The sequence below is a fragment of the Rattus norvegicus genome, chromosome 1 (assembly GCF_036323735.1).
Source record: "Rattus norvegicus strain BN/NHsdMcwi chromosome 1, GRCr8, whole genome shotgun sequence".
Classification (NCBI taxonomy): domain Eukaryota; kingdom Metazoa; phylum Chordata; class Mammalia; order Rodentia; family Muridae; genus Rattus; species Rattus norvegicus.
Window position 1 is genome coordinate 246,102,092 of NC_086019.1, and position 70,793 is coordinate 246,172,884.

General features: G+C 39.2%; 2 protein-coding genes and 1 long non-coding RNA gene across 4 annotated transcripts; 1 reads left to right on the forward strand and 2 right to left on the reverse strand.

The window, feature by feature from the left end:
* Positions 1-3,453: 3,453 nt before the first annotated feature.
* Positions 3,454-6,452, reverse strand: LOC134483995 (uncharacterized). The gene is made up of 2 exons (XR_010061259.1): positions 6,253-6,452; positions 3,454-5,972 (listed from the first exon to the last, which is right to left on the reverse strand). It is a non-coding gene; the product is annotated as an uncharacterized LOC134483995 (long non-coding RNA).
* Positions 6,453-11,488: 5,036 nt separating this feature from the next.
* Positions 11,489-57,139, forward strand: Hells (helicase, lymphoid specific). Of its 2 annotated transcripts, XM_017589048.3 has the most exons (23): positions 11,489-12,154; positions 12,443-12,564; positions 17,361-17,483; positions 20,095-20,151; positions 21,250-21,286; positions 21,379-21,443; positions 30,664-30,702; positions 31,770-31,997; positions 33,552-33,734; positions 34,884-35,027; positions 38,632-38,828; positions 40,179-40,275; positions 41,786-41,947; positions 42,790-42,929; positions 43,012-43,150; positions 44,079-44,162; positions 44,245-44,364; positions 47,071-47,187; positions 47,703-47,862; positions 51,067-51,163; positions 51,403-51,479; positions 53,549-53,689; positions 56,726-57,139. In XM_017589048.3, the coding sequence occupies exons 1-22, from the start codon at positions 12,124-12,126 to the stop codon at positions 53,641-53,643; spliced, it is 2,514 nt and encodes an 837-aa protein (XP_017444537.1). In that variant the 5' UTR covers positions 11,489-12,123; the 3' UTR covers positions 53,644-53,689; positions 56,726-57,139. The 2 variants fall into 2 exon arrangements, with proteins under 2 accessions (XP_017444537.1, NP_001099841.1); NM_001106371.1 differs by lacking the exon at positions 56,726-57,139 and having other exon boundaries at positions 12,038-12,154; positions 53,549-54,207.
* Positions 13,569-15,893, reverse strand: Rpl35al10 (ribosomal protein L35A like 10; the record flags this gene model as incomplete). Its single annotated transcript, XM_039101410.2, has 1 exon — positions 13,569-15,893. A coding segment is annotated over one exon (339 nt), but the record flags the coding sequence as incomplete, so codon positions are not given.
* Positions 57,140-70,793: the final 13,654 nt, after the last annotated feature.

The following is a 70,793-nucleotide window of genomic DNA, read 5'->3' on the forward strand; positions in this document are numbered from 1 at the left end:
CAGAGTAACGAGAGAACACAGAGAGTGTGTCCAAATTAACAAAATCAGAAATGAAAAGGGAGACATAACTACAGAATCAGAGGAAATTCAAAAAATCATCAGATCCTACTACAAAAGCCTATATTCAAGAAAACTTGAAAATCTGCAGGAAATGGACAATTTCCTAGACAGATACCAGGTACTGAAGTTAAATCAGGAAGAGATAAACCATTTAAACAACCCCAGAACTCCTAAGGAAATAGAAGCAGTCATTAAGGTCTCCCAACCAAAAAGAGCCCAGGTCCAGATGCGCTCAGTGCAGAATTTTATCAGACATTCATAGAAGACCTCGTACCAATACTATCCAAACTATTCCACAAAATTGAAACAGATGGAGCACTTCCGAATTCCTTCTATGAAGCCACAATTACTCTTATACCTAAACCACACAAAGTCCCAACAAAAAAGAACTTCAGACCAATTTCCCTTATGAATATAGACACAGAAATACTCAATAAAATTCTGGCAAACCGAATCCAAGAGCACATCAAAACAATCATCCACCATGATCAAGTAGGCTTCATCCCAGGCATGCAGGGATGGTTTAATATACGGAAAACCATCAACATAATCCATTACATAAACAAACTGAAAGAACAAAACCACATGATCATTTCATTAGATGCTGAGAAAGCATTTGACAAAATTCAACACCCCTTCCTGGAAAAAAGTCCTGGAAAGAATAGGAATTCAAGGCCCATACCTAAACATAGTAAATGTCATATACACCAAACCAGTAGCTAACATTAAACTAAATGAAGAGAAACTTGAAGCAATCCCTCTAAAATCAGGGACTAGAGAAGGCTGCCCACTCTCTCCCTTCTTGTCTACGGCCATACCACCCTGAACGCGCCCAATCTCGTCTGAACTCTCTCCCTTCTTATTCAATATAGTTCTTGAAGTTCTAGCCAGAGCAATCAGACAAGAAAAGGATTTCAAAGGGATACAGATTGGAAAAGAAGTAGTCAAAATATCACTATTTGCAGATGATATGATAATATATTTAAGTGATCCCAAAACTACCACCAGAGAACTACTAAACCTGATAAACACCTTCAGCAAAGTGGCTATAAAATTAACTCAAATAAATCAGTAGCCTTCCTCTACACAAAAGAGAAACAAGCCAAGAAAGAAATTAGGGAAACGACAACCTTCCCAATAGTCCCAAATAATATAAAATACCTCGGTGTGACTTTAACCAAGCAAGTGAAAGATCTGTACGATAAGAACTTCAAGCCTCTGAAGAAAGAAATTGAGGAAGACCTCAGAAGATGGAAAGATCTCCCATGCTCATGGATTGGCAGGATTAATATAGTAAAAATGGCCATTTTACCAAAAGCGATCTACAGATTCAATGCAATCCCCATCAAAATACCAATCCAATTCTTCAAAGAGTTACACAGAACAATTTCCAAATTCATCTGGAATAACAAAAAACCCAGGACAGCTAAAACTATCCTCAACAATAAAAGGACTTCCGGGTGAATCACTATCCCTGAACTCAAGCAGTATTACAGAGCAATAGTGATAAAAACTGCATGGTATTGGTACAGAGACAGACAGATAGACCAGTTAAATAGAATTGAAGACCCAGAAATGAATCCACACACCTATGGTCACTTGATTTTTGACAAAGGAGTCAAAACCATCCAATGGAAAAAAGATAGCATTTTCAGCAAATGGTGCTGATTCAACTGGAGGTCAGCATGTAGAAGAATGCAGATCGATCCATTCTTATCACCCTGTACAAAGCCTAAGTCCAGGGTTGGGGATTTAGCTCAGTGGTAGAGTGCTTGCCTAGCAAGCGCAAGGCCCTGGGTTCGGTCCCCAGCTCCGGAAAAAAAAAGAAAAAAGAAAAAAACCAAAACCAAAACAAAAGCAAAGCGTAAGTCCAAGTGGATCAAGGACCTCCACATCAAACCAGATACACTCAAACTAATAGAAGAAAAAGTGGGGAAGCATCTCGAACACATGGGCACTGGAGAAAATTTTCTGAACAAAACACCAATGGCTTATGCTCTAAGATCAAGAATTGACAAATGGGATTTCATAAAACTGCAAAGCTTCTGTAAGGCAAAGGACACTGTTGTTAGGACAAAACGACAACCAACATAGGTGAATGCCAGCAACAAACTACTGAACTGAGAATGGGACCCCAGTTGAAGGAATCTTAGAAAGGGCTGAAAGAGCTTGAAGGGGCTTGAGACCCCATATGAACAGCAATGCCAACCAGCCAGAGCTTCCAAGGACTAAGCCACTACCCAAAGACTATACATGGACTGACTCTGGGCTCCAACCTCATAGGTAGCAATGAATAGCCTAGTAAGAGCACCAGTGGAAGGGGAAGCCCTTGGTCCTGCTAAGACTGAACCCCCAGTGAACGTGATTGTTGTTGGGAGGGCGGTAATGGGGGGAGGATGGAGAGGGGAACACCCATATAGAAGGGGATTGGGAGGGGTTAGGGGGATGTTGGCCCAGAAACTGGGAAAGGGAATAACAATCGAAATGTAAACAAGAAATAATTAATAAAAAAAAATGAAACTAGGGCTGGAGAGATGGCTCAGCGGTTAAGAGCACCGACTGCTCTTCCAGAGGTCATGAGTTCAATTCCCAGCAACCACATGGTGGCTCACAACCATCTGTAGAGAGTTCTGATGCCCTCTTCTGGTCTATCTGAAGACAGCTACAGTGTACTTATATATAATAAATGAATAAAAAAAAAAATGAAACTAGATTCCTATCTAGTTCCAAAACTTGGGCTCATTTTGATTTCCCTTTCCAACACTATTGTTATTGCTTCATGTTTTTTTTTCTTCTTTAAACTAGTGGCAAGGGGAAGAGTAAGGCAGCCATCCTTGACAAATCATGATTCCATGGTGTACCTGGTTAGTTTAAACTGTCAACACAACCTAGAATCACCTCGAAACAACTTTAATTCAGGAATTGCCTAGGTCAGATTGTCCAGTGGGCATGTTTGTAGGGGATTCTCTTGATAATTAGTATAGAAAGACCCAGCCTATTATGAATAGTATCATTCCCTAGGCAGGAGTTTGTACCTATATAAGGCAGGAGAAAGCTATAAGAACCAGCAAGCAGGGGCTGGGGATTTAGCTCAGTGGTAGAGCGCTTACCTAGGAAGCGCAAGGCCCTGGGTTCGGTCCCCAGCTCCAAAAAAAAGAACCAAAAAAAAAAAAAAAAAAAAAGAACCAGCAAGCAAATGGGCATGGATGGATGGATGGATGGATGGATGGATGGATGGATGGATGAATTTTTTTTTCTGTTTCTTTGCTGTGGTCTGTGCATATGTGCCTAGATAGATTCTTTAATCCCTGACCAAACTAGCTCAGTCAGTCGACAGGATCTTGAGGGAGGGAGTGGAGGATTAAAGAAAGAGAAGGCAATTACACAACATTATAACATGACTTCAGCCAGTGCTGAAGCAGGTTTATTTTTTTTCTAGTCTGCTTTTATACCATTCTAGGTACATGCGAAGAATAGGGTCAGTTTTAGGTCAAAGACAAAGAAGTCAAGGAACAAACAAGGCATGAACAAAGTCCTGTGGTCACTGTGTCTAGGGTTTTTTCAGGATGACCAAGATACAAGGAATGCAGTACATTCCTTGGCTGTATTCTTGAGGCTTGTCCTAGACCAATGTGAATATTCTTGTCAATACTCTTGAAGCAGCATCAAGGGCTTTCCACTAGTCCCTGCCTTGGCTTCCCCTCAAATAAGGGTCTATGACCTAGAGATGTAACCCAAATAAACCCTCTTCTTGCCTAAGTTGCTTTTTGTCTGGGTCATTTTTTGTAGCAACAAATGAACGAGGACACAATTTGGTACAGCGACTGAGGTGTCACTTGATGGACTTGGCCATGTGGATTTTATACTTTGTTTTTAGAGAAGGAATATAAAAGCATTTGGAGCTCTGGACTGGAGAAACCATTGAGTGCTAGAGGCAGTATTTGGTTCACTAATTCTTGTGAGAGTTTGGAAGATACTAATGCTGAGAGAAATTGTGGAAATTGTGAGCAGCCTGGCACATAAGGTTTCAGTAGGGAGCAAGAACTTTATCAGGAATTGGGCCAGGGACCAGTCATGTGATATTTTGCTTATTTAATTGTCTTATTTGATCCTGCTGGGGTTTAGTTATAAGAGATCATCAGTACCACTGAAGTATGACCTTCTGTGCTTCATTGGGGCAGTAGGGATGTATTTCTTCAGGGTCAGGAGATGTGATCCAAGGGGGCCTGGCTACTTAGATCTATCTTAGCAGAAATTAGCAGTGCAAGAGTTGAAGACATGAAATGGTCATGGTGAGCAACTAAGGCTTAGCACCTTGTGGCCAGAGTCTCTACAAAGATGCTCTGAGAGAGGCCACTGGTAAAAGTGAAGCCTCAGTTGCAACAGAGAACCCTGGATATTGGAGATGCCAGGACTGTGGGATGTCTGCCAGAGAGAGCTACAGCCATAGAATGGAGATAGTGTGAGCCTAAAAGAGAAGCTCATTCAAGAACTAAAGCACTATGCTGAAGGCTGGTGTTTATATTTTCACTCCCCTATGCAATTAGTTTGTTTGACTCGTCTGCATTGTGTGTGCTTGAAGACATGTGTGGCGGGGAGGTACATGGGCAGGAAATATGTCAGGATATATGCTTGTCCCTGATTTGACCTGATGGGAAATGTGGTGAGTTTTGATTTTTTTAAGTCCCTGGGGAAAAATGTGGCCATTTTGGGGGTAAGGGGTAGACCTAAAGAAGGACATGGGCAGAGTCTATCAGCCTGGCCAGTATTTGATTAAAGCTTGCTTCAATTTTGGCCCAAAGATTGTGGTGGTGATTTCATTCTCTACCAGTGGAATTAACACTTTGTTTGCTGTGGATCGCAGAGCTGGAGAGGTAGGGCTTCCTAAGCCCTTCAAAGCTTAGCAATTACCTTGAGTAAGTCCCAGATGTTAGACATTGGTCTATAGGATTTGGTGTTTATACTGCCGGGCTTGGGTTTTTTGTTTGTTTTGGTTTGGGTTTTTTGGATGTGATTATTCCTTGTGATGCTCTGATTCTTTCCTTTTGGAATAATACACTTATAGCTATGGTTCAGCTACTCTTCCATAGGTCCTCGTTTGATTCCCAGCACCCACACGGTAGCTCACAATCATCTGTAATTCCATTCCCAAGGGACATCCTCTTCTGGCCTGTGAGGGCATTGTATAACACCCATATGCATATATAAAAAGAAATCTATAAAATTTATAACATTGGGTTTCTTTAGTTTGCATGTTTTGGTATTGTTTTGTCTTTGGGACAGGGTCCTATGAGTCCCAGCTGGCTCCTGACTCATAGATCTGTCTCCTTTGCTTCCTGAGTGCTGGGGTTAATGGTGCGTGTCACCATGCCTGGCTGACTGTGGCACTTTTAATGTTGGATTATGTTTTATTTTATATTACATGAACCTTGGGCTTTGGGAGCAAGGATGAGTGATGTGTTTTGGATCAGAGGCTGTTTTTCAAGTCTCCCACTGTGTCTCCCACTGTGTCTGTTTTCCCACTATGTCTCCCGCTTATCCTGCATATTTATAGAATGGCTTCAGAACACTGGATGGCCATTCTTTATGTATTTTCCTATGAGCCAGAAGTATTCCTTCCAATCTAGGAATGAGATGTTTTGTTTTGGTCTTTCCTCAGTCACCTTTGTACGTTCCAGGAGTTTACCTGACATCTCCACCCTGTTGAGTTGTGGGGAACAAGTGCTGCTGCTGCTGCTGCTGCTCCTCCTCCTCCTCCTCCTCCTCCTCCTTTTCCTCCTCCTCTTCCTCCTCCTCCTCCTCCTCTTCTTTGTCCTCCTCCTCTCCTCCTCATCCTCTTCTTCCTCCTCCTCCTCTTCTCTTTAAAACAGGGTCGCATGTGGTTGAGGCCTAAGTACTTGAAAATCTTGATCCTGGAATTAGAAGCATGTGGTAACACACTTTGGTTTTAGATATTCCTATAATTTCCAAAGTAAAAGGGCCAGAATTGCAGGAGTGGGCAAATAGGAAAAACACACAGAGTTCAGCCATTGGAGGAATGGCAGAAGAAAAGCTAAATGCTAACAGAGGTTCTGTCAAATGTCTTCCTACAAATTCTTCAATTCCTGTTTGAAGCAGGTAAGAGGGCCTTCAGCTCCAGCCCAGCCCACCGGCCATAGCAGAAAAGAAGTCTGGGCAGCAGGAAAAACTCACCAGCACCACACAAGAAGGGCACAAGGACAATTGGACACAAAACGCCTCCTCTGGCATCTGGTACATTGTCTTTGGGATCCCACGGTCGATCACTAAACTGACATAAAACACAGATTTTACATCAAAGGTTTAAATAAAAAGGTTTATTCTCAATCTTATATGAGTGTCTATGGCCCAAGATTAGATACAAGTTGCCTGAAATGACACATTCCCCCATGAAAGTTAGATACATAACCATTCTGAAGAAAGAGTCATAAATCAAGGCATTTACCAAGCACATTAGTGAGACCATCAGGTAAGTGGATTACAGCAAAATGGGGAATGTGGCAATCAGAATAGCCCATGGCATGGAGGAGTAAAGAATAGACAATGTGAACAGCGCAGAGCAGGCAAAGTGAGAGGAAGAAGTGGGGAGAGAGAAGACAGGAGAGAGATCGAAGTATAGAGACAGACAGAAATCGTGCCACATCTCTCAGAAGGAATGGGGTCCTTTGGAGCCATTCAGAGAAGTGACCTGAGCTGGGTCTGAGGTGCAGTACTTGGGGCAAGTGGTATGCATATCTCTTGAGTTGGAGCCAGCCTGGTCTCTACAGCAAATTCCAAATTCCAGGCCAGCCAGGGAGACGCAATGAGAAGGGTATGCGTGTTTGGCCTTGCTTCCTGCTCCGTTTGACAGTTCGGTAGGGTCTTATTCGAGTAGATTTTACTGAACGAATAAAGTTTTAGAGAGAACTTTGTTCTCTCTGAGACTCGCAGGTTGGTGCAGTGTCATCAGGAGCTAGACTTTAGTTGAATAAGGCCTCCCAGTACTGGGTCAGGCTACAGCGTCTCTGCTAGAAAGTAGGGATTTTGCTTCTTATGTTTGATCTTTTTCCCCCCTCTTTCTTTTCGTATCTCTAGTAGAGAAATCTTTCCTATAAGTTATAAGAGTTTTTTTTTAAAGTTTTTATTTTTAAAGGTAAGAATTCTCCATTGTAGCCCAGGTTGCCTCCAGCTCCAGAGTGCTGGCATTTCAGGCCTGCGTCAGCACGTTTGTCAGTCTTTTTATCTCTTATGACAGGGGTCTCACGTAGTTCAGGCTGGTCTCAAACTTTCTGTGTAGACTGTTACTATGTGGATCATGAAGCTGGCTGTGAATGGTGTTTCCCTGTCTGCGCTTGATTGGTCTATATGTCACCACACTAGGAGCTCTGCTGTAGGTTTTGGTGCAAGCCGAGGGCATTCTTTGCTTTTGGGTTGGGGGAAGCTATGCTCTCCTTACCTGATAGAAGGAGGTCACATAGAGATGGTATGATTGGCTGTCAAGGGGACTAAAGACGGGGTAATTCTGGCTCTGCATCTACATCTTTCTTTCCGTTTCATTGTATTCAGTTTTCCATTTGTTTCTGCAAGTGGTGTGTGTATGTGCATGGGGGTGGGTTATGTCTGGTCTTGTTAGCCAGATCGCCCTAGGGATCCGGTTTCTAGGGGATCTGTGGTTCTGAGGCTGGACTCACACATGGGCCACTATCCTCATGTAAACATTTTACATGGGTTTCTGGGGATCTGAATTTCTGTGTTCATGCTTGCTTAGCAAGCACTTTTTAAACACTGATCCATCTCCCTAGATCCTTTTGTATAGTTAATAATTAGCTAATCAGCCTTTTAAGAATCTTCCCACACGTGATTGGGACTCTCCGCCCCCACCCCCTCCAGGAACTTCAGTTTCCTCGTGCAGTGAGATCAAGATAGGAACTGAGATACTGGATAAATCTCAGTTTTGCAACACAGAGAGAGGGAGGCAACTCATTATATTAGTGAGTACTTGAGTGTGTATTGAGTGCGATAGCCAGATTGCTGAATCTGTTTATTTAAACAGATTTATTTATTTTATTTATATGAGAACACTTTAGCTGTCTTCAGACTCACCAAAAGAGGGCATCAGGACCTCTGGGAAAGCAGTGCTCGTAACCACGGAGCCATCGCTCCAGCCAGAGATACCAGTTTTTTAAATGCTAGTGTAGATACTTGTTTCTGTGTGTAGTGGGTTTTGTTTTATACAACAGGTCACGGGCAAGCATAGGAGATAGTTTAGCATTTTGAGATTTTACTTGGTTTGCGCTAGAAACTAACGCTCTTCTTCTAATAATGCATTTGACAGCTTGAGACCCTTACCTGCATATTATACACACATACCCCCTTTCTAAAAAGTGCATCTAGGAATGTGTTAGCAACCGTGGGCACCCATCTGCTTCATCTGCACACATCCCACTTCAAACAAGAAAATTGGTGTCTTCTCCCGCTGATGACCATCTATTTGAACATGTTTCCAGTGTATCCACGTAAGAAGGAAGGAGAACCTATTTGCCTAGTTGATTTTGGGTGTCTGAGTAATAAGGCAACCTGTCAAACTTTAAAAAGAATCACCTATCATCATATGTCTGTACACAATTGGGTGTGCCTATAATTAAAGTGAGATGCACTTAGGAAACATGATCAATAACAAAGTCCTATATTATTTAAGGGTGTTAATCAAAGTAGAGAAACCACCCAAACTGCACCCCTTAGCAACCAAACTCCTCCTCTCAAACCCCATAGAAGGAAGTCCTAAACAATAATCAGGGCCCTTGGGTAGACTCCCTCATGTGGCCCACTGTCTGTCTTGGTAATTCTTTCTTTTTGTTCTATACTATTACTTTGAGTAAAGTCTCCTTGCTACATTGCACCATTTATTTCAGTTCCCTGAACAAAAAGTCAAACCGCTAGAAGCAGCTAGGCTAGACACTAACTGCCAGTAATAGTTACTTAGCCTTTTCTGGCCCCAAACTCCTTAATGTTAACCAGACCGGCCTCAAGATTTATAGCGGTCCTCCTGTCTTTGGTTCCATGAAGTTGGGGTTACAGGTGTGAACTACCTTGTACCTTAGGCTGATTTGAAAAACACTTTGTGGCCCAGGCCAACCTCAGATACATAGCAACGTGCTTACCTCAGACTCCTCTGAATGCTGTAATTATGGATGTGCACCACTCAGCCTAGTTAAGTGTTCATATTTTCTTTTGTTGTTGGTCTGCTTTTTAGAGACAGTTTCACTAAGTAGCCCTGGCTGTCCTGGAACTTACTATGTAGACCAAATTGGCTTTGACCATTCACACCACCAGAGCACTGGAGCACCGGTATCAAAGGGGTCCATCACAATGCCTGGCTAAGTGTAAATCATTCCAAAATAAGATATAAAGGGGAGAACTGATGTTGCCACAAAGTTAATAGCTCCTCTTCCTCCTCCTGCTACTGCAGTCTTCCTCTTCCAATAGAGATTTAAATATTGAATAATGATGGAAAGACTTGAGTGAAAATTTAGGAACCCTGGGGAATGCAATGTTAAGCTAAGATTCCTAGAGTAGGCTTCAGGAACTTCTAACCAGAAGAGAAAATAAGGGAGTGAATGGTAGGTTTGCAAATATTATTACTGGGAAAATGGGGGGAAATCTGTTTTTGAAGGAGACTTTGTGGTATAAAAGTGAACAATGGTTAGATTTGGTATTGAAATCTGATTGGGTGGATAGTGAAGCTGTTAATATAAGAAGGATTTTCCAACACATTTTGTGGGGTAGAGAAATATGTTTCAGAAGAAAAATCCCAATGTCATATCTGGGTTTTTAACTTCTTTGTATGACAACCCCTCTTGCCAACTCTGCTTATCTTTAGCCTTATTTTAAAAAATATATCTATTTATGAGCCTGTGGGTGGTATATATGTATGTATGTATGTATGTATGTATGTATGTATGTAGATAGCCAAGGAGGCCAGAAGAGGCATTAGTCCCCAGGAAATGGAGTTACAGGCACATGCACATGCGGGGAACCATACTCAGGTGGTCTGCAGGAACTTTAAGTGCTCCTAGCTGCTAAGCCATCTCAACTCCTACATTAGCCTTCTTCATTCAAAGCACGCCTGGGCGGTTTCTGCCATGGTGGTGTTTGAATAGTTGTTGTTTCTGTCTAGGCTACTCTTACCCTGGGCTGGTTGGCTTTTTGACATTTCTTTGCTTGTCATCCCCCTGCATTCCCCCCTCACCGCTCCCCCCTAAGGATCAAATTACTTAATCTTAAAGAACAGCCAATTCTCCCATTACCCTATTCTGTTTCCAGTTCTGGAATTTCAGTACCTATGCATAAAGATTTAGAAGCTCTAGTTCATTGCCCTATGTTTTCTGTTGCCCTGGAGGCATTTATACCAAAGTAGGTAGATAGGGCTTTTCTTGGCCATTCTAGTATTTGGTCTGCATGGCAAAGATGGGTGAGGAAATTAATGTAGCAATGTAGCAGGTGTCTGTTCTTTGAGAACCAAATGAATTTACACCGTGCTCCAACTCTTGTTCTGGACAAATCAACCTACACCTTCTGAAGAATTAGAAGGGAAGTTGCTCATCAAGGCCTGATTGCATATATTGGCACTTGGGAGGCAGAGGCAGGTGGGGCTCTGTGAGTTCAAGGGCAGTATAATCTGCATAGCAAGTTCTAGGCCAGGTGGGGCTGCATAGTGAGACTCCGTCTCAAATAAATCTGATTTTATTAAAAAAAAAAAAAAACGGATTCTGAAGGCGGTCATGGAATAGTGTAAACTCGTGTCTTTAAATTTTTTTCCATTTTTATTTAGTGTACATGCTTAGAGATGTGGGGGTAGGCTTACAAATGCCACTTGGTACTCATAGGGACTGAAGGACAACTTATAGGACTTTTCTTCTACGTGCGGAAGGCACTGCAGAAAAGGAATCAAAACCTAAGCAAAACAGCCGCGAGAAAAACTCTTCTCCCACTTTTATTAGTGCTCTATTTGGTTCTAAAAAAAAAATGTTCGTGTACTCCAGGATGTCTCTAAGTTAGCTAGTAACCTAGGATGACCTTCCAGAAGTACTAATCCTCTGCCTGCAAGTCCACTGCCCGAGATGACCGGGCAGGGGGAGGGGGGAGGGTGGGGATGGGAGTGGGGGTGGTTTGCGGGGGGTGATGCTTTTCCCCACTATGCCAGGTTTATGCGCTGAGGCTAGTTCAATGCTCTGCATGCGAGGCAAGCATCACACCAATTCCACCACACCTTCAGACCTATTTCTGAGTCCCGTCTCTTCCTCTCAGTTTATCACTCCCTATTTTATCCTAAAGAATTTTCCTGAACTAGCCATGATCTTAATTTCCTACTCATATACCATTCCTCAGTTATTTGGAAAGGAAGTCTACGAAAAATGTGCTGGGTCCAGCGAGCTTGGCAGTTTTTGACATCCTAACATCGAACTTCATGATCGTTTTCTGACCGAAAGGACAGGTATGGGGGGGGGGGGGGGGAGGATGTTTAAAAACACCAGTGTGTTGGGCTGGGGATTTGGCTCAGTGGTAGAGCGCTTACCTAGGAAGCGCAAGGCCCTGGGTTCGGTCCCCAGCTCCGGAAAAAAAAGAACCAAAAAAAAAAAAAAACAAAAAAAAAAACAAAAAAAAAACACCAGTGTGTAAAAAGGTCTTGCACCCGCCGAACAACTCGGAACCATCATTAAATAAAAAAGGGACAATCTGGGCCACTACGGTCCGCGGAGTCTCCATGACCACGAAAGATGTCCGAGGCTGAAGCTGGCAACCCCCATTTGCTGGAGATTCAGGTTCGGGTAAACAAGGATTAAGGCAACCCTGCTGCGAAGTGGCGGAAGGCGAAAACAAGCTGGCCCAAATCTCGTGAGCCGAGGCCCCCTTGAGGGCAGGGAGCCGGAAGTCTCGCGAGATGACCAGGTTTTCCCGCGAAAGAGAAGCGCGCGAACTTCTCGCGCGGTGGGGTGAGTGAGCCGACCTACCTTGCAGCACTGTGAGGAGTTAGCTCGCGGCGTTTGAGGCGACCAGAGTCCAGCCATGCCTGCGGAGCGGCCCGCGAGCAGCAGCGGTGAGTCGGCGGCGTGGAGGCTGTACCCCGGGGAGGGAGGAACCGGGCTGAGGGGGAAAGAGGCGTGAGGAGCGGCCGGCGGCGACCTTGTCTGCTAGGTGGCACGGAAGGGTGTCCACAAGTCTCCCTTGCTCCTCTCTTCACGAGCTGGGTCCGGGCAGACGGGCTTTGCCACCCAGACGCTAGCTATGGCTTTTGCTTCGGATGCAACCGGGAAGGGAGGAGGGCCGTGGCTTTCGGTAACTTGGAACTTAGATCACGTTCTGAAAGCCCTGCATCCTCCCTTAGGGCCCTTGGCTCCAGAAATGGCTGAGCAAACGGAGCCTGCAGTGATTACCCCAGCCATGCTGGAGGAGGAAGAACAGCTCGAGGCTGAGGGACTTGAGAAGGAACGGAAGATGTTAGAAGAGGTAATGCCCCGTGGCCCGAGGCTCTCTCCGCCTTCCCTCCCACCCCGGGTGTTCTTCACCTCTTGCTTGGCTTTTCCTTGAACTTCAGAGCAGCCCTGGCCACTTGGCTATTCCCTACTTGAAATCTTGCCATGTGCTTGATGGGGTCGTTTGCAACGTTTCTTGAGAGAACGTTTCAAATTGCTTTTTTTTTTTTTTTTTGGTTATTAAGTTTTAGCCAAAGTCACTGATGAATACTTTTTGGCCATCTTTGCTTTTTAAATATGTACTCTCACTGTATGGCTGCTGGCTAACATTAATCTTTAATGCCCAGAGTCATAATGTATGTCCCACTACACAGAGATGGTAGAAGTTGACATCAATCAAAGGCTGGGCTGTAATCCAGGTCTTCTGACTATTCCCTTCCCCTCTGTTTTTCTGTTGAGTTTGTTTTTGAGACAGTATTAGGCTGGCCTCCGGACCCCAGGGTCCCTCTGCCTAGCTTCCCAGTGCTGGGATTACTGGAGTGTGCAATCATTCCCTACTCCTAAGGATTTCTTAGAAATTTATTTCTGTTTGCTGCCTAAGTGATCAACTTGTTTTTAGTTTTCTATAAGTAAGATTCTTTAGCTAAAGTTGAGTTGTACGTTTTCGTGACAAGTTACAGTATTTGTAGTTTCTTTAAACAGAATCTTTTAAAACTTAGTAAAAGCAGCTTTTAACATTTGGCAAGTTTAGTTCTTGATTAGTATTATGAAGTCCCACCCTGCCGCTTAATTGTTGCATATGTAGGAAAAGGTGTTATATTCATGGGAAGTTCTTAAATCCTTAGTTTTTTCCTTTGCATTTCATCCTGTCAATACAATATGATTCTCTTTGGAATTTTTTTAGTCTTAATTTTGTAGCCTAGGCTGGGCTGGAACTCACAGTAGTTCTCTATTCTGAGCCTTCTGAGTGTATAGCCTGTGCCACCTTCTCTAACTTATATTCTTTTTTAAAAACATTTTTTCCTTTGTTATTTTGAGGTGTGTGTGTGTGTCTGTGTGTGTGAGTGTGTGTGTGTCTGTGTGAGTGTGTGTGTGTCTGTGTGTCTATGTGTGTGAGTGTGTGTGTCTGTGTCTGTGTGTGTGTCTGTGTGTGTCTGTGCGTGTGTGTGTCTGTGCATGTGTCTATGTGTGTGTCTGTGTGTGTGTGTCTGTGTGTGTGAATGTGTCTGTGTGTGTGTCTGTGTGTCTGTGTGTGTGTGTGTGTGTGTGAGAGTGTGGTATTCATTGGAGTGCTGGGAAACAAACCTGGCACTCTGTAAGAGCAGGTGCACTGGGGGCTGGAGAGATGGCTCAGCGGTTAAGAGCACTGACTGCTCTTCCAGAGGTCCTGAGTTCAATTCCCAGCAACCACATGGTGGCTCATAGCCATCTGTAATGAGATCTGATGCCCTCTTCTGGTGTGTCTGAAGATAGTGACAGTGCATATACGTTAAATAAATAAATCTTTAAAAAAAAAAAGGCAGGTGCACTGTCACCTGCTGAGCCATCTTTCCAGCCCAGATTATTTTCCCAAGTGAACAAGCTGAGATAGTTGATCATAAAGTAAATGTGCCAGAGTCTGGCTCCAGCAGGGTTCAGGTCTCAAAGAGGTGTAGAGTCAGCAGGGAAGGAGACTGACACGGTCTAAAGACAAGTCAAATTGGCCAAGACCGCTGGTTTATTGAAGGCTTTACACCTTTTATATTCTGTATTTGCATAGTAGCTTAATCACAGGTAATGTTGAAAAAATGATCTCACAGATTGTTAAGTTCAGCAAGATTCTAAGTCCCTGTTGTTCTCTTAGCTTCAGAACCCTTTACATCCCCTCCTGCAGGCTGTCTGCCTTTGTGGTCAGGAGGTTCCAGACATTGAGTCCTGAGAAACACACCCTTATGAGCAATTTTCATTCCTCAAGAGGCAGTGTTTGCACAATAAGCATTGAGCTGTTTCCTACTTGGGTTCCTGTGTGCCTTCCTCTTACAGTATGGGCCTGCTCTCCTCGTTCTCTCACCAAAGGAAAGGTCCTGTATCTTACTCTTCTTTCATTAGCCTACCATCCTCCTCAGTGGCTGCTGCTCTGTAAGTCACACACCCGGGGAATCAGTTGCGGACACTATCCTATACTCAGAAACTGAACTCTTGCCCTCAACTGCCAAGGCCTCAGACTCTGGGTTCCCATTGTTTCTGTCAATTGTGTGCTTTCATCCTTGGGAGTAGGTGTAAGTGCCTAGGAGTTCCTGGAACCATCTTTCAGTTAATAAATCTTTAACACCTCTACTCTTGGTGCTGAGGGCACAATGGGGGTTCTTGTGTGGGAGTAGGCAGGGTTAATCATGCTGTTAATTCTCTGTGGTACAGGCTTTCCTCCAAAGGATTATCTTATTTAGAGAGATTACTGTGTATACAAAGCTCATATAGCATTTCCCAAAGGAAAAAGCATAAGGAACTCCCATAACAAAATCAAAGATGAGGTAAAAGGATGCTACAGAACTGTGGTCGGCAGTCCTGATATGCTGGAACTTTGTCAAGCAGCAGTGGTCGCCAAGGGGGTCCACACTGTCAATATTGCAGTCAAATTTCAACTCAGGCTGCGTCCATGTTCCCTTTCCTTGAAAGATATACTGTAATGGAATATTGAACTAACCATAAATAGAAAGCCACTTGATTTAGGAAATTCACATTGATTATGATTCACATTACATATTTTATATGTCAGTCTTCCGTATTGTGTGTTTGTGTTGCACATGAAGAATGAACAGAAATTGATGTAAAGTGTCTTCCATTCTCCATTTAATTAAAAATTATTAATGTGTGTGGGTCTGTATATCCCATGGCACATGGTGGAAGTCAGAGGACAGCTTTATGGAGTTTGTTCTCCTTCCATCTGCCTTTATATGGGTTCTAGGGATTGAACATAGGTTGTTAGGCTTGATTGGCAAGAACCGTTTTTTTTTTTTTACTTTTATTTATTTACTCTCCATTAGTTTAAATCCAGGATGGGTACAGCATCACACGGATTCTGTGTCCAATGGCCTTTGCAGGAAGGTTGCTTCGGAATTTGGCATGAACCATGCCACTGTTTCCATGGACCCGAGTTACTTTTGCCCAGATCACTCTGGTTTTGTTTGGTTCGCCTCCAGGAGTCACTGTATTGTTTTTTGCTTTGTACACATAAGCACACCTGTTGCCTAAGTAGAACTCAGTTTCATCTCGGGCATAAACACCTTCAATTTTAAGAAGAGCCGTGTGCTCTCTTTGGTTCCGGAGGCCTCGATTGTAGCCAGCAAAAATGGCCTTGCACCACAGCCTTGCAGACGTACTTGTTTTTTTTTTTTGTTTGTTTGTTTTTTTTTTTTAAGAAGTCCTGTTCCCAGCAGGCCTCCAAATGCCTTTTTTTTTTTTTAAAACTGACCCATTTTAAGATAAAACCTCTTATTGATCATCCATCTTACCCATTCATCTAGATAGGATAGGACAGCAAGCCCCAGGAATCCTCCTGTCTACAGGTCAGTGTTGAAGTTACAAGCTTCATCGTGCTCACTTTTATGGGGTTCTGGGAGTCCTAACAGCTGTACACATAAAGTTAAAATAAATTACCCAATAAATGTTATATAAAAGTAATACAAAAAGTAGAGGTTTGTAGTTCAAAAGTGTAAGTGACATGAAACCAATGATCTAGGTGGGTGTGGTGGCCCATGTGTAATCCCAGTATCTGGGAGGTAGATGCAGGAGAATCAATTCAAGGTCATCTTTTGTTTGAGTAAGTTTGAGGTGAGCCTCAGCTCTTAAAAGAAAGCTAAAGCATAAAGGCAAAACTCTGGGGAACACAAAATGCTGGCATGGATAGTAAGACCTGAGCAGTACTATACGTACAGTTAACTTCGAGAAGAGGTCTGTACTGATGAGACTGCTCAGCCGGTAAATTGTTGGGTGTATGAGACTGGCGACCTGGAACTGGATCCTCAGGACCCATGTAAAGGTAGGAGTGAGTTAACTTCAGAGTTTTCTTTTGCTTTTCACAAATGGGTGTGCAAGCCTGCAAATGTTGCCTTTATACAGACAGACAAATAAGAAAGAGGTTTATTGGGGTTCGGGATTTAGCTCAGTGGTAGTGCGCTTGCCTAGGGAGCGCAAGGCCCTGGGTTTGGTCCCCAGCTCCGAAAAAAAGAAGAAGAAAAAAAGAGGTTTATTTCAATGTCACTGTTCTGATCCAAGGTTGAGGGGCTGAATTTGGTGATGACATTCTTGAAGGCTGAATCTCCAAGTAGCAGAGGGCATCACATAGCACAGGTTTTGTTTTTTCTGAGTTTTTATTTTGAGGTAGGATATATATCCCAGGTTAGCTTGGAATTCCCTTATAACTGTGACTATCCTTGACCTCTTGAGTCTATCTCCTGAGTACTGGGATTAAAGGCCTAGGCCACTGTGCCTGGGCAACAGCAATTTTAAAGTTATAAGAAGATGTGGTAGCCTCTGGCCAGTGAGAGTTTTGTTTGTTTTGGTTAGCATAAAAGTTAGGGATTTCATATGGTATTTTTCACATATGTCATATTTTGTTGTCAATTCCTCCCCTCCTATTTTCCCTCACCCCTCCTTTTAGTGGTTTTCATTCTTTGGGTTTTGTTTTTGTGTTTATTCTAATTTTCTTTTCATTGCTTTGTTTAGTGTATTTTAAGACAGAGTCTTGTGTAGTTAGGCTGGCACCTAACTTGCTGTGTAGAAAGAAGGATGGCGTTGAATAATATTTGTGTCTCTTTAATTTATTATCCTGGAATATTTTTCTTTGGATAGGCTCGAAAGTCTTGGGACAGAGAGTCCACTGAAATTCGGTACCGCAGACTGCAACATTTGCTTGAAAAAAGCAATATCTACTCAAAATTTTTGTTGACTAAAATGGAACAACAGCAGTTGGAGGTATGTATGTGTGATTAACTAGAAAATAGGTTAGGAGCATTTCGGAAACAGCTTTTTGAAGTATAAATTAGTAGAGTTAAGTGTAGAGATTTCAAGTTTATTCTTTGAGTTTTTAAAAAAATTATTTTATGTTAATGATTTTGTTGTCTGCGTATTTGTATGTGTACGTACCATGGTCCTGCCAGAAGAAGTATTAGATCCCCTGGGATGAATTACGGATACTCGTGGGCTACCATTTGGGTGTTGGAAGTTGAACCTGGTTCCTGGAAGAACAGTCAGAGCTCTTCATAGCTGAGCCGTGACTCCAGATCTTGTTTTGACCAGTGAACGTATAGATTTGTGTAATCACCAACACAATTGAAATAATGCGCATTTCCATTCTATAACATACTCTTACGACATCACCAAACTTTATGATGACTCTCACTATTGATTGGTAGTGCTTTACCAGGAAACTATATTAGTGGAACCACTGTATTATAGTATTATAGAACTTTGGTTTCATTTTATTTTCTATCATGTAATTCCTAAAGCCCTGGGTTCTCCACAATGGTATCTTTTTGTATACTGAAGCATTAACATATTTTTGGGCCTAAGAATTTAATCCTGAAACAGGATTAGATGTGTATACCAACCTCAAAGAAAGTTGTTAGTTGATCCCTTGTAGTCATTGCTTTAATCATTCTTACCTGTGTAGTGAAGCCCCAAAGAGGCATGAGAGCACCCATTTATGGATCAGTTGGAAGAATCGTGTTCTGGAGAGAGCACTGAGGCTCTAGGCCCCTTTTGCCATGCTGTTCCTTACCTATGTCTTTATTAGGTATTCATCAGTATCTTTTGTAATAGATCTCATTTCATGGTCAAAACAAAGGTTGAACAACTTTTGAACATTTCATTTGGCAGTGGGATTGAGGAGGACTGGGAGCCTAAGCGTTTAGTCTATAAGATCCGGTACTCTAGGACAGAGAGATTATGTAGAGTCAGAACTAGATTGAGTTGAGTTTTCATGTTCAGTAGCTGTATATTCACTGATTGCATTATGTCAACAAAAAGACTCAACTTTTCCAATTAAAGTACAAAGTTTGAGCAAGTAATTGTTGATGAAAGAATAGGAAAAACCCAGTTTTTTCCCCTCAGTATATAAGTTAACTAGGTATGCACTCTTCTATTTTTCAGATTTATTATGTAGTACATTTATCGGTTAAGTTTTTTTTAATTTTAAAAAATAAAATAAAATTTTATTGTAGACTGGCTTTGAACTCAGGATCCTTCTGATTCTGCCTCCTTAGTGCTGTGAGTATAGACGTACACTATCATGAGCAACTGCTTTCTCTCCTTCCCTTCCCTCTATTGTCTTTATTTCTTTAGCGGTACTAGAGTTTTAATGAAGTGTTATGGTTCATCTCAGATACTAGGCAAATAATCTGAGTACTCTGAATACACTGACCCCTACCCATATAGTTTCCGTTTTAGGATATCTGTCTGTCTGGGAAGGCTACCACAATTGTATGAATATTCCCATCAAGGTTTTCATCCTGTCTGTCTTCATCAATTTTTCCACTGTGTGCTGATATTTTTCTAGTATTACAGATTTATTTGCATTTTCCCTTGGTGATCTTATAGCATATCTGAGTATCTTTTTCATGTTTGAAAATCTTCTCTTCAAACTCACTTAAACCTCATTACCTTTTAGACCATTTTCCAGAATATACTTGTCTCTATCACAGTGATCAACTAAGACTTTACTACATTTGCCAAAGGTCTTTGGAAACATTGTTCAAATCTTTGTGGTAAAATAATAAACACAAAATAAGTCTTTAGCTTAGTGAGTTATAAGACAACTTCTGTTTTAGCCATCTCTTAGACTGATGTGAATTAGTATATATACATACATATATTGCTTAAAATTGAAGATACAGGACCAGCAAGATGGCTGAGCAGGTAAAGGTGTTTGGTCTCAAACCTGGCAACCTTCCTTTGATTTTCAGCCCTATGTAATCAGTGTCATGGATGTGTTCACGTATACACACAAAAAGTGAAATTTTGTTAAGATAAGTTGTAAGGTAAATATGACACTGCTCTGTAGGACTTCCTTTTTAGCTTAGGGAGTAAACTTATTCCTTTTCCTGTTTTTTTTTTTAAATGGGCAGATTGCTTTACCAACTTATTCTTTCTGTTGGTTGTCTGTGGCTTTGCCCACAGACTTAGAAGTACTTAGCCTGAAGTCTGAGAAACTAGTTTTCTCTGCTTCTCAGATCTCTTTGGTACTTAACCTTGGAGATGTTATAAGTTTTCAGTTTTGAATTTTATCTCATCTCAAAGACTTGGTTTCTGTTTGTTTGCCCTTGAGATTGAACTTAGGCTGTGAGCTAAGTAGTCAGAAGGTTTTCTTCTCAGAGTTCACTGTCCTTTTGAAAACTTGTTTAATATAATTGGATCTCTATTTAGTTCTGTGTGGCAGAAGAGGTAAGTCTGTTTCCTATAATCCCATAAAGCCTAGAAGTAAAAGTTTTAATTGTTAGGTAATTTTTTTTTATTTTGAATACATGATGATGTAATTGTAATGCATGCTTTTTGACACAAGTCCTAAGGAAAAAAAATTATCTTACAGGAACAGAAGAAAAAAGAGAAGTTGGAGAAAAAAAAACGGTCATTAAAAGTTACAGAGGTAATACGATGAGCCAGGATTTCTTAGTGCTGGGGATTCTCTACCTCTGAAAGAGTCAGTCCTTTTGGTAAAATTGTTACTTATTTCATCGCATACTTAATTTCAGATTTATTCTTCCATTGTCTTTTAAAAAATATAATTTATGTGTATGTTTTTTGTTTTGCCTGGATGTGTGTAAGTATACCATGTGTGTGGAATGCCCCTGAGAGCCAAGAGTGGGTGTTATATGTTCAGCTTGTCCATCTGTTTGGTGCTTGTTGCTTTAATTTTCAACTCTTTTTCAAGTTTTCTTAGAGTGTAGCATATTTTTTAAAGTTGCATTTAATATCAATAAAACTTCCTGATATATATATATGTGTGTGTGTGTGTGTGTGTGTGTGTGTGTGTGTGTTTATATGTTTTTTTGGTATGATCACGCACCTATGTTTGAATGACCATGGAGTATTAGAATAGGGCATTGGATCTTCCAAAGCAGTTGTTTGTGACCTTCCCAATGTGGCTTCTAGGAACCAAACTGGTTGTCTGTAAGAACAGGAAGTACTATTAACCATTGAGTCATCTTTACAGTCCCTGATCAATACCTTTTATGTAATGCTATGCCTACACACAAACAAAATGATCATGAAATTTCAAGGTTGATCATCTGGTTAGTGAATTCTAGGCCAGCTAAGGCTATATAGTGAGAATCTGTCAAAACAAACAAAAAAGAAAGTGTAATAATATAAGAATCCTTAGTAAAAATAACATTCTAGGGTCTTGAGAGGTAGCTCAGCAATTAAGGGCACTGGAAGTTTTCCCAGAGGCCCTGGGTTCCATTCCTAGTACCCACGTGGAGGTTTTATTGTTCTGTTTTTTCTAGATAGGTGTCTCTGGTTGTCTGGACACTCATTCTGTAGACCAGGATGCACCTGCCTCTGCCTCTTAAGTGTTGAGATTATAGACGTGTGCCACCACCACCTGGCTCACATTCATGGTTCTTTCTAAGGGAATCTGATGTCCTCTTTTATTGGCACCAGGGGTGCACAAGGTGCACAGAATACACATGTAGGGAAAACATAAAACTAATAAAAATAGTAACATTCTAAATCTGTTTTCTAGGGTAAAAATTTAATTGATGGAAATGAAGAGAATACAGGTAATAGACTTTGTTTCAGCTTGAAGGATGTATGTATGTTTGTATTTCTGTTTTTAGCTGCTATCAAAAAGTTAAATGGTTTTGTTTTACAGTCATGAAAAAGAAAAGAGGAAGAGAAGATGAATCTTATAATATTTCAGAGGTCATGTCAAAAGAGGTAATAATATAAGGAGATTACATAATGCTTGATGTCTAAAATCTACTGTTGGTTTTACTTTAAAAATGTATTTACTTGCTGGGTGGTGGTGGTGCATGCCTTTAGTCTTACCATTTTGGTGGCATAGGCAGGCAGATTTCTATGAATACAAGGCTACTATGGTCTACAGAGTAAGTTCCAGGATAGCCAAGGCTACACAGAGAAATCCTATCTTGAAAAACATAACAAAAATGTATTTATTTAACTGGACTGAGTGATGCATGCTTTTTAATTCCAGTAATTGGGAGGCAGAGGCAGGCAGATCTCTAGTTTCCAGGCCAGTGTGGTCTACATTGTTTCAGGCTAGATAGGGCCTGTCTTAAGTGAAAGTCATTTATTTGATGAAAAAAGAATTTTATTTTATTTGTATGGTTTTGCCTACTTATATATATGTACAGTGTCCTCAATCCAGAAGAGAACATCAGATCCCCAGGAACCAGAATTACAGAAAGATCGTGAATTTCCATGTGAGTGTTAGGAATTGAACTTAGGTTCCCTGGAAGAGCAACCACTGAGCCATCTCTCTAACCCTAATATTAGCTGTTTTTGTTTGTTTGTTTTGTTAATAGAGTCTCAGTGTATCAATCAGACTGGCCTCTAACTTGGAATTCTGAGTGCTGGGTATACAATAGTGTGCAGTTATCAATCTTCATCATGTTTATTAGGTATCAAGTGGATTTTTTAAAATTTATTTTTACACTCCAGATTTTATTCCCCTCCCAGTCCACCTTCTGACTGTTCTGTATCCCATACCCTAACACCTCTACCCCACTCCACTCCCACCCCCGTCTCTACAAGGATGTCCCTACCCCATCCCCCTACCCCCCCAATCTTCTAAACTCCCTGGGACCTCCAGTCCTTGAGGGTTAGGTGCATCTTCTCTGACTGAACCCAGACCTGACAGTCCTCTGCTATGTATGTGTTGGAGGCCTCATATCAGCTGGTGTATGCTGCCTGGTTGGTGGTCCAGTGTCTGAGAGATCTCAGGGGTCCAGCTTAATTGAGACTGCTGGTCCTCCTACAGGGTTGTCCTCCTCCTCAGCTTCCTCCAGCTTTTCCCTAATTCAACAGAGAGGTAAGCAGCTTCTGTTCATTGGTTGGGTGCCCATATATATATATATCTGACTCTTTCAGCTGCTTGTTGGGTCTTTCAGAGAGCAGGCATGATAGGTAGGACCCTTTTTGTGAGTGCTCCATAGTCCCAGTAATGGTGTCAGGCCTTGGGGCCTCCCCTTGAGGTGGGACTCCACTTTGGGCCTGTTGCTGGACCTTCTTTTCCTCAGGCTCTTCTCCATTTCCATCCCTGTAGTTCTTTCAGACAAGAACAATTAGGGGCTGGAGTTTTGACTATGGGATAGCAATCCCATCACTCACTTGATGCCCTGTCTTTCTGCTGGAGGTGGGCTCTACAAGTTCCCTCTTTCTACTGTAGGGCCTTTCATCTAGGGTTCCCTGCTTTAAGTCCTGAGAGTCTCTCATCTCCCAGGTCACTGGTACATTCTGGAGGGTCCTCCTAACCTCCTACCTCAAGGTCGCCTGTTTCCATTCTTTTTGCTGGCCCTCAGGGCTTCAGTCCTTTTCCCCCACAAATACCAGATCATGTTCCCCTCCTCTCCATCCCCTTTCCCTTCCGGGTCCCTCCCTCCTTCCCCCTTGTTGCTTTCTTCTCCCTTCTAAGTGGGATTCAGGTGTCCTCACTTGGGCCCTTCAGTTTGTTGCCTTTTTTGAGTTCTGTGGACTGTATCTTGGGTATTCTATACTTTTCTTTTTTCTTTTCTTTTCTTTTCTTTTCTTTTCTTTTCTTTTCTTTTCTTTTCTTGGTTAATATCCACTTATTACTGAGAGCATACTGTGCACATCCTTCTGGGTCTGAGTTACCTCACTCAGGATGATATTTTCTGGTTCTATTCATTTGCCTGCACAACTCAGGATGTCCTCATTCTTCATAGCTGAGTAGAATAACACTGTGTAAATGAACCACATTCTCTGTATCCATTCTTCTGTTGTGAGACATCTAGGTTGTTTCCAGCTTCTGGCTATCACAAATAAGGCCTCTATGAACATAGTGGAATATGTACTCCTATGGCCTGGTGGGACATCTTTTGAGTATATTCCCAAGAGTGGTGTTTCTGGATCTTTAGATAGGAGTGTTTCCGGTTTTTTGAGGAATCTCCAAATTGATTTTCAGAGTGGTTGTACCAGTTCGCAATCCAGCCAGCAATGGAAGAGTGTTCCTCTTTCTCCACATCATCACTAGCATGTGTTGTCACCTGAGGTTTTGATTCTAGCCATTCTGATTGGTATAAGGTAGAATCTCGGGTTTGTTTTGATTTACATTTCTCTGATCACTAAGGACTTTGAACATTTATTTAGGTTCTTCTCAGCCATTCGAGATTCCTCTGTTGTGAATTCTTGGTTTAGTTCTATATACCACTTTTTGATTGGGTTGATTGATTTTTGTTTTTTGGTGGTTAGCTCCTTGAGTTCTTTATATATTTTGGATATTAGCCCTCTATTGGATGTGAGGCTAGTGAAGATTTTTTTCCCCCAATCTGTAGGATGATGATTTGTCTTATTGACTATGTCCTTTATCTTACAGAAGCTTTCCAGTTTCATGAGGTCCCATTTATCAGTTCTTGATCTTAGAGCGTTAGCCACTGGAGTTCTGTTTAGGAAATTTCCCCCATTGCCAATGAGTTCAAGGCTCTTTCCCACTTTCTCTTCGATTAGATTGAGTGTATCTGGTTTTATGTTGAGGCACTTGATCCACTTGGATTTGAGCTTTGTGCAAGCTGACAAATATGGGTCTATTTTCATTTTTCTACATACAGGCATCCAGTTAGACCAGCACCATTTATTGAAGATGCTTTCTATTTTTCATTGTATATTTTTGGCTTTGTCAAAGATCAAGTGTACCTAAGTGTGTAGTTTTATTTCTGCGTCTTCAGTTCTAGTCCATTGATCAACCTGTCTGTCTCTGTACCAATACCATGCAGTTTTTATCACTATTGCTCTGTAGTATAGCTTGAGGTCAGGGATGGTGATTCCCACAGCAGTCTTATTGTTAAGAATTGTTTTCCCTATTCTGGCTTTTTTGCCTTTCCAGATGAATTTGAGAATCGCTCTTTCCATGTCTTGGAAGAATTTTGTTGTGATTTTGATGGGAATTGCATTAAATGTGTAGATTGCCTTTTGGTAGGATGGGCATTTTTACTATGTTAATTCTGCCAATCCATGAGTATGAGAGACCTCTCTATTTTCTGATATCTTCCTTGATTTCTTTCTTGAGAGACTTGAAGCTATTGTCACAGATCTTTCACTTGTTTGGTTAGAGTTGCCCCAAGATATTTTATAATATTTCTGGCTATTGTGAAGGATATTGTTTCCCTAATTTCTTTCTCAGCCTGTTTATCCTTTAAGTAGAAGAAGGCTACTGATTTATTTGAATTAGTTTTATATCCGGCCACTTTGCTGAAGTTGTTTATCAGCTGTAGAAGTTCTCTGGAAGAATTTTTGGGGTTGCTTATATATACTATCATATCATCTGCAAATAGTGATATTTTATTTCTTCTTTGCCAATTTGTATCCCCTTAATCTCCTTTTGTTGTTTCTAGCTGGCACTTCGAGAACTATATTGAATAGATACAGGGAGAGTGGGCATTCTTGTCTTGACCCCGATTTTAGTGGGATTGCTTCAAGTATTTCTCCATTTAATTTGATACTGGCTGTTGGTTTGCAGTAAATTGCTATTATTATGTTAGGTATGGGCCTGAATTCTTGATCTCTCCAATACTTTTAACATGAAGGGGTGTTGTATTTTGTCAAATGCTTTTTCTAAATTTAAGGAGATGATCTTTTGAGTTTGTTTATATAGTGGATTATATTAATGCATTTTTGTATATTGAACCAACCTTGTATCCCTGGGATGAAGCCTTCTTGATCTTGGTGAATGATGGTTTTGATATGTTCTTGGATTCAGTTTGCAAGAATTTTATTGAGTATTTTTGTATCAATATTTATAAGCGAGATTGGCCTGAAGTTCCCTTTTTTGGTTGTGTCCTTGTGTGGTTTAGGTATCAGAGTAATTGTGGCTTCTTAAAATGAATTAGGTAGTGTTCCTTCTATTTCTATTTTATGGAATAGTTTGTGGAATATTGGTATCAGGTCTTCTTTGAAGGTCTGGTAAAATTCTGAACTAAATCCATCTGGCCCTGGGCTCTTCTTGGTTGGGAGATTTTTAATGACTTCTGTTTCCTTATGGGATAAGGGCCTGTTTAGAAAGTTTACCCGCTCTTTTTTAAGTTTGGTATGAGGCATCTGTCTAGAAAACTTTCCTTTCCAGTTTTGTTGAGTATAGGCTTTTGTAGTAGGATCTGATGGTTTTTTTTATTTCCTCTATTTCTGTTGTTACATTTCCCTTTTCATTTCTGATTTTGTGAATTTGGATACTGCCTCTGGGCCCTTTAGTTAGTTTGGCTAGGGGCTTAATCTAATTTGTTGATTCTCTCAAAGAACCAGTTATTTGTTTTGTTGATTGTTTGTATTATTGTCTTTGTTTCTATTTGGTTGATTTCAGCCCTGAGTTTGACTATTTGCTGCCTTTTACTATTTTTTTTTTTTTTGGCTAGGGGCTTAATCTAATTTGTTGATTCTCAAAGAACCAGTTATTTGTTTTGTTGATTGTTTGTATTATTGTCTTTGTTTCTATTTGGTTGATTTTAGCCCTGAGTTTGACTATTTGCTGCCTTTTACTATTTTTTTTTTTTGGGGGGTTCTTTTTTTTGGAGCTGGGGACCGAACCCAGGGCCTTGCGCTTCCTAGGCAAGCGCTCTACCACTGAGCTAAATCCCCAACCCCGCTGCCTTTTACTATTGAGTTTGGTTTTTCTTTTCTTTTTTTTTTTTTTTTACTCTAGAGCTCTCAGGTGTGCTATTAAGTTGCTAGTGTAAGACATTTCCAGTTTCTTTATCAGGGCACTTAGTGCTATGAATTTTCCTCTTAGAGCTGCTTTCGTTGTGTTCCATAAATTTTGGTATGATGTGTTAACATTTTCATTAAATTCTAAAAAGTCTTTAATTTCTTTATTTCTTCCCTGATCAAATTATCATTGAGTAGAGAGTTGTTCAGTTTCCAGGTGTTATGTGGGCTTTCTGTTTTCGTTATTATTGAAGACCAGCCTTAGGCCATGGTGGTCTGATAGGGTGCATGGGATCATTTCAATCTTGTATTGGTTGAGGATTGTTTTGTGACCAATTATATGGTCAGTTTTGGAAAAGGTACCATGAGGTGCTGAGGTTTATTCTTTTGTTTTAGGGTAAAGTGTTCTGTAGTATTTGTTAAATCCATTTGGTTCATAACCCCTATTTTCACTGTGTCTCTGTTTAGTTTCTGTTTCAATGACCTGTCCATTGGTGAGAGTGGGGTGTTGAAGTCTCCCACTATTATTATGTGGTATTCAATGTGTGCTTTAAGATTTAGTAAAGTTTCTTTTATGAATGTAGGTGCCCTTGCATTTGGGGTATAGATGTTCATAATTGAGACCCTCTCCTGATGGATTTTCCCTTTGATGAATAGGAAGTATTCATCATGATTGATAATTTGTTTGAAAGTCTATTTTACTGCGTATTTGTATGGCAGCTTCAGCTTGTTTCTTGGGACCATTGCTTGGAAGATCTTTTTCCATCCTTTTACTCTGAGACAGTGTCTGTCTTTGTTATTGAGGTGTGTTTCTTGTATGCAGCAAAATGCTGAGTCTTGTTTGTGTATCCAATCTGTTAGCTTATATCTTTTGATAGGTGAGTTGAGTCCACTAATATTGAGTGATATTAAAGACAGATGACTATTGGTTCCTGTTATATTTGTTTTTGTGAGTGGCTTCATGTGCTTGTGATTCTCTCCTTTTGGCTACTTTGTGAGGTGTTGAATATCTTGTCTTTTCTTTGGACTAGGTATTTTCCTTGTGTTTGTATTTTCCTGCTACGATCCTCTGTAGGGCTGGATTGGTAGATAGATACTGTTTGGATTTGTTTTTTTACTGGAATATTTGGTTAGTCCATTTATGTTGATTGAGTTTTGCTGTGTATAGTAACCTGGGCTGACATTTGTGTTCTCTTAAAGTCTGCATGACCTCTGACCAGGCTGTTCTGGTTTTCATAGTCTCTGAGAAATCTGGTGTAATTCTGATAGGTGTAATTCTGATAGATTTACCTTTGTCCGTTACTTGGCTCTTTTCCCTTGCAGCTTTTAATATTCATATTCTCTCTCATTCAGTGCATTTAGTGTTTTGATTTTTATGTGGCGAGAGGATTTTCTTTTCTGGTCCAATTTGTTTGGTGTTCTGTAGGTTTCTTGTACCTTTATGGCCATCTGTTTCTTAGGTTGGAGAAATTTTCTTCTATAAATTTGTTGAAGACGTTTTTAGGTCTTTTGCGCTGGGACTCTTTGTTGCCCTTTACTCCAATTATTCTTAGATTTGGTTTTTTCATTGTGTCCTGAATTTCCTGGATTTTTATTTTGTGGGGTAGTTAGGAGTTTTTTAAGTTTTGAGTTTTCTTTGACAGTTTTGTTAGTCTCTTCTAAGGTATTTTCTACATTTGAGATTTTCCTCTTCTATCTCTTGCATTCTCATGGTGAAACTTATACATTTGTAATTCCTGATCTGTTTCTTAGGTTTTCCATATCCAGATTTAGCTCCCTTTGTGTTTTGTTTATTGTTTCTATTTCCACTTTTAGGTCTTGGATCACTTTTTGTAATTCCTTCACCTGTTTGATTGTGTTTTTCTGTAATTCTTTAAGGGATTTATTTGTTTCTTTAAGGGCTTCTACCTGTTTACCTGTGTTTTCCTATTTTTTTAATTAATTAATTAATTATTTATTTTTTAAAGATTTATATGAGTAAATTGTAGCTGTCTTCCGACACACCAGAAACAGAGCATCAGATCTCATTACAGATGGTTGTGAGCCATCATGTGGTTGCTGGGAATTGAACTCAGGACTTCTAGAAGGGCAGTCAGTGCTCTTAACCACTGAGCTATCTCTTCATCCCTCCTGTATTTCATTATTGAATTATTTACTCCTTAAAGGACTCTGTTATCTTCCTAAGATAGGATTTTAGGTCAGCTTCCTGATTTTCAGCTATGTTGGTGTATTCAGGGCTTGCAATAGTGAGAGGACTGGGTTCTGATGATACTCAAGTATATTGGCTTCTGTTGCTTATGGTCTTGAGCTTGCCCCTCACATCTCTAGTACTTGCTGGTCTGGGTGACTCTTGTCTGGAGTCAGCCTCTTTTGTCCCTGGGTTATAACAGGTCTCCTGGTAAGCCTGTGGCCCTGGCTGTAGCCGACCTCCTGTGGGGCCTTCCAACTGGAGGGTCTTCAGAGGGGCAGAGAAGCTGCTGATTTGTTGTCTTGTCTGCAGTAGATCTCCTGGGAGGCCTTCAGACTGTTGGGTCTTCAGAGGAGCAGTCATACTGTTGTCCTGTGAGATGATGTTCTCTGGGGGAGCGAGAGGGGGAGTGTGTGGGGGTTACGGACTGGGGTTTTGTTTTTCTGTGTGCAGTAGAACTCCAGGGCTGCTTTCAGTCTTTTGGGTCAGTTGTCTTGCATGCCACAGAGCCCCCAGAAAGTCTTCAGACTGTGGTGTCAGTTGCTCAGTTGCCCTGTGTACAAAGGAGCTCCTGGGATGTCTCTAGTCATGGTGTCCTATGCCCTGGTTGTAGCAGATCTCCTGAAGTGCCTCAGGATATTGTGTCAGACGCTCTGAGTGTAGTGGTTCTTCTGGTATGTCTCAGGATATGGTGTCTTCTGGGAGCAGACTAGCTAACATTCTGTCCTGGCAAAAAGGACCAGGTGAAAGGGGAGTGGTATTGAGCAGGTGGGGGTTTTGGGGTATGATAGTTCCCCAAGTACACTGGGCTCCCAGAGGCAGCTGTAGGACTTTGGGAGGGTTCTTACCAAATGCTCTTGAGTGCAGTGGATTTTCTGGTATTCCTCAGAATATATAGCTCTTCTGGGGAGCAAACTAGCTAGCAGTCTGTCCCAGCAGAAAGGACGGAGTGGAGGGGGTATATCAAGTGGATTTTAATAAAATTATAACATTCTTGGTAGAGAAAGTAGAGGTTTCTGGTTTATAGGAACAATGTGTAGAGATTCATAGACTACATGTGAGGCTACAGCAAAGATACTAAGAAGTACTCATGCAGGAGGATGGTACCAGCCATTTATCGAAGGAATCCATGAATCTTTTTTTTGGTTCTTTTTTTCGGAGCTGGGGACCGAACCCAGGGCCTTGCACTTCCTAGGTAAGCGCTCTACCACTGAGCTAAATCCCCAGCCCCCCATGAATCTTTGGTTTACAGATACACACACCTTTGTACATAATTCAGACCTGAAGAGAGCTTGAGGTTCCTTGGAGCTGTAGTTAAAGATATTTGTGAGATGCCCTGATTATTATGTGTTACAGGAATTTTGAATTCCTGTACTTATGATTGTATAGTAATCTTTGTTAGTTTTTGGGCCATTTTCCCAATTCTTTTTATCTTTTTTCCCCTTTGAGGCAGAGTCTTACTATTTAGCTTGGCTAGCTTAGAATTAGTTGTGCAATAAAGCTGGCCTTGAACTCAAAGAGATCAACAGTCTCTGCCTTTCTAATTCTGGGGTTAAAGTCGTATACTATTCTCAGCTCATGCTTTAAAGTATTTCATCCCAGTTCTTGTCTCTGAACTCTTGCTTCTTCATGACCACCCCCAACCCTGGGGCCTAACTCAGTCAGCTATGCATTTGTGCATTGACCACTGTTCACTATAAAAGGGCACATCTTTTTTTTTTTTTTTTTTTTGGTTCTTTTTTTCGGAGCTGGGGACCGAACCCAGGGCCTTGCGCTTCCCAGGCAAGTGCCCTACCACTGAGCTAAATCCCCAACCAAAAGGGCACATCTTTAATTAAGGATGAGAGTAATTTACCTGGGTCATGCTGTTGGGGCTGTGGAAGTGGCAGTCCTTTTTTTGTTTTGTTTTATTCTTTAGAGACAGGGTTTCTCTGTCTTGGCTATCCTGTAGACCAGGGTTGGTTCAAACCGCCTGTCTTTGCCTCCTTGGTGCTGGGATTACAGGCATGCACCCCTAGAGCATGGTAGAAGTGGTAGTCTCGTACATTATTAATTTTTATGTTTTCAATCTTATAGGAAATTTTGTCAGTGGCTAAAAAACATAAGGATAATGAGGTAACATTTTAAATTTATTACTATTTGTGTCTCTGCATGAATGCTTATGCATGCCATGGTATATGTTATGGAGCTCAGAAGAACAGATTGAGGGCAGGGTCCTTTACCTGCTGTGCCATCTTGCAGGCCCTTTTCTCATGTTTGTTTGTTTCTTGTTTATTTTATATTAATTTAGTTTTTGGATGTATGGCATGCAGGTATCAGGACAACTTGTAGAAATTATTTTTTTATCATGTGTGGGTCCTTAGGATTGAACAAGTCAGACCATTCATCATCAAGGTTGCTAGCAAATGTTGAGCCATCTTGCCCTTTCTAACATTTTTAAGGAGAATTTATGGCATTTTGAGTCTGGTCTGGCCCGTTATGTCAGGTGAACCTGGAGGATTATGAGTTTGAGTCCTGACTGGCGTTTATCATGAGTTCAAGGCCAGCCTGAGATACATAGGAGGTAGTTACAAACAAAGAAGGCTTTTCTAACTGGTAAAAATATATAATTGATTATTAAGTTGTTATTGAGTTTCAAAAATAGGTATATATTGGCATTCCTTTTTTAAAGATTGTTTTTATTAATGTGTCTATAAAATACACATGCATTTAAGTACATGAAGAGGCCGTAAAAGGGATCTCCCAGAGCTAGAGTACAGGCGAGTGCCGGCAAGTGAATTCTTTTCTTCTGCAAGATCTCCGAACTGTGAAGACCTAAGCTATGTCTCCAGCCCTATTATTTTTTTGTGACTTCACATTTATATGGGAAAGGAAAGTCTTGGATATTGTGACTGTGCATACAGATTTCTCTAGAACTAGTACCTACAGTATGTAGATTTCATTATATTTTCTTTTTTGATAAAAGTCTCATGCATGATGCATGTGTGTGCTTCTCATGTATATGTGGAAGTTAGGACAACTTTAGAGTCTGGTTTTTCATTGCAACTCAAGTCTCCAAGATTGTACAGCAAATGCTTTTACCTACTGAGCTATGCCACCAGCCTGTTGCACTTTCTGATAGATAAATAGTGAACATAGTAACATTTAATACCAAGGCTTTAATTAAATATTTCTCATTACAGGATGAAAACTCTTCCACTACTAATCTTTGTGTAGAAGATCTTCAGAAAAATAAGGATTCAAATAGTATGATTAAAGATAGATTGTCTCAAACTGTTAGGCAGAATTCTAAATTCTTTTTTGATCCAGTTCGGAAATGTAATGGACAGCCTGTACCCTTTCAACAACCCAAGCATTTCACAGGAGGAGTGATGAGGTGGTACCAAGTAGAAGGCATGGAATGGCTTAGGGTAATGAGTTTTCTCTCTTTTTATTTTTAAATTACTTTTGTGTCTATGTGGGGATTAGGTTGTGCACCACAGCACAGGTGTATGTATCAGAAGATGATTTTGTGGAGTCGGTTCTCTCCACCTTTATGTTAATATTTTACAGTTGAACTTAGAAGACTTGCATCCCAAATGTTTTTATCTGCTAAGCTGTCATGTCATTCCAAATTTTATCGTCATCTTCATCATTCTCTTTATTTGGTGTGTGAGTGTGTGATAAGCATGTGTTGACTCATGTGCTGCCGTGGTGTATGATTTGAGGGCGTCATAGTAACTTGGGAGTTAATTCCACCTTGAGGATGCTGGGGATTGAATACAGTATAGCCTAGCATGCGTAGTAGGGCTTTTATCTGCTGAGCACTCGGCACCATTTTTTGTCTTTAAAACATGTTTTGTTTTTGTTTGAAAGAGAAGCAAGTTTCACATAACTGAGACTAGCTTGGAAATGGTGAGTCAGGAAGGAACTTGAACTCCTGGCCCTGCTGCATCCATTTCTTCAAGTGATGGATGGCATTGCATTTCCTATGAAACCTGTCTTGAGTTGTCAGTGTAGGTGTGTATGCCAGCTCTGCCAGCTGACTCAGGAGCTTGTGGAGACTTTCCTGCCTTTGTAGGAGTGCAGGGATTACAGGTGCATGTGTGCTGCTGTGTCCAGCTTTTGTGTGGTTTGGGTTTCCAAGCACAGTTCCTTAGTCTTAAGCACATTTCCCCAGCCCTTGTCTTACCTGCTTTTGTTTTTTGTTTTTAGAGACACAGCTTCACTTTGGAGCTTTGGTTGACCCAGGTTTCACTACATACTTAGGGTAGTGTAGTCTCAAATTCAGAGGTTCATCTTCCTCCGCTTTCTGAATGCCGAGATCAAAATTATGTAGTGCCACACCTGATATAAGACGAGGTTTTTTTTTGTTTTGTTTTTTTTTTTTTTTGGTTCTTTTTTTCGGAGCTGGGGACCGAACCCAGGGCCTTGCGCTTCCTAGGTAAGTGCTCTACCACTGAGCTAAATCCCCAGCCCCAAGACGAGGTTTTTAATTTTTGATCTTGCATATGGAATCCTTTCTCTAATTAAGAAGCATGATACACTACTATGCAAAATTTTCCATTTTAATATAGAAGAAATATTTGCATTTTTTAACATTATTGTGTGTGTTGAGTGGCGCATGCGCGCCTTGTCCTGGTTGTCTGCTTAAGCCTTGAGAGTGCCTTAGGTCCTTTCTGGCTGGCGTTGCAGGTGACTGTGGAATACCTAGGGTAGGTGTTGGGATCCTTTGGAAGAGAAGCAAGTGCTCCTAACTGCTGAGTCCTTGTGTATATTTTCTGAGTGTTTTAAAGTGGAAATTTTAAATTTTAAAATGAGTGTTAGACCTTCAACACTTTCTATGTTCTAGATAAAGAACTTCTTATAACTTAGAGTTTATTATGCTAAATTCATAGTTTTGATTATGCTTTTAAAAATGAAGCCTTTGTTAATTCAGGAAATGTTTGTATTGACATTTATGTGTAATGCATTCTTTTGTACAGATGCTTTGGGAAAATGGAATTAATGGCATTTTAGCAGATGAAATGGGTTTGGGAAAGACGGTTCAGTGCATTGCTACAATTGCATTGATGATTCAGAGGGGAGTACCTGGACCTTTCCTTGTTTGTGGCCCTTTGTCTACACTTCCTAACTGGATGGCTGAGTTCAAAAGATTTACTCCAGAAGTAAGATATACTTTTACATTAATACATTGCATGTATTGAAATACAGACCACTCACAGTAACTGAAGTGATTTTTATATACTTTGCAACTGATTTAACTTACTCAATTTGAGTAGGACCATTCTTTGATTTATATATAGGATTGGGATTGGTAGTGTGATACATTTTTCTTTTTTTTTTTTTTTTTTTTTTTTCGGAGCTGGGGACCGAACCCAGGGCCTTGCGCTTCCTAGGTAAGCGCTCTACCACTGAGCTAAATCCCCAGCCCCTGTGATACATTTTTCTTAAATTGTTTTTGGAATTCCATAAATTTATTTCATCTGAGTCAGATGTACATTAAAATTTCTTTGGTTGTCCATATTTTTCTGCTTGTTTTTGAGACAAAATTTTACTCTGTATAGCCCAGCTGTCCTCAGATAGGTTAGCCCAATTTGACATTGGGTTTTCTAGTCTGCTTCCTCATCCAATTGACTGTTTATTAGCTCATGTTTATTTTTATTTTTAAATGTGTTGCACATGAGTACCTGGTGCCAGTATAAGCATCCAATCCCCTAGAACTGGAGTTACAAGTTATAATGTGCATTGGTGTTTTGCCTGCATGTGTGTCTATGTGAATATGTTAGATCTTGGAGTTACAGACAGTTGTCAGCTGCCGTGTGGGTGCTGGGATTTGAACCTGGGTCCTCTGGAAGAACAATAGGTGCTCTTTTAACAGCTGAACCATCTCTCTAGTCCTATCCCCCTCGTGTGTGTTGTTAACATTTTTCCCCTAATACATACTATTCCTCCTATATTTCTTGTATATGTCAGCTTATCAAATAATAAGTTCTAAATCACAAAAGAATTAACTGTTTTTACATGTTTATAAATTTCTGTTTTCAAGTTAAACACATACAAGTACTGCATACACATGCTATCTTACCTATGTCCTTATGAGAATATATTCCTAAAGTAGCTTACCCATCTGCTTCATAAAACCTCTTTGTTTTTGTGGGTTTAGGAGTGCTTTTTTTTCTTGTTTTTCTTATGTCAGTCAAATGATTTGTTAACTTAGTCATAGGAAAATAAAGCTAAAATATTCTTTGAGGAAGGGACTTGTTCTGTATTTTCCAAATCCTTTATATTTCTCTTTGAATCAATATACCTTGTAGATTCCTACTTTGCTGTATCATGGAAACCGGCAGGAACGTCGAAAATTAGTAAAGAATATTCACAAAAGACAAGGGACGTTGCAGATTCATCCTGTTGTAATCACATCATTTGAAATAGCTATGAGAGACCAGAATGCTTTACAGGTACACATGGTTGCTTTGTAGATGATTAATCAGATTTTTAATTCATACTGTTATCATCCAGTAACATTTGTTTTATTGTGGGTGAAGTAGTAGATACACTTTGCATTTCCTTTAGAAATTGGAGACTTTTGTCCATGGAAAAATTGTGATTAAGTTTGATGTCTGTTAGTAGAATTACTGGCATTTTATGCTATAGCTATATTAAAAGTATTAGGATTGGTCATACATTAATATAATTATGTTGTAGACAAATTTGAGATGTGTAGTTGGAGTTTATTCATTCAGTTTTATTCAAATATGAATAGATTTGCAGAAAAAAATCATTTTCATGTTGTCTTTTAGAACTAGATGGTGCTCTGTTCTTTTCCTTCATTGTTTTAGTGCTTATTTACTAATGTCTGTGTTGTACTATGCCATTAGTTGCCTTTCTCCCTCACCTACTCTATGCGAATTGTGTACAGTTCTCTGCATTTTCCTCTCTGATCATGTACTGTTTACCTTTTTCTTTTTCCTGTGTTTTTACCTTTTTTGGTTTTTCAAGATAGGATTTCTCTGACCAACCCTGCCTGTCCTGGAACTTGCTTGATAGACCAGGCTGGTCTTGAATTTAGAGATCTTCCTGTCTCTGTATCCTATGTGCTGCTGTTAAAGGCATGAGCCGCCACCATGTGGCTTTTTCTCTGTCTTATTAAGATGGGATCTGTATATGGCTCTGACTGTCCTGAACGTCACTGTTCAAACCTAGCTAGCTTCGTACTTACCTAGATCCACCTGCCTCTCCTCCAGAGAACTTAGATTAAAGGCATGTACTATCACTGCCCAGACCTTTAAACTTTTTCTTACATACAACAAAGAAAGCATGCATGATGGCTTCAACGTGACATCAAAACACTCAGGTTTAAGTGGAATTGTAATGTCTAATACATTCACAAGTAGTGTTTATCAAATGTTCCATTTGTATATGTGGTATTGTTGAATATGATTGGTAATAGCCATACCTTTATAGTTTTTTTTTAATTTTTTTAAAGATTTATTTCCACACTCTGCTGTGAGTAGTACACTGTAGCTGTCCTCAGACACACCATAAGAGGGCATCAGATCCCATTACAGATGGTTGTGAGCCACCTTGTGGGATTAAATTTAGGATCCCTGGAAGAATAGCCAGTTCTCTTAACTGCTGAGCCATGTTTCCTACCCAGCTTTACAGTTTAATAAAAGCATATTATGAGTGTAATCTCAGAGAGACAGGAGAATTGGTATGGCTTGTGGATAGTATAGACCACATAGTTATACCCTGTCTTCAACACACACAACACACACACACACACACACACGGAGGAGAGAGAGAGACAGACAGAGAGCGCACACGAGTGTGAGTGTGAGCGCGAGTGCACGCGCAAAGAGTTTTCTTTACAGCAAGCGTATTTATAGAAGAAAATAATATGGGCGTGGTGGCACATCTTTAACCCCAATACTTGGCAGGCTGATCTCTTGAGTTTGAGGCTTGCCTGGTCCACAAAACTAGCCAGCACTAAGACCTTGCCTCAAGAATTATATATGGAGTACTTGTAATTCTACATTAGAATTGTTCTGTGGTAAATAAATACTGTTGAGATAACATATAATTTATACATAACTCAGGTTACATTCTGTCTTGTAACTTGTTTCTTCTTTTTTTTTTACATTTATTTACTTTATGTATGTGAGTACACTGTCTTCAGACACACCAGAACTGGGCATTGGATCCCATTACAGATGGTTGTGAATCACCATGTGGTTGTTGGGAATTCCTCTGGAAGAGCTGTCAGTGCTCTTAACCACTGAGCCATCTCTTCAGCCTGTAACTTGTTTCTTATTTAAATATGTAACCTGAAGATCTATGTTTTATTTCCACTTTATCTTGCCTATATTGTCTTTCCCACTGAGCCATTGAATCATTGCCAGGATTTCAGTTTTAGCAATGGGGCTGCTGTAAATGACAGTGAAAGTTTTAATGCTTACTTACTTGTTACTTACTCAAGTTTCATCATATTCCTCTTTGTTTTTTTCTGGTCTCTCATTCATTTACAAAGGCTGTTTTGCATTTTATGTTCCCTTTTTTTCCCCATCTTTATTAACTTGGGTATTTCTTATTTACATTTCAATTGTTATTCCCTTTCCCGGTTTCTGGGCCAACATCCCCCTCCCCTTCTATGTGGGTATTCCTCTCCTCATCCTCCCCCCATTACTGCCCTCCCCTCAACAGTCACGTTCACTGGGGGTTCAATCTTGGCAGGACCAAGGGCTTCCCTTTCCACTGGTGCTCTTACTAGGCTATGCATATGTTTCATTTTTAAATAGATGTTTTATAGTGGGAGATTATTTGGCTTTCTATGTTACCAGAAAAGCAATCTTTGTAGTTGTCAACATTTAAAGAGTGGTAATATGTGTTTTTCATTGTTAGGAATTTACTGTATAATTTTAAAATGTACTCATTTCATATATTTCATCTAATTTGATAATACATTTAGTAAAAGGAAATGTATAATGCTTTTTATTTGACGTGTATGGGTGTTTTGTCTGGATATGTAACTGTGCCTGGCATATGCCTGGTACCCTCTGAGGTCAGAAGAGAGCATTGGATGCCCTGGGTTTGGGGTGACAGAACCTCCATGTGTATGTTTGGAACCTAACCCAGATCCTTTGTCAGAGCAGTAAGTCCTCTTAACCATTAAGGCATCTCTAGCCACCTTTTTTTTTCTTTCGGATATATTTTTAGCTAATCATACTGTCAAAGATATCTTGGCTTGACAGATCAACATAAAAGAAAGGACAAGTATGTGAGAGAACAATTTTTAGGACTTTTCAAATATAAATAAGTGCTTTTTTTTTTTTTTGAAAATATTGCTAAATATAGATTCTGAAGCTAGGAAACCCCTAAAGTCACTGAAAGAAGTTGAGGAAAATTATCAGATTAAAATAATATCAGTCTTATATGTAAGTGTCAAAATGAAAATTCTAAAAATGTTTTAAAATTTTGTAGCAAACTAGTCTTGGTGCTTCATGCCTTTAAGCTTAGCCTAGTCAGGAGGCAAAGGCAGGTGGATCTGACGTCCAGGCCAGCCAGGAATATGTAGAGATACACTGTGTAAAGAAAATAAGTAAATAAAAAGTAAAAAACAAGTAATAAAACCAAAGTTTGGAGCACATGTAACTAGTGGAAGATTTCTTTTACCTATCATCTTCTTCATCATCATCTCCATCATCATATCATCACCATCATTATCATCATCATTATTTTGATCCCAGTTTTCCAGGACTCTAATGACAAAGCACTAAGGGAAAAACTAAAGATGACTTTGAATTTAGAATGAATGAAAGTATTAACACATGATATTGGGGGTTTCCAGTGAGCTGTATTTCAAGCACATAATACTCACTGGACTTTAAATTTTATTATCTTTATGACACTAGGAGAAAGGAATAATCATAGTAGATACTAAAATGACATTTAATGAAATTTGATAGGTGTCCCTCACAAGAATTTTTATGGGTAGAAGAAATATTTCTAGGAAAAAATTATGAGATTGATTCTTAAAATTTCTTTCCTCAATTCATTTTCTAGCATTGCTATTGGAAATACTTAATAGTAGATGAAGGACACAGGATTAAGAATATGAAGTGCCGGCTAATCAGGGAGTTAAAACGGTTCAATGCTGATAACAAACTTCTTTTGACTGGTACTCCCTTGCAAAACAATTTATCAGAACTTTGGTCATTGCTAAACTTTTTGTTACCAGATGTATTTGATGACTTGAAAAGGTAGGTAAGGCAGTTACTTGTTTTATGTCTTCTTAAAACCTCAACAATCTGTTCTTAGCTGAAACTGATTCTTTTCTATTTGGTAGCTGACCTTAAATGATATTTTAGCAATTTTTTTTGTGCTGTATATTATGTGTTCTACTTTTGACAGAATATATGTGGGAGAAGATAAAGACTTAAAACATTCAGATTGATTAAAAGGAAACAAAAATAATCCTGTAAGGGGCTGGGAAGATGGCGCAGCGCGTGTAAGACAGCCAAATCTGAAGCCTGAATTCAGTCCTGAAAGCCTGCACCAGTAGAAGGAGAGGCAGTGGCGTCTTCAGTTTGCTTTTCTACCTCCCTTTCTGTCGTGGCACATGTGTGCACTCCTTCCCTAAATAATTGTGCATAAACAATGACAAAAAAAAAAAAAGAAACATAGTCAAAGTAAAACATGAACTTTTAAATACTCACGAGATCATAGTACATTGATTTTTGTTTTCTAAGATACTTCGTGTGGATAATTCCATTTCACAGGATAGCCCAGGCGGCCTACATACTCTTTATCTCATAGAAGGAAACCTGCATGGAGGTTTCAGAAACATAGGGCTAGTTAGCAGCAGAGAGGAATTGTAAGATTCCCAGTTTCAACTTAAACCTTATATTGTTGGTATTACTATTTAAACTTTAAACTTATTTTCAAAAAGTTTTCTCAATATCTTCAGGATGGAAAAACCTGAGTACTAAACTATGTGCTTTGGACTACAGATGTAGCCCAGTGAAAAAAAGCTGCTGCTTATCCTACTTGAAGCCCTGGCTTCTATTCTTAGCAGGACAGAAACAAATGAGAAATAAAAAGTATTAGTGTCATTTCTTTTTGACTTGTATATGATATGAATTTTTTAGGAAAAAAAAGTCTCTTTAGGTTTCAGCATAATTGCTTCCTTTTCCTTTGGATGAAGTTTTAATTTTATTTAAAAAGAAATTGCCTTTTGAATCCTTGGAACAATGTTCCTGTTTCATAATACACAAATTAATATGAAATTTATGCTGTGTATAATGCAGTATGTCTGTAATATCAGCACTTGTGGGTGGAGAAGGTCAGGAAGACCTGGAGTTCCTGGTCAGACGTGAATCTACAGTGAATTTGAGTCAGCCTGGCCTAAATGAGAACCTATCTCCATTTTATATCTCTATATATGTGTGTATGTATGTATGTGTATGTATATGTATGTACATGTATGAAGTTATAAACATGTATAACGTTATAACATTATAACAAGTTATAAACAAGTATAACAAGTTATAAACGTGTTAGAATAATTAAATTCATATGATAGAGTAACCTGGATTAATTTTCTTTTCCAGCTTTGAGTCTTGGTTTGATATCACTAGTCTTTCTGAAACTGCTGAAGATATTATAGCTAAAGAAAGAGAACAGAACGTTTTACATATGCTGCACCAGGTACCAAGTCTCCTTACTCTGCTCACTTTATACTTAGAAATCAAATAGGAATTGTAGAGACTTAAACTTTGTGGGCGACTTGAACAACAGTAATCTTTCTTTTCCAAGTCAGCATCCTTACCAGTGTAACCGTATTGCTTGTCCTTACATTCATTCACCTGTCACTCTTTAACGGTGCGTTTATATGTATTCTGTGAAGTAAACAACTTTTCATTAAAGAGATTAAAGTTTTTCTGTGTCACTATTTAGTACATTACATTTTTGTTTATTAGTTTTAAAAAATTTAATTTCATGTATATGAGTACACTGTCACTGTCCTCAGACACACCAGAAGAGGGCATCAGATCCCATTACAGATGGCTGTGAGTCACCATGTGGTTGCTGGGAATTGAACTCAGGACCTCTGGAAGAGCAGTCAGTGCTCTTAACCACTGAGCCATCTCTCCAGCCTTTTTTTTTTTAAAAAGAGGGGTTTAACTATGTAGCCATGACAGGCCTCAATATATAGACAGAGTAGCCTTAAACTCAGATTTGCAGTCCTGGGATTAGGGCTAGGCAGGCACATTGATATCAGTTATGCTTTAGTATCCTGATGCTCTGCCCCACTATACTTAAGTTATATATGATTTTATACCATTTTTTCTTTAGTAATAAATAAATTTAAAATATCTGTACTTTTTCTTTAGAAGAAAATTCTAGGTTGAAATCTCTTTTCTTTTTTTTAAGTTTCCATTGCCTCTTATTTAAAATTTTAGACTACCCTTCACCTATATTTTGGGAGTGTGTCCCAGACAAGCCTCTACCACTGAGCCAATTCCCCAGCAAATTACATAAGCTTGAAAATACAGGCAATTGCTCTTCAGAAAGAATTTATATATTCACAAAAATTACATGGGACCAAAAACTTTAAAAATTAAACTATATACCAATTTCGAGGAGTAGAAATGTTTCAGAATCAGAGTTGAAGAAAAGTTGATAAACCCAGGCATAATCTCATTAGCACACCAAAGAATTGAGATACTCAAACGTCTCTGGATCTGTTGTAGTATTTCTATGAATTCCTTGTTCTAACATCTTTCTCAGTACTTCACAAGTGGGCTGTAAGTAACTTACTGTTCTATATATTGTTAACCTTTTCCCTCTCAGCATTATTTATGTAAACTTTCTCCCCTCCCATAGACAAGATTTGTTTGTAGACCAGGTGGGCCTCTAACACAGATCTACCTGCCCCCGCCACTGGAAGACTAAAAAAAGTAAAGGCATGTGCAGCCCACCCAGCTTTGTGTAAGCTTGTAATGGTGTCTTTGGGTGTATATGTTTTTTTTTTTTTTTTTTTTTTTTTTTTTTTTTTAAAGTTATCAAGTGCTAGTCTGGTATGAGGAAATCTGGTGATACATAGTCTTCTAAAACTCAATAGGAAGAGAGGGTAAAGAGTGCTTTGAGTGAGTGTTCCTAAGGAGAGAAAAAGATAACTAATGTTCATATTTATTTGTTCATATTTAAATTTTAGATTTTAACGCCTTTCCTACTGAGAAGACTGAAGTCTGATGTTGCTCTTGAAGTCCCTCCTAAGCGGGAAGTGGTTGTTTATGCACCACTTTGCAATAAACAAGAGATCTTCTATACAGCTATTGTGAACCGCACAATTGCAAACATGTTTGGATCTTGTGAGGTAACTGTTGATGGGTGATACAACATTTTATGACTTAATTTTTAGTCTTTTGTCTCCTCACCTATTCTCAGGACTTTGCGAGTAAGTAAGGCCCCAAACAGAAGATACTTTCTGTTACTTATAGCCCTCCTAAACTTGAAGTAATCAGCTGTGTATTAGTTGTTTGATCAGCTGTGTATTAGTTGTTTTGTGGTCATTGGAGATGTGTTTAAAACTTACATACCTATATGTTCAACAGCCTGGGTTTGATGGTTCTTTATATTAGAAAACAAAAAGCCAGACATAATCATCATATGTGGTAAGGGGCTTCATAAGATATTTTTGCTGAAGTGTATCATGTACTTTAACCACATTTGTTGTCCTATATGTCACCCACCTCACCACCTTTAGAAGGCCCATTTTTTTACAGCCACAGAATCTTTGAGAGGCACTGTTCTAAAGGCTTATCAACTAGACCAACCCTCTCCAACTCTCTGTTTCCTTTATAGAGATGTAGCAGTGACCAAGAGAGGATTCAAGAATATTTCAAAATGTCAAATAATATCTAGTGTATTAAAAGATGTGGTGGGATTGCTTTATTATCTCTTGTGCATAAAAGTATACTTCATTCATATTTAGAACTTTGCAGGTTTTATTTATTTATTTATTTATTTATTTATTTATTTATTTATTTATTTGAGAAAGGGTTTCTCTGTGTAGCCTTGTCCTGTCTTGGAATATACACTGTAAACTTGGCTGGCCTTGAACTCAGAGGTTTGCCTGCCTCTGCTACTTGGGCATGCACCTCCACTGCCTGGTTTCTACATTTTTTAAATGGATGGCTTTTTATGTGTTCTCTTTAGAAGGAAACAGTTGAGTTAAGTCCTACTGGAAGACCAAAACGGCGAAGTAGAAAGTCAATAAATTACAGCGAACTGGATCAGTTCCCTAGTGAATTAGAAAAACTAATAAGTCAAATACAGCCAGAAGTAAAAAGAGAGAGGTAAGAGTTTAAAGGTACCTTTAGGTATTTAAATTGTGTTTTTTACATTTGTCATACTTAACATACTTATGTGCTTTTGTAGGACTGTTGTGGAAGGTAATATCCCTATAGAATCTGAAGTTAATCTGAAGCTGCAGAATATAATGATGCTACTTCGAAAGTGCTGCAATCATCCATATATGATTGAGTACCCTATAGACCCTGTCACACAGGAGTTTAAGGTAAAAGATTAGCTAGTTTTTTTCTTTGTTCTCTGTGGCTTTTTTTTTATTAAGGCAAAATCTTTTGTATAAAAGTTTAAACACTGAGCCATTTCATTCATTTACTTATTCTTTTTGCTATTTTTTTGGTTCTTTTTTTTTTTTTTTTTTTTTCCGGAGCTGGGGTTCGAACCCAGGGCCTTGCGCTTCCTAGGCAAGCGCTCTACCACTGAGCTAAATTCCCAACCCTCTTTTTGCTATTTTGAGATAGGATCTCCTATGTATCCTGGAACTCACTCTGTACACTAGGCTGGCCTAAAATTCACAGGGATTTGCTTGTCTCTGCCCCTAATTGCTGGGATTCAAAGCATGTGCCACTCCTCCCGTCTCTAGCTCCAACATACTCCTTACTTTTATTTACTACAGGTAGTGTGTACCTGTATGTATGGAACAGTATACATGGGGGACATCAGGACAGCTTTGTGTGGTTCTCTTCCCTCTTTATGTTGATTCCAGTAATCAAACATCAGATCATCAAGCTAAAAGTGCATTTATTAAGTATTTCTTTAGCCTTAATCTTTATAGTGTTTAAAGCTCATTTGTTTTCTTTAATTTTTATTAAGAGTTCTGATGGTAATTTTTGTATATATTTTACTAGGTTATACACAACAAACAATGCAATGTATGAACTGTTCTTTTTTTTTTTTTAAGACTTATTTACTTTACACATAGGGGTACACTGTAACTGTCTTCAGACACACCAGAAGTTCAATTAACTGTTAAGGTTGGGTGTGGTAACACGTGCCTTTTATACCAGTGCTCCTATTGTGAGATAGAGGCAGGCAGATCTCTGAGATTAAAAACCAGAAAAATAAAATGAGCTATAAAAATGGCACATGATTGGAAATGGTATTAACAGTTTTCTTCCTGTTCCTTGTCTACTTTTAAGATTGATGAAGAATTGGTAACAAATTCTGGGAAGTTCCTAATTTTGGATCGAATGCTGCCAGAACTTAAAAAAAGATGTCACAAGGTAGTACTTCTGAACAGAATTTTAGCCATTTAGTTTCTTATGAACCAGTATAATTATTAACATAGATGTACTTAAATTCTAGGTTCTGGTTTTTTCACAAATGACAAGCATGTTGGACATCTTGATGGATTATTGCCATCTTAGAAACTTTACCTTTAGCAGACTTGATGGGTCCATGTCTTATTCGGAAAGAGAAAAAAATGTAAGACCATACATGACTGACTGACTGACTTTCTTTCTTTCTTTCTTTCTTTCTTTCTTTCTTTCTTTCTTTCTTTCTTTCTTCCTTCCTTCCTTCCTTCCTTCCTTCCTTCCTTCCTTCCTTTCTTTCTTTCTTTCATTTTGTGACTTCTGTCTTCATTTTTGAAATAATATGCCAAAAAAAACTGTGTAGTAGGATTGATCAAGGATAAGCATTTTGATTGATTAATAACATGTCTTAATTTTGAATCTCATACTTATATATGCACATGTAACCTGGTACTTAACCACTGCTGTGAGAATAATGGAACAATAGGGGATTGGTTTCTGCTTTTTATCCTAGTTTTCAACTTTTTCTTTTTTAAAGATTTATTTATTATATATAAGTATACTGTAACTGTCTTCAGACACACCAGAGAGGGCATCAGATCCCATTACAGATGGTTGTGAGCCACCATGTGGTTTCTGGGAATTGAATTCAGGACCTCTGGAAGAGCAGTCAGTGCTCTTAACCGCTGAGCCATCTCTCCAGCCCCATGAACTGTTTTCTTATGCAAAACTTTTCTAGTTTTGTTTGCTGTTTAATTTTTAGGAGCCTTTGGGGGAGGGCTGTCTTGGAACTCACTTTGTAGACCAGGATGGCCTTTGCCTCCTTGGTGTTGGAATTAAAGATGTGCACCACCATACCTCTGGTTACAATAGAATCTTTTTATTGGCGTTTTTGTTTTGTTTGTTTCAAGACAGGGTCTATGTATAGCCCTGGCTGTCCTGGAGCTGGCTCTAGATCAGGCTGGCCTGTAACACAGAGTTGTGCCTGCCTCTGCCTCCTAAGTGCTATAATTAAAAGCATGTGCCATCGTTTGCCTGCATGTATGTATATGCATTATGTGTGTGCATCATGCTTGTTTGGGTCAAAAGAAGGGGTCTGATCTTGGCAGCTGAAATTATGGCTTATGAGCTGCCATGTGGGTGCTGGGACATAAACCTGCTTCCTCTTCAAGAACAGCATGAGTTCTCAACCAGTGAGCCATTGCTGTAGTCTCTAATTTTGTTTTTTAGCACAGGCTGGCCACAACCATTTTATATAAGCAAAGCTGGCCTTGGACTTTATTCAGATCCTTCACTCAGTGCCTCCTTAGTGCTTAGATTGCTGACAGGGGCCACCACACCTGGCTATATATACAAAGCTTTTGAAGGAGTTGTAGGAAATGTAAATCATATTTCATGATTAAGTTCATAGTTGGATTTGAGTGTAATTTTGTTGTGTCTTTTTGTTTTTTGTCGTTCTCTTGAAAAGTAATTATTTCAATTTAAAAAGATTGAATAATGACTGTCTTGTATTTATAGTATGTGCATGAGTGTTTACCTGTACGTGTTTTGTACCACATGAATGAACACCTGGCACCTAGGTAGACTAAAAGAGCGTCTACAATCTCTAGGAACTGACTCCCAGGCACTGAGAGCAATCAGCACCCGCCACACTGTCCTAGGTTTATTTTCTAATCATTTCCTTATATTATGTTTTTATGTGTATGAAGATATACATGGTCTGTAACTTACATGGAAGTTAAAGGACAACGTGATGGAGTTATTCTCTTTCCGTCATGTGGGTTACAGGGATTGAACTTGGTTTGTTAATCTAAGACACAGCTATTTTTATGGGCAGTGTTTGGTTTTGTCAGACAAGGTTACACTATATGGTCCTGGGTAGCTCTGAACCAGAGTGTAGGTCAGACTTGGAATACTATTGTTGTCTTGACCTCCTCCAGCGTTAGGATTGCAAGTGTGAACCACTACATATAACTTCTGTTTTCTGGATGCATTTAGATTATATATTTGTCATTGACATTTGGGTAAGAATTTTTGTTTTTTGTTTTTGTTTTTTGTTTTTTTTTTTCTTTTCTTTTCTTTTTTTTCGGAGCTGGGGACCGAACCCAGGGCCTTGTGCTTGCTAAGCAAGCGTTCTACCACTGAGCTAAATCCCCAACCCCTGGGTAAGAGTTTTTATGGAGCCAATAAAATATATATGTTATTGCACAGAAAGTATGTGCTTCTTCCTAGTTAAGTAATCCATCTCATTTTTTAGTTCTGTTCCTGTTTTGTGCCTGTGTTTGCATGCATGCATGCGTGTGTCTGTTAATTGACTTTGTATGTTTTTGTTGTGTGGATGTGCATATGTGCATACCCCAAGGTAAAGAAGACATTCAATATCATCTTTCTTTGTTCTCCATCATGTCTTAGAGACAGCGTGTCTTACTGAACCTAGAACTCATTAATTAGGCTGGCTGGCTGGCTAGTGATCTCCAGGGATTAGCCTGTCTCTGCCATTTCAGTCTCTTCCACCAGCTCTGCATTAGTGAGCAGGGCGCCACTTAGTCTCTTCATGGGTGCCAGGGATCTGAACTGAGAGTCTTTTGCTTATATGGCAGGTACTTTACTGACTGAGCCATCTATTAAACTAGTTTTGTCTGTTTTTTGATACTGGATGCGATATGTACCTTTAACAAAATAAAAATATCTTGCATAATGTAAATGTTTGAAAAGCAGTGTTTATGTAAACAGAGTGTTTATTAGCTAATATAATTGTTTCCTAGCTCTGTTGGAAAAGACTTTTAATAGTGATATTTAAAAATAATGCCTCCCCACCCATGTTTAAATTTCTTTTTTTTTTTATATTTTTTTGTTTTTATGTTTCTTTTGCATTTAGATATACAGTTTCAACACGGATCCAGAGGTTTTTCTTTTCTTAGTGAGTACACGAGCTGGTGGCTTAGGCATTAATTTGACTGCAGCAGATACAGTGATCATTTATGACAGTGATTGGGTAAGAAGTACGGCAATATGCTGACTATATTTCTGTTCTGAAAATGTTATTGTTTACTTTGTACCTACTGAAATTTCATTCATCTATTTTGAAAAGTGCCTCTTTGCAGGAAGGAATTCATCAAGTTTTCTATGGATAAAAACTTAGGACATTTTTAGAGTATTTAAACCACTTTAAGTTACTGTGTGTGTGTCTGTCTGTCTGTCTCATGTAGAGGTCAGAGGACAGTCTGGGGGAGTTGGTTCTCTTTACCATGTGGGTTCTGGGGATTAAATTCAAGTGGTCAGGCTTTCTGGCAGATATCTTTACCCTCTGAACCATCTCAGTGGCCCCCATGGGAGCATTTAAGTAGAAAACTTTACAATTGTTACGTGAGAGTTGGAATTTATACAACAATTCTGGAAGTTTAAATGAATCTAAGAACCATTTCTCACCAGATAGTGTACATGATTATTTTTTAACATTTTTTTAGGTTTAACAATTCTGCTAACTGTACATTTCTTTTCAACTTTAAGAATCCTCAGTCTGATCTCCAGGCCCAAGATAGATGTCATAGAATTGGTCAGACAAAGCCAGTTGTTGTCTATCGCCTCGTGACAGCAAATACTATTGACCAGAAAATTGTGGAAAGAGCAGCTGCTAAAAGAAAGTTGGAGAAGCTGATAATCCATAAAAGTAAGTGATTTTTAATTTGCTTAAAATAGTGTATTTATTTTATTATATTTTATGTATATAAAATGTTATGTATATATTATATTTTATGTATAGTTGCCTGCATGTATGTCTTTCATGTACAAGCCTAGTGATCAGGGAGGCCAGAAGAGGATTTTGGGTTAGTAAATTCGTCCTTCCACTTGTCCTTCCACTCGAAGGCTTCTCTGTCTACTGGAGGTGAAATCTTCAAGTTCTCTCTTCTCATTGTTGGGAATTTTGGCTAAGGTCACCCCATTGAGTCCTGAAGGTCTCTCACCTCCTGGGTCTCTAGTACTGTCCAGAGGGTCTTCCCTCTACCTCCCACCCCCAAGGCTGCATATTTCTATTCTCCTGGCCCTCTGGGCTTCTTTCTTGTCCCCATCCCCCCATACCTGATCCTGTTCCTCTTCTCCCCCTCCTCTCTACCACCCAGGTTGGTTCTTCCCTCCCTCCCTCCCTCCCTTCCTCCCTCTGTCTGTTGGTCCTTCCCTCCCTCCCTCCTTCCTTCCCTCCCTCTAGTTCCCATGATTATTTTCTTTCCTCTTCTAAGTCGGATTGAAACATCCTCATTTGGTTATTTCTGCTTGTTATACTTACTATTGTCTGCGGGATTTTATTCCTAGGTATTCTGTACTTTTTGTCTGTTATCATTATCATACCACTTATCATTGAGTATATACCATGTGTGTCCTTTTGGGTCTGTGTTACCTCTCAGGATGATATTTCCTAGTTCCATCCATTTGTCTGCAAAATTCATAATGTCCTTGTTTTTGATAGCTGAATAGTATTCCAATGTGTAAATGAACCACATTTTTTTGTATCTATTCTTCGCTTGAGGGACATCTTTGTGTCCCATAAGTTTGTGTATGTTGTATGTTCATTTTCATTAATTCTATAAAGTCTTTGATTTCTTTATTTCTTCCCTGACCAAGTTATCATTGAGCAGAGAGTTGTTCAGTTTACATGAGTGTGTGGCCTTTCTCTTGCTTTCTTGTTACTAAAGTTCAGCCTTAGTCCGTGGTGATATGATAGGATGCATGGGATTATTTCAATCTTATATCCATTGAGTCTTGTTTTGTGTCTGATTATACTGTTAGTTTTGGAGAAGGTTCCATGAGGTGCTGAGAAGAAGCTATATTCTTTTGTTTTAGGATGAAATGTTCTATAGATAATCAGTTAAATCCATTTGATTCATAACTTTTCTTAGTTTCACTGTGTCTGTTTAGTGTTTAGTTTCTTTTTCCACATTCTGTCCATTGGTGAGGGTGGGATGTTGAAGTCTCTCACTATTTATTGTGAAAGGTTCAATGTGTTTTGAACTTTAGTATGTTTCTTTTATGAGATGTTAGTGCCCTTGGGCATAGATGTTCATAATTGAGACTCTCTCTTGGTTGATTTTTCCTTTGATGAGTATGTAGTGTCCTTCCCCTTCTTTTTTAATAACTTTTGGTCGAAAGTCTATCATTGGATATCAGAATGGCTACTCCCACTTGTTTCTTGGGACCGTTTGCTTCAAAAACTTTTTTCCAGCCTTTTACTCTGTTTGTCATTGAGGTGTGTTTTTTGATGCAGTAAAATGCTGAATCCTGCTTGCATTTCCAGTCTGTTTAGTTTATGTCTTTTTACTGGGGAATGAAGTCTGTTGATACCTGAGAAATTAAAGACAGATGATTGTTAGTTTCTTGTTGTTTGTGGTAGATATGTCTGATTCTCTCCTTTGGGATTTGTCGTGAGATGATTTCTTGTTTTTTTCTTTGGTGTAGGTACCTTCCTTGTGTTGGAGTTTTTCTAGAATCCTCTGTACGTCTGGATGGATAGATAGATATTGCTTAAGTTTGGCTTTATTTTGGAATATTTTGGTCTCACCTGTGTCCCTGGTTACTTTGGCCCTCCTGGGAGGCAGACAGTCTGTATGGTGTCTCTCTGCAGTCCACTAATCTGACCAGGGTGGAGAAGAATACCCAAAGAGTAAAATGTCTTACTGATTTTCATAATCCTCTTCTGCCTGCAGATACTTCTTTATGGTGTCTGACTCATTTTTATTTTTAATTTTATAGTCATCGTGGATTTTACATGTGCCTTTACATGGGTTCTAGGCACTGAATTCAGATCTTTTAGCCTTTCATTGGCCCTCGTATCTGGTTTTGAGGGAAAAGTGGGTTAAATGTGAGACACAATTAATTTGACTTAATGGAAAATTTAAATTGTAGTTAAAAATGAGTAATGAGATTGTCTTTCATAATTTTTTACCAGTGATAAATAAGAAATTTAATAAAATTATAATTTGCCTATTAACTATTTTTAGTTTATATACATTTTCTCCATGATTATATATTTTCAAGTTGTTACCAGTATTTGAAGATAGGAATTCAACAAAATATTGAGGAATATACTAATCCAGACTTATAGATATATGCATATATTAAAATACATAAATTTGCTTACATTTTTAACTTTAATTCTCTCACAATTGTGTCCTGACTGAAGATTCTCTGTCTCCTCCCCTCCCATGTCTGTCGTCCCCCCACCCCAATATCTGTCCCCCTCACCATCTACTCCTCCCTTTCCTTAAACAAAAGTCAGGCCTCCTAGGGATAGCAATCAAACAAAAACACATAAATCTTATGTGTATACTTCATTGATTATGACAAATTTGTAACCCCAGGGTGTTTCCATGTATGCCTTCTAATCATTCCTCATGCTTCTCTGACAGACACTGATTTGTTTTTGTCAAAAATTATCTTTTTTTCCTAAATTATGTTTTTTTTCCTAATTACTTTTGCTTAGTGTATTTTGAGGTTCATCTATCTATTTATGTTAGAGGAATTTTGTTTTACTCAGTTCATTAACATTTCTACTGGTGGACATTTGAAATGTTAACCAGCTTGAGTTTATTATGAATGAGCTAATTGTTTGAGTCGTTGTTTATATGTTGCCTCTTTTCTTAAGCAGGGCTATGTGTTTGTCAGTAAATACTAAACCTTTGCCAAATGACTACAATTTTATACTTTCAACAAGATCCAATAGTTTTAAAAGTTATAGGCCATTGAAATGACCCAGTGGATCCGTACACACGAAGTACATCAGTAAATGTTAAATTTTCTTTCAAATTATAGTATATTGTAGTTTTCAAAGAAGTTTTATTATTAATTTATTGATTTGTTTTGTTGTTCTTTACCTCCCCAGATCATTTCAAAGGTGGTCAGTCTGGGTTAAGTCAATCTAAGAATTTCTTAGATGCAAAGGAATTAATGGAGTTATTAAAATCTAGAGATTATGAAAGGTAAAATTGAAAATTTTTAACATTTAATAATAAAAGAGTGAGTGTGTGTATGCTTTTGGTACTGTACCTGTGTGGAGATCATATGAGCTGCATGGTGGTATGTGAGAATGGTACACAGGTCCTCTATGAAAGCAATCAGTCCTGTTTAAGCTCTCTTGCCTGTCTGCACAATTACTTAATTTGAAATGTAATGTAGAGTTCTTTATAAATTCTCATATACTTGGACTTGCTTTTTATAGGGAAGTAAAAGGATCCAGAGAGAAGGTCATTAGTGATGAAGATCTAGAATTGTTATTAGATCGAAGTGATCTCATTGGTAAGTTATTTGCCTTTCTTTAAAAATGAAAACTTTGAAATCTATTCAGAAAGTAGTGTAATGAAGCCCTGGTATAGTTTATTCAGCCATAATTGTTCCTACCATTTAGTGAGTATTATTTTCTGTTTCTCTTTTGTTGGAGATTTAAAACATTCAAGACATTGTAACTGAGTACTTCTCCAAGGTGTTAAATTGAGCACTTAGGGTCAGTGTTACACTTAGAATGTTGGCACTAAGTATGTAACTCCATCTGTTACTTAGTTCAGTATGTTTTCTCAGTTGTCTCACTTTTTTACTGCAGTTTTCCAAATTGTGTTCCTTATTTTTCTTAAATCACTATTCATCTTTTGTTTTTCTGTGTTAGTGGTTTTCTGGAGGACCTCAGTGATTTTTTTTTTTTTTTTCTGCAAAGTGGCCTATTACCTGAAATAACTCATTGTCTTAATGTCCGGTATCTGAGCCATGAGCAGTGTCTTGTCATCTTTAAAGAAAGCACATTGTATCTGCGTTTTCACTTTCAATGAGATTAATCAGATTCAGGCATTTCTTTCTATTAATTTCTGGGAATTCTTAGAGAACTAATACATCAAAAGCCTGCTTTGACTATTCATGTACCCTTTCCCAACTCTTCCTAGATCAATCAATACCCTACTGTGTATTCTTTAATTTTTAAAACCTTCAGGATTAGTATATGCTGTCAAATATTCTCCACTGGAACATGTTCAACTTAACCAGGAACTGTACTCTTAAACCTGTGTTTTCCTGTTGCTTACTTGTATTTTAGAGAATGTGGGAAGTTCAAGTGAAGGCATTTTACACTACCCAGAAGACAGGTCTTAAACAGCCATTTGGGAAGTTATTTCTAAACTTAGGAATAACCAAGGATAGTAGCTGTCACTTTAACAGTGTAGAAGGAAGTTCTAACCCCCATAAGATAATGGACTATATTATGTGTGTATGAGGTCTAAGAAACAAGAATTGAAATTGTGGAACCAGGTAGTGGTGGCTATGGTGGTAGAACACACACACACACACACACACACACACACACACACACACACACACCACACACACACACACACACATACACACACCACACACACACACACACACACACACACCCACACCCACCCACACCCACACACACACACACACACACACACACACACACACACACACACACACACACACCCACACACCCACACACACCCACACACCCTTTATCCGAAGCCAGGGAGGCAGAGGCATGGGCTATAAAAAGAAATCCTGTGTGCACACAGACACGATACACTTGGTGTGTGTATAGAGGGCATAAAGTGAGATTTTGTTAATGGTAAAGAATTCTGTGAGATACATGGCACATAAACAGAAATTTGTACTGGTTCTAAGATGAAGTTTAGTTTTCCACAGTGTCTATTTTTAAAAAGTTGTTTTTTAGATCTATTTTATATTATGTGTGTATGAAAGTTTGACCTGCATGTGTGTCTGTAGCAGGTACATGCCTGGTTCCTGCAGAGGTTAGAAAAGGTTATGTCCGGAACTGGATGGTTGTGAAAATGTGGGTGCTAGAGCTCTGCAGGAACAACCAACGCACTGATCTCCCCAACCATTCGTGTTCAAATTAAGCTTGATTATCTTTTAAAAGAGCCTCTGAGAAAATAGGTTAGTTTTTTGTTTATAGCTCTGTGTACATACATTTGTATCAGCAAAACGAGGCTAAATTTATATTGTTTCCTCTGTTGATTGGAGCTTAAATTAACAGGCAGTATTAAAATGAGCTCTATGGGTAAGGGAAAGAATATCCCACAATTCTTTGGGTTTTTAGAGTTTAGAGAGAGAACTTGTGGCATCCTCAACATCATATTAAAATTTCTCGTGTTTTTTCTTTAGATGTATTATGCCTTTTTTTTCTTTCTTTTCCTTTTTCTTTCTTTTTTCTTTTTTTTTCCGGGGCTGGGGACCGAACCCGGGACCTTGCGCTTCCTAGGTAAGCGCTCTACCACTGAGCCAAATCCCCAACACCTTATTATGCCTTTAAAAATATATGTATTCTGATATTTCTCTCTTAGATCAAATGAAGGCTTCAAGACCAATTAAAGAGAAAACGGGGATATTCAAAATACTAGAAAATTCTGAAGATTCCAGTGCTGAATGTTTGTTTTAAAGGGAAGCAAAATGGATTTTAAAAACTTTTGTTTACATCCATTCTGGTAATTTGCCTGTTTGCTTTGAAATTCATATTGTTCACTTTACTTTTACGATTATATCAGTTAATATACTGTAACTACTATTATTGCATACTTGATAATTTTGTGGATTTTATTTAGTATAAAATTCTTGTAAATTTAGATTTTCAGTTAGTTTTTGGGACTGGGTAGTACTTTTGAGTTTTGTTATTATGTACTTAACCATTGCCAAGTTTATCAGTCTTCCTGTGGAAGTTTAGTAAGTTTCTCCCCCACCCCCTTTAGTAATATAATTCATGGGATTTTTGACTTCAGTTATGGAGCAGGCTTTTGGTAGGGGAGAGATTGATTGAAATTGTACTTTCTGTTGCTGAAGTAAAGTTTTTGAGTTTTGAGTCAATAAGATGACTTATCAAATAAATGTTTATTGTAATATGATCTGGTTACATTATTTTGTCAGAAAACTTAATGATTTAGTTAAAATAGTAAGGCTTATTTAATACTAGGATTCAACAGTATTGTCTGAACTGACTTCATTGTTTTGTAAGGATATCATATAACAATTTTGTAAGAAAAGTTCAAAGAAAATGTAATGTTTGATTTAAAAAACAAACCAGAATTTAGTAGTGATATATTGTACAAAAGAATAGAAGTTGAAGGGAGAAACCAAGAGAGTGTGTAGAAGGGATGCAGATACAACCAGAGTGATGTGTATAAGAAGCAGGATACAGGGGCTGGAGAGATGGCTTAGTGGTTAAGAACACTGACCTTCAATTCCCAGCAACCACATGGTTGCTCACTACCATCTGTAATTGGATATGATGCCCTCTTCTGGTGTGTCTGGACAGTAACAGTGTACTCACTGAATTAAAATAAATAAATCTTTTTTTTTTTTTTTTTAAAGAGACCCAAGATACAAATTAAGGGAGCATACCAGCCACAGTGGGAACAATGTAGGCCCTAAGTAAGTTATATCACAGTGAAGAAAGAAATCCTGAGTTTACCCTACCTAGGAGAGGGGATATGTTCAACGACCCATTTATTTATTTCCTTTAAAAAGAAAGGAAATAAATGTGTGTTTATAGATACTGTTTGATCCTCTGGAGCTGGAATTATAAGACGTCATTAACTTCCTGACACTGTAGACCAGGCTGGGTTAGAGCTTTTTGAGATCTGTTCGCCTTTACCTCCCAAGTGCTGACATTAAATCAGTGCAGCACCACCCTGTGCCTGATCTTTAGCAAAGGCATCCTTGCTTTCCAAGGTGATAGCCCAGAGCCTTAGACATGCCAGGCAAGCACTTGGCTGTCCTTAGACGTTCTTAGTTCATTTTGAGTGTTTTAGGTTACCCAGGTTGTCCTTTATTAATATCTCCTTGTCTTTGTCTAAGTAGCTAGGATCATGGTACACACCACACCCAGTTTGTTTAGTTTAACAGTCACTTTCTGGGGTTGATAGAAGGTTTGCAAGTCAGAAAAGTGTATCATAAAAACTAATATAATTTTGTGATTGTCAGTCCTGTAGTAATTTAATGTGATCTGTGGGAAATCAATGAGCTAGTAGCTATAGTTTCCTTACTTGTAAACTGCAGAAACGTAGTCTTGGCATTGGTATAAGAATTAAATTATGTGCAATATAGCTGCAAAATACAATTTTCTTTCATCTCAGAAATGGGATTTTTTTTTGAAATGGGATATTATTATATTTGCATCTCTTAGGATACCGTCCTTTAACATGTGAGCTGGAGTCTTTTGGAGGGAATGTATGATTAAAGGTTTTCATATAATATTGTAGTTTTATCTTTTTTTTTTTTTTTTTTTGGTTCTTTTTTTTCGGAGCTGGGGACTGAACCCAGGGCCTTGCGCTTCCTAGGTAAGCGCTCTACCACTGAGCTAAATCCCCAGCCCCGTAGTTTTATCTTCTTATCCCAACCATACAGTGCAGTTTTACAGAGGGTACAAGTAAGCCATGACTTTATGGATAGTGGGTCTTGTAGATAGAGTTTTCTTCTCTGAAAACTTTCTAAAGTTTTAAACACCGTTCAAGGCAGTCATAAAAACAGACTGGCATGGGGAGCTGAAGATATTGCTCAGTGATTCAGAGCACTGGCTGTTCTTCCAGCGCCCACGTGGCAGCTCACAACTGTAACTCCTGTTCCAAAGGATCTGATGGCCTCTTGGCCTCTGCAGGGACCAGGCATACCCATCATACACAGACTTACATGCAGGCATAGTACCTATACATATAGAAGACATAATACATTTTCTGGGGCTGGTGAATGGTTATAGAGATGAGATGGTTGAGAACTGCTGTTGTGTAGGTTGTACTGCCTCTAATACTGCACATTTTATTTTTCCTTATTGTGTTTAAAGGACCCGACCACGTTGCTGTCCACACATTCTAGTTAGTGTGTATCTTACATTTTGCCCACTGCTGTTTGGCTTTTTACAGTTGCTGGTGAATTTTCATCCTCAACCATCAATACCTGTTTTTTCACAGCTTTCTCAATTTTCTTCAACCTTCCTAGTTTTGGCCACTCTTATTATAAAGTAGTATGTCATTTAAATTTTGATAGTCCTGTGTGGTTTTACATCTTCTTAGTTTTTGTTTTTAGATTCTTTGTTATGTACACAGTGTTCTGCCTGCATCTATGTCTGCACGTGCCAGAATAGGATGCCAAGATCCCATTACAGATGTTGTGGACCTCCATGTGGCTGCTGGGAATTGAACTCAGGATCTTTGGAAGAGCAGTCGGTGCTCTCAACCTCCGAGCCATCTTCTTAGTTTTTGATTTTGTCAGTCTTGCTGTAGTTTTGCTTGTATAATCTACATCAGAATCCACTTCAAGTTCTGTTGAGTATCTCTATGGTCATATTCCATTGTTTTATGTATTCACCTTATTTTATTCAGTTATTAGATACTTAGATAATCTAAATAACTGAGTTTTCAGTGCTGATTGTTTATATATTTAAAGTTATTATCTTCTCTATTCCTTTAGACATCCCATAAACTTTGTTGGTTGTATTTTCATGGTTACTTATTCTTTTCTTAAATTTTCAGGTTAACCGAAGGATTTCTTAGATATTTATCTTGCAGATAAATTACTTTTTAAAAGTTAACTTCTTTGTCGCCATTGTATTATTTTCAGAAGGCATTACTGGTGTGGTGCTCAGTGCATCGTATTGCTTGTTGTTTATTGCTTCTGTGACTGGATCTCCTGGGCTGGCTTCACATTTATTTTACATCCAAGAACAGCCTTGAACTACTGATCTTCCCGCCTCCATCCATCAAGTGCAGGCAGTGCAGGCTTGCTCCACCACACAGGCACGTTGTTAACTTTTAGATGACCCACTTTCTTTTGGTTCAATACATAGTTTTGTAAATGTCTTCATTTATACTTGAAAAGAATATATATGGTTTGATTATTGCTTTACAAATTGTTTTATTCTTTAATAAATGTCTATAATGACTTAATTTGTTATTTTATATAGTTCTCTATTACATCAAATCTCTGTAGAAATACACTGTTAGGTGACCAGATTCTACTGTTGGTATCATGTGTCTCAGGAAAGCTTCCCTTCGAGTATTCTTGTCAGCACTATTGTGCATTAGTCCTGTCTCAGTTTATTATCTTTAGGTTTTATTGAATTTTGTTTTGTGTCCTGGAGCGCTGCTTGTGTGCTAGGTGGCTGTATATGGAAGTAAGAGGACACGTAGAACAGTCAGTTCTCTTTTTCCATCTGGGAATAAATTCAGGTCATGAGTCTTAGTACTAAGCTCCAAGCCATCTCACCAACTCCTCTTTCATCATATTTACCGAAGGAATCATTGCATAGTTTTGTGTATAATCTGATTAAGTTTTATTTTCTACATTTCATTTGTTTTTGTGAATGTTTTTTATCTGTGACCATGTTTGTATCATTTTGTGACAATTCCTGGGAGACACAACACACAAATAGGGATACATTTATAGGGATAAATACTGATACCACCAGAGTCCAGTTTGATGAACCAAGGATTTTCTTATTAGGATTATTAGGATTACTTACAGGAGACAGCTTATCCAAGCATGGATGACAGCTCACAAAAACTGCAAAGCGCAAGTAGGGGGTGGGGTGGGGCTACAAAGCCGGAACATATTGCAAAGCCTGCAGACAGGTTAGAGAATGTCCCTTCTGGAGACCCTATGTCTAATCTCTGCCAAGTGCAGCTGGACTGGCTTTAAAGTTGTTTGTCTTCTGATTAAGGAGCCTCTTTGAAGGATGGGATGTTACAAAATACGTGGCTCGCAGAAGTTAGAGGATATGCTTTGTCAGAACTAGTTCCCATTCCTGTGAGTTCCAGAGATTGAACTCAGGATATCAGGTTTGATTGCTGCATTCTTACCCATTGAGTCAACCACGTAACCCTTGTCTCTGAATTCTTTTGTATCAGAGTCAATATTTTATCATACCTTGTTTCTCTAATATAGGGTGGTTTTTTTTTTTTTTTTTGTTTGTTTGTTTTTCTTGTTCTCCACAACCACTCATGGTACCATAATTTCTGTTAGTGTCTTCTAGGAGCAGAAGGGAGAGGGGAAAAAAAAAACCATGCACCTGTATAGAGCTCTAGTGGTACCATTGGTCAGTGCAAGGTATATATGTGTATGTAAATTATTAAATGGTACTCCAACCGTTGTCTCATAGCTGTTGTCCTCTGCCCTATCCACACTTGTACAAGAAAAGAGCACTTTATATAACCACTGCATGAAACTTGTATGATTACCTTAATCTCCGTGTTAAGAGTTAAGAGGAAAGACTTTGGAAACGAGTGTAGTTTTAGGAAGTTACTTTTCCAGTGGTTGAAAAAAAAAAAAAAGAAACCAAAGATTGAGGATTTCTTGAGACAAACATGTGGTTGCTTTTTTAAAGAGACCAAGTTTACAACATAAATCTTAGCCTACTTACCCAACAACAACACATCCAAGAATGTGATCATGGTCTATATTGATGACTTGGGTCTGTGGATCTATCTTTACCTCTACATCTCCCAGCATTGGATCCTACTAGAACTATACAAAATTCTGAGTACTCATGTTTTCAGGGTTTTTCAAATGTCTACTAGCCAACATTTTGTAAACTATCTGATAAATGGGAAACATTTTCTAAAACTAAGGAAAAAGTTAAAAACCTTAAAAGGGTATGGAAGTTGGTGATTTGGTAGCATTTTCCCCCTCCCTTTTACATTTATCTAATTTTTTTTTCTTTTTTTTCGGAGCTGGGGATCGAACCCAGGGCCTTGCGCTTGCTAGGAAAGTGCTCTACTGCTGAGCTAAATCCCCAACCCTTATCTATTTTTTTTAAAAAGATGTTAATTCTATGTTTTTATTTTGTGTGTACATGTGCATGCACATGGGTGCCACAGTTCACATCTGGAGGTCAGAGAACTACTTGAGTCACATCTTCCTTTTCACCATGTGTGTCCTGGGGATCAAATTCAGGCTATCATCTTGGTGGCAAGCATCTTTAACTGTTGAGCCCATACTTGTCTAACTTTCTCACCCTGGATATTCCTTTTCCTCTTTAGTTGCTTTCTATTCTGCCTAACTTATATCTACAATAAAACAATACTCTTCCTAGTGGTCCTGAAAATTTTGTAAAAGCCACCTCTTTATGGCCTATCAAGGCTCTTGGCAACTTTAAGAGTGTCCATAAATCGACAGCTTCTCATGCAAGTCCCTGTGTTCTCATGTTCTGTATCATTATTACAAGCATAGCTGGCTTCTTATTTGTTTCTTTTTGTAGTCTTAGTACTCTTTGTGCAGCAGCACATAATGTTCTGGGGCATATAGTAAGTCCTTAGAAACTCAGCATGTCTACCAGGGCAACCTTAGAATTAGAATAAGCCAGAGCTCCCTAGCATAGTTCACCTGTTGGCAAGCTGTCCTTGTCTTCAATCTTTTGTAAGTGCTACTGTGCCAAAAGAGACTACTGCTCACCAATCAGCTCTCTTGGAAGCCCCTTAGTATTATGCGAATAGCAATGGTACCAGACTAACTGGTATAGATTGCCACTAGAGTTACATTGCTGCCTACCATTCCTTAGCACTGGGTGACTTGGCCAGTAAATCTCCCCAGGTTACCATTTAGAATTGTCCCTTTATGCTTAAGAACCTTGCTACTCCAGAGGATGGCCCTGTTGGGCACCAATGGAAGGAGAAGCCCTTAGTCCTGCCAAGGATAGACCTCCCAGTGTAGGGGAATGTGGAGGTTGGGAAGGGGAACACCTTTACAGAAGAAGGGGAAGGAAATGGGATAGGGAGGGGGCTTATGTTGGGAAAACCAGGGAAAGGAATAACATTTGAAATGTAAATAAAAAATCAAAAAAAAAAAAAAAGCTTGCTCCTCTTCATCTGATTCTTATGGTGGGCACAGGTTCTCATTGCAGCCTTCCTAGTGGCCTTGATCTAGGCAGGTTTTGAGAGATACCACCATTAAGATCCCAGCCATCTGATTGCTGGAATTCACTATGCATCATGCCTGACACCTCTTGCCTTCTAGATATCCAAAATAAAAAGAAAAGTCACCTGTCTATACATAGAGTTAGGAAAGAATGTCCAGTCTTGCCAGGATACTCGTAATAGTAGTTAGAATCAGTGGTACTTTTAATTTCTCAGAACATGTAAGACTGGACTGTTGAAGAAAAATTCAATTTAATTTTCATATACTCAAAAGTCTCTGGTCACCAGTTTAACTAGACATAATGATCTCATCAGTTTCTTACGCATAAATGGGCCTTTATCTTTCCCCAGATAATTCTAAAATTTGTGCCCTAAGACTGACTTACAACAATTAAAAAACTTTCTCCATTTTCTTTTTTTAAAAAAAGGTTTGTTTTTATGTGTGTGTATATCTGCAGGTGTTTATTACTCGTTGTGTGTGGGTGTGTGTGTGGGTGTGTGTACACGTGTGGGTGTTTACCCGTGGAGGCCAGAGGAGCTGAAGCCTTCTGAGATGGTTGTAGGAACAGAATTGTGATATTTTGCAACAGTCAAAAGCATTCTGAACCACATTTCTTCAGCTGAGTTTTCTCCAAAGGGTTGTTTTCTTTTTCTTCTGATGTTTGTTTGATCTGCAGGGAAGTTTTTTAGCACACTAGTGCACAGACACACAAACACGAAATCTGCAAGAGCATGAACATACAGCACATCCACGGTTAGTCTTATTGCCATACTTTTATTGCTTTACAATCATTTAATTCTAACCCTCTAAAAAGAAGTACTTCAATCTCAATGGTAGAGGCTATAGCGAGTGTACACTTAGGATATCTTAGGTTCATATTCGAGGCGATCTCATCTTGCTTGCTACTGGAGAATACATCTCAGATGTCATAATCCCAGCCTAAAACATACCATTGGAGGTAACTTCAATCCTGAGTTAAAGATGACTACATCCCTTCCTTAGAAATGACCTTATTTGGATAGCCCTCTTATGACTCCCCATAGAAAAAGAAAAAAGATGACTTCATCCCAGATATTGAAATCTCGATGCTAGTCACACACATGAACTTTGCTAGGGTTCACAGGGCAATGGGTATTTATTGTATAAATGTATTGGCATTTATTGCTCTATTTCTTCACAGGAGATGACATTTTGTAAATGTATTTGTGGAGTGATTGGCCCTGATAAAAGAGGATGTAGGGAGCTCTGCCTCTTCCTTCATGTGAAGACACAATAAAAAAAATTAAATGTTTATAAACCAAGATGTAAGTAAAATGTCAAATTGCCTGACACTTAGCCTGTAAGTTCTCAACTCTCTAGTGCTGTGATAAGTGAATTTTTGGCCCTTAAAGCTATCCACAATCTTTAATCATCAGGGAAATGCAAACCAAAACAGCCCTGAGATTCCACCTCACACCAGTCAGAATGGCTAAGATAAAAAACTCAGGTGACAACAGATGCTAGTGAGGATGTGGGAAAAGAGGAACACTCTTCCATTGTTGGTGGGATTTCAAGCTGGTACAACCATTCTGGAAATCAGTCTGGAGGTTCCTCAGAAAATTGGAAATCGTACTACCTGAGGACCCAGCTAGACCACTCCTGGGCAAATACCCAAAAGATGCTCCAACATATAACAAAGACACATGCTCCACTATGTTCACAAAGCCTTATTTAAAATAGCCAGAAGCTGGAAAGAATCCAGATGTCCTACTGAGGAATGGATACAGAAATTGTGGTATGTTTACACAATGGTGTACTACTTAGCTATCAAAAACAATGACTTCATGAAATTCATAGGCAAATGGATGGAACTTGAAAATATCATCTTGACGTAACCCAATCACAAAAAAAAAAACACACATGGTATGCGCTCACTGATCAGTGAATATTAGCCCAAAAGCTCAAATTACCCAAGATACATCCCACAGACCACTTGAAGCTCAAGAATAAGGACGACCAAAGTGTAGATGCTTCAGTCCTTAGAAGTGGGAACAAAAATACTCATAGGAGGAGATATGAAGACTGTTCTGGAGCAGAGAATGAAGGGAAGACCATCCAGAGACTGTCCCACCTGGGGATCTAGCCCCTATATAGAGAGCCACCAAACCCAGCCAATATTGCTGATGCCAAGAAGTGCCTGCTGACAGGATCATGGTATAGGTGTCTCCTGAGAGGGTCTGCCAGAGCATGACATACAGAAGTGAATGCCAGCAGCCAACCATTGAACTGAGAATGGGGTCTCGATTGGAGGAGTCAGAGAAAGGATTGAAGGAACTGAAGGGCTTTGCAACCCCATACAAACAGCAATACCAACCAACCAGAGCTCCCAGGGACTAAACCACTATCCAAACACATGGACAGAACCATGGTTCCAGCTGCATATGTAGCAGAGGATGGCCTTGGTCCTGCCAAGACTGGACCTCCCAGTGTATGTGTCAGGGTGGGGAGGCAGGGAGGGGTGGGTGGTTGGGTGGGGGAAATGTAAGTTAAGAAAATAACCAATAAAAATATTTTCATTTTTATGTATTTGCATGTATATATTTAAGTGTATGTCATGTGTGTGGGTGCTCAGAGGCCAGAAGAGAAATTTCTTATCCTCTGGAGCTGGAGTTAGAGGCAGTTATGTGTCACCCTATGTGGGTGTGGGTTACTGAACTCAGGACCTTAAGAAGAGCAGTAGCATGTTAACCACAGAATCATCTCTGTCTGTCTATATGACCCTACATGGCTTAAATTATTTCTGTATATACTGTGATAGAAGTACTTTAAAATAGATTAATTAGTTACTTAGTCAATTTATGAAGGATTTTTTTAAAAATTCTTTCTGTGCTTTGAGACTTGCTTCTTAACATTGTTATGAATTCATCGTGTAAATCAAGCTGGCCTTGAACGTTTGACATTTTTACTGCCTCTGCTTCTTGAATGCTGAGGTGACAGCTGAATGCCAGCAGGCATGGCAGAGGGAGGACATTTGGCTTTTTTGTACACTAATCATATCTCTCTCTGCTTACTTTCTATATGTTCTGTCATGCTGAATAAAAGTGGTGAACATTTTTTTGTTCTTAGTTTTATGGGGATTTAAAAATATGTTTTACCAAAACTATATGTTTTTCTATTCTTATTTTAATATTGCTGTGAGATTTTCCCCTTACAGTGAACAGCATTTTTTTTCCTCTCCAATGGTTTCCTTGTATGTATTAAGCTGAATTTATGTGTTGCCTCCTTTGTTTAGTAAATGTGAGGTTGGGATTTATGTACATATAAGAAAGGAATGTAAATGGAATTACCGAATAAGAGGGAAGGCAGTGTTACAATTATAAATCTTATGTTGCTAATTAAAATCTCCAGTGCCAGGAATGGATTATTCATTTGCTGAAGGGATCCTGTGAAGTTCCCCTAAACATAGGGTATCCAAGACTGTTGTTTCCTCTCCACAACCTGATGGTAAAACCCTATTGCTGAAGACAACACTTTTGTCATTGAACACAGTGAAGTCAAGCTGGTGTCTTACAGTGTTGGATATTATGCATGCTATCAGAGGAGAAAAGTATCAATATCCCTTAGCTACAAATGTTGTAACCTACAACACTGACCTGCCTGCAAAATGTGCTGATATAATAATGGCATAATGTTTCACCACGACCCCCGTTCTTGGGGGTGGTTTTCAAGTCAGGGCTTTTTCTGTATTCCTGGCTATTCTGGAACTCACCCTGTAGACCAGCTTGGGCTCCAACTCAGGGATACAACTACTGGGATTAGAAACATGGACCACCATTGTCCTTGTAAGCAACCCCATTTTGATTGGATTTGAAACCCACTCCATAAGGTCCATGAGTTGCAATCTATAACTGATGCTGCAGAGAATCCGAGGATAGATAAGTCATGGGCCTAGGGGAAAAGTTAATACTATTTTTCTGCTAAGGGGACATAGCAATGAAATGACCTCTAATGACACACTGCTATGTATGTAGATCAGTGCCTTGCTCAGCTCTCCTCAGAAAAGCTTCTGGCAGCAGATGGGAATTAACATGGAGACCCACACACAGTGCACAGTGAGAGACTTTGGAGTGCTCAATCCTAAATGGGATCCATCCATCAAACCCGTCTCCTCATGACTCAGAGATCTATACAGAAGAGGAGGATGAAAGATTGTAAGCCAGAGGCAATGGAGGACTCCAGGGAAACAGCAGGACAGTTGCATATATGAACTCACATAGACTGGCAGCATGCATAGTGCTGCTCAGGTTCAGGCAAGGTGAGATCCCAGAACTGAGATGGGGAGATGGATTCAGTGCCCCAGCCCTAGCCAAGAAGTAGGTTAGAGTTGATTCAGTTTTCTCCAGGGGAATGTCGCTGGATCTATCAATCACATTCATGGATGGGCCACTTGACAAAGCAAATACCATGGATTTATTTGTGGATGTTTTGTTTTGGTAGTACTTGCTTGTTTTGATTTTTAAAAGAGATATATTTATTATGTATACAGTGTTTTGCCTGAATTTATGCCTACAGGCCAGAATATAGGACCAGAACTCATTATAAATGGTTATGAGCCACCATATGGATGCTGGGAATTGAACTTGGGACCTCTGGAAGAGTAGCCAGTGTTCTTAACCTCTGAGCTATCTCTCCAGCCCTAGTTTTGGATTTTTTTTTTTTACCTTTTTTTTTATGTGTATGGAGGTAGAGGGGATCTGAAAGGAGTTAGGAAGGGGAAGGAACATGATTAAAGTATATTGTATAAAATTAAAAAAAATTAAAAAGTTTCAATTAAAAAAAGTTAACTACATTTCCACTGGCATGAATCACCTTATGGTATATTTGTCATATATTGCTTGATTAATGAACACACTTTTTTTGCATAAAGAAAAACATTTATTTTGGGTCTTACATACAGTTTAGAGGTTTAGTCCATTATCGTCATAGGAAGCATGGTGGCAAGCAGACAGACATGGTTCTAGAACAATAGCTACATCAGGATCAGCAGGCAGCAGGAAGAGAAGGTAGCAATGGGTCTGACTTGAGCTTCTGAAACCTAAAAGCCCAACTTAAGCTATATGCCCTTTCCAAAAAGGTCATGCCTACTCCAATAAGGTCATACTTCCTAATAGCACCATATTTAGTGGGCCTAATAGAAACCATTTTCATTAAATCAGCACAACCTGTCAGAATAGTTAAAACCAATAAAACAAGTGACAGTGTGCCGGTGAAGATTTGGAGCCAAGAGAACACTCATTTATTGCTGGTGAGAATGTAAACTTATATAGTCACTTTGGAAATCAGTGTTGTGGATGAACACATTTTTAAGAGTTATGTGAACATATAAATGAGTGTATTGACATACAGTTCTATTTCTCTGTAATGTCTTTGCAATGTATCGTATCACGGTAATACTGATGTTTGACATTAAAGAAGGTATTTTACTTTGTGGGAAAAAGTGCTTTCTGCTTTTGTCACAAGGCCAACATTGTTCCTTCCATTCCCATCGCAAGGAAAGCCACGTGAATCTGGACAGTTTTAATTACACAACCCACTCATCTGCCTATCATGACTTTGAGGCTAATCTACTTCATACCATTCCAGTTGAATAATATTTGGTGTTTAATAAATTTTGTGTTCTGTCCTAGGTCAAAAAACTGTGGTCTTCGAGATCTGGTCCTCTGTGGTTGCTTTTTTTCTCCCCCTTAGGTAACCTCCCCTTGGATCTGCTTGATTTGATTGGTTCTCTAATACAGACCATGAACTATCTCCTTGTGAATGAATGATCCAGATTAGATCAAAGTTCAGTGAGAACATGTTATTTGGATTAACCATTTTGCTGGTATCAAGTGTCCTTTTGATTCCCAGTTATCATGCTTACCACAGACTGAGTCATTCCCAAATATTCTGTGGAACAGGGCTGTGCCACTTTAGCTTTGGTCTTCACGATTCCTGTGAGTTAGCTCATGCCTGAGGCTAAGCAGTTCCCACTGTTATCTTATCCATGGGCAGGAGGGGAAGCTGAAATGCACTGCAGGCTCATCACCAACTCTCATCTCTCTGACCCGAAGCCTCCGCCATAGTTCTCTGGAAGTCTGACAGCTGCCCTTTCCAGAAAGCCCATGGCCCTAGGCCAGACTCAGGATGGGCACAGCCTGGTCTGTCGTTTGTATTAGGTGATCTTTTGTTTGTGTCGTGTGTTGTTTGCTTTATGGTTCTTAGGCTGAGGGCAGCTTTTTATATGACTGAAGCTCAGTTTTCACTCTCCCTCAAGATCTACCCATTTAGTGGAGATTCTCAGACTGGACACAGTTATGAGTCCCTGTTTGGTGGACTTTTCCAAACTTCAGCATGTGGGTATAGAATGCCCCTGCCACCCTTAATGTTTAAGAACAGTGACTTTAGGCTCTCGTGTTCCTGGAGTCTTTCATTGTTAACCATCTTTCCTCCATTGCATGCATTCACGTTATCAACCAGGTTTTCTCTCCTGGGGGACATTTCTAGACCTTCAGCCAGTCCTCTGCAGAGAAGTTTACAAACTCTTGACACAGGCACTAGAGATCACCGTGTCTTGAGTCTGTGTCTAGTTTCCTATTATATCTCTCTATAGTACCTGTTGCTGTTTTTCATGTTATTTATACATAGTAATATGTTTGATTGTGACGTTTCTTTTTAAAAATCTTATCATTACTGTGTTTGTGTATGTGCATGTTCTTAGTATGTGTGCTTCCATGTAAATGGGCAGGTCAGTGGACATCTATGGAGTCATTTCTCTCCTTTCATCTTTCACGTGGGTCTGGGAATCAGTCTCTAGTTCCCAGGTTGTATGACAAGTGCTGTACTTCCTGAGTCACCTCGTCAGCCCTGACATTTTCATACTTGTATTTTGATCATATTCTCCTCATCACCCTTTCTTGTTCCTCTTTCTGCACTGTGAATCAAAGAATCAAAATGATCATCACCCCTTGGACACATTTAAATTGCCATCTGATAGCTTGCAGTGAGAAATCAAAGTGCCTTCTGTCATATTCCTGCCCAAACTGCATAACCAGATGTCTTAGGATTTTATTGTTATAAAGAGACATCATGACCAAGTCTTATAAAGGAAAAACATTTAATTGGGTGTGGTTTACACTTTCAGAGTTTCAGTCCATAATCATCATGGTGGTGGTTGTGGCAGCAGGCAGACTTGGTGCTGGGGAGCTGAGAGTTGGACAACTTTATCAGCAGAAAGAAACATGTTACACTTGAGCATAGGACACCTTTTTTTTTGTCTTCGGAGCTGGGGACCGAACCCAGGGCCTTGCGCTTGCTAGGCAAGCACTCTACCACGGAGCTAAATCCCCAACCCCATAGGACACCTTTAAGTCTGCCTCCACAGTGTCACACTTCCTCACTTCCTCCAACAAGGCCACACCTCCTAAGAGTGCCACTCCCTAAGGGTAAGCATTCAAACAAGAATCTATAGGGTCATTCCTATTCATACCTCCACACCAGAATCTGATTATAAGGAAATTGGATAATCTCAAATTCTGAGACATTTTGTAAACATCCAATCTCTGCTCTGTCAAAGTGACCAGGTCACAGAAAGACAGGAAACTATCCGAGGCTTTGGTGGACTAAGGAGAAATAAGAATTAGTTGAAAAATGTGAGTGAGCATTGTGAAGTGCATATTAAGATTTACCACTGACAAAAGAAATAAGAATTAGATAGCATAATGCATTAATTTTAATGTTTGAATTCTGAGGGTTATGATTACATATGGAAATTGCCTTTTTAAAACAGGACTTGTATGCTATAATATTTCTGATTGGGAAATTAGCTGATTTGCAAATGTTTAAAATATTGTATGGAATTCAACTCTTCTCTACATCTATGGTTGTAAAAACTGTAGGAATATGCAAATATAAAAAGTATTTGTAGTAATAATTATTTAATAAATCCTGGCATGAGATTACTACCTGCTTCAATGGTTTAAATTCCCTAATGAAACACACACACACACACACACACACACACACACACACACACACACACGGTCTTTAGGCCCTAGGCAGCACAATAGCAGGGCAAATGCCTATCTCCACAGTATTAGAACCTACCTCCCACTGATAATTCTGAATTACTATTTACTAATTTCTCACTTCTCAGGCATGGATTCTCCTCTCCTTCCTCCTCCTACTCGAGGTCCCAAGCCCAGGAATCCTCAATCCAGCCTGCCTCTCTCTTTAGCTATTGGCTGGTGACATCTTTAATTACCAGTCAGAATTAACTGGAGGCAGGTTCCCAGTTAACCTGGTCTACATAGAGTTCCATACCAGCCAGGGGTACCTAGTGAGACTTGTTTTAACAAAAGAGAGCAAAACACCATAGACAAACATAAAACAGTAATTAAAAGTAAAAGAACAAGGCTGAATATACAATGTTTTCAGGTGAAAGTGAAACAACCAATTCCATGATAATAAAAGTATAAGAAATGTTAAGCATTCAGAAAAGATGAGCAAGACTCATTTTACCCTGCCCTTTGACTTTCTGTCTAGAGGGGGCTGTTGTTCTTCACACCAATATTTGTGATATGCGATTTGGAGTCCTAGTTTTTAAAGCTATGAACTTAATGAAACTTTTTCTTAAGTAACCATTCTCATTAATTCTGTTGTAGCGATGAATATTGGACAGATGCACTGATCTAAAGCATCATAGCAGATCATGTGATGAAGGCAGGAAGCACAGGGAATTTATGTGGCCTAGAAAACTGATGTTTTTTATCCTGTGTGTTGGTTTCACAGACGTGTTCACTTTGTAAAAGTGTACTGATGAATGTTTATAACTCTTGTATGTGTTTTAGACTCCAGTAAAACATGGTGGCACATGGGTGTAGCTTCATCCCAGCGAGGCTAGAAGCTGTGGAAGGAGGAGTGCTTGAGTACTTACGTTCTAGACCAGCCTGGGCAATAGAGTCTCAATATAAGAACATTTTCATTCGCTTAATTCATGATTCTATCCACGTCGAGGTTCTCATTCCTAGACACTATGTGTTGGGATGCATCCTGTGAATTCTATAGCCCATCACTGGTTTCATATTTTGTTAAGTGTTCATCCTTCCTTACTAGCCTAAAAGCAATCTAGAATTGTATCTGATTGGCTGTAATAAAGAACTGACAGCCAATAGCTGGGCAGGGAGTGGAAGGTAGAACAGAGAGAGAGAGAAAAACAGAGAGAGAGAGAGAGAGAGAGAGAGAGAGAGAGAGAGAGAGAGAGAGAGAGAGAGAGATTGAGACAGAGACAGAGTGTCTGGACAGAGGACATGGAGGTGAGTGGACTGAGCAGAGTAGAGAGGGAGAGCTAGCCACATGGCAGGACGTAGTACCAGGATTAGTCTGTAAACTAGATAGCTAGCTGGGAGACTCCTAGCTAAAAGGCCTAAGCTTTAAAATATTAAAAGGCCTGCATCATTAGTTAGTCTGAGAAAGTCCTGTTCTATCTCCAGAGGGCTTCAGTGAAACAACTTTGACACTAGAGTCACTTACCTGGGAATGGGAAGTTGGGTTCTAAAACAAGGTCTACTATTGATTGGTCCATCACATCATGTATTTCTTCCTCACTCCTAAAAAGTAAACCAGGCTTGTGATATACCCTGGAATCCCTTATGCTTCTCCTTTGCCACAACACTTTAAATTCTACAAAGAAATAGGATTTATCAGAAGCCTCAGCAGGAGAGTGGAGCAGAGATATTGATCTCTTAATAAATTAATAGTATTGAATTAATGTAGTCCAAAATAACACAGGACTTAAAGCAATACAATAACTCATTTTTTTAATCCCCATTAAAGCACTTACTAAGATTTGAGATTGGGATTGGAAATGATGGTACAATATGTAAAGAAAAGCTTAATGAATTAAATTAAATTACAGGGATCCACGTGGTAGAAGGAGAGGATGGGCCCCTATATTGTGTTATGACCTCCATTTTAGTGTTGTGACACATGTGATCCCCCAAACAGAAACATACAAATTAAAAAAGTAAATAAATGTGGTTCCCCCCAAGCAGAGACACACACACCAAACAAACAAACAAACAAACAAACAAACAAGTAGTAGTAAAAATAAAAAGACAAGATCACTCAAATTCCAAGATTATAAAACCAAACTCTTCTGACCTCATTTTAAACTAACTGGGTATGTTAATTATTTAACTAGTTAACGTGTACTTTGAAAGTCATTGATTAGGCTGAATCAAGACCAAATCATGTTACACAATAAGTAAATGTTCTTGAACCCATATGAAGTACAAGTTTCACAAAGACCACGGTTATTGTTGATTCAGCTAAAAAATTATGATGCTAATACATTATTATTCATAACAGCCAAGATATAGAAACGAGATGGAGACTCAACCAATGAACAGAAGCTGCTAACCCCTCTGGTTAGGGAAAAACTGGAGGAAGCTGAGGAGGAGAGCAACCCTGTTGGAGGACCAGCAGTCTCGATTAACTGGCACCCCTGAGATCTCTCAGACACTGGACCACCAACCAGGCAGCATACGCCAGCTGAGATGATACCTCCAACACATATACAGCAGAGGACTCCCGGGTCTGGGTTCAGTCAGAGAAGATGCACCTAACCCTCAAGACACTAGAGACCCCAGGGAGTTTAGAGATCTGGTGGGATGG

Excerpts from the sequence above, each read along its gene's own strand:
- Hells (XM_017589048.3), top strand. The coding sequence starts at position 12,124 with ATGCCTGCGGAGCGGCCCGCGAGCAGCAGCG. Across the intron at positions 38,829-40,178 it reads GTATTTGATGACTTGAAAAG|CTTTGAGTCTTGGTTTGATA; the intron begins GTAGGTAAGGCA and ends TTTCTTTTCCAG. Across the intron at positions 44,365-47,070 it reads ATTCGGAAAGAGAAAAAAAT|ATATACAGTTTCAACACGGA; the intron begins GTAAGACCATAC and ends TTTTGCATTTAG.